At 35.6% G+C, this 72,089-nt stretch overlaps 1 protein-coding gene and 2 pseudogenes across 2 annotated transcripts; 2 read left to right on the forward strand and 1 right to left on the reverse strand.

Moving 5' to 3' along the window:
• The first annotated feature begins 30,668 nt into the window (after window positions 1–30,668).
• Window positions 30,669–34,743, forward strand: LOC149214809 (PRA1 family protein B1 pseudogene; annotated as a pseudogene). Its single transcript, XR_016250955.1, has 2 exons — window positions 30,669–31,521; window positions 31,848–34,743. The product of XR_016250955.1 is annotated as a PRA1 family protein B1 pseudogene (transcript).
• Window positions 34,744–36,609: 1,866 nt separating this feature from the next.
• LOC149214810 (uncharacterized) lies at window positions 36,610–43,743 on the forward strand. The gene is made up of 4 exons (XM_089392419.1): window positions 36,610–42,632; window positions 42,735–42,821; window positions 43,087–43,179; window positions 43,352–43,743. Exons 1-4 carry the CDS (start codon window positions 42,510–42,512, stop codon window positions 43,547–43,549), a joined length of 501 nt encoding a protein of 166 aa, XP_089248545.1. The 5' UTR covers window positions 36,610–42,509; the 3' UTR covers window positions 43,550–43,743.
• An 8,028-nt stretch (window positions 43,744–51,771) lies between these two features.
• LOC149214811 (uncharacterized) lies at window positions 51,772–53,207 on the reverse strand (annotated as a pseudogene).
• Between the last annotated feature and the right edge of the window lie 18,882 nt (window positions 53,208–72,089).

Below are 72,089 nucleotides of genomic sequence, written 5' to 3' on the forward strand. Positions count from 1 at the left end.
ATCATGTCTAAACAAAGGTTATTCCTTCAAGCTTGTAAGTCGATATAGTATACCAGCTTATAATATTAATTTGGGCACATATAATAGTTTGTGATTTTATGATCTAACTTTATGCAAATTCTCATGTAAAAGTAGCCCCACATTCAATATGTTTAAACATTTGTTTAAAATAGAAAAGTACCGTTATTTCATGCTCCTCATTGATTCATTGTACTTTATTTAACTTCATTGCTTTGTGATTTTGGTTATTTTAGGTGTTTTTAATAATAAAAAAGTTATAATAAATATGGGAAACTACATTTTATTAAAGAATATATTCAATTAAAATATAAAGATAACTATAGTTTTTAATTTAAAATTTTGGCAAATTTGATTTGTAATTTTTATTGAAAAAACTCAAAGCAAGGTTGCTTTATTATATGAGTTAAGAGAATGATAAGTTATCAAAATAAAAGAATTTTTTAGTAAGTTTAAAGAAAAAAGAAAATAAAAATTATAAAGTAATTTGAATATACAAAAAATATTTTTTTGTAATTAGAATAATTAAAAATCAGGTTTTTTTTATAAAATTTTTTCCAGCTAAAGAAATTGTGTCTGGAGCAGTTCTCAGACATACATAGTTTTTTTTTCAGGATTGGAAAACCTCCTTATTGAAAAAAAAACTCAAAGCGAGGTTGCTTTATTATATGAGTTAAGAGAATTATAAGTCATCAAAATAAAAGATTTTTTTGTAAGTTCAAAGAAAGAAAAAAATAAAAAAAAATTATAAAGTAATTTGAATATACAATAAGTATTTTTTTGTAATTAAAGGAATTAAAAATTAGGCCCTTTTTATATATATTTTTTTAAGCTAAAGAAATTGTGTCTGGAGCAGCTCTCAGACATACATAGTTTTTTTTCAGGATTGGAAAACCTCCCCATTCAGCTAAAGAAATTGTGTCTGGAGCAGCGCTCAGACATACATAGTTTTTTTTCAGGATTGGAAAACCTCCCCACTTAATCGTTGGACCACATCCTCTAGAATAGATCAGTAAACCTCCCCACTTAATTGTTGGACCACATCCTCTAGACTAGAATGATCTCATACTTGCGTGAGTATGAAACATGGGGTGGATTCTAACCTCTACCATTATACCTTGGGGCCTATGACTTGCCCTCCTCTCCATAAAGTGGATTACTTCCATGAGATTTGAACCTTAGATCTTTTAATCTACACAATACTTCACATCACAGGAATCACCAACTAAATTATACCCTTGAAACATGCAATAAATAATTTTTAAATTTGTAATTTAAAATTATTAAAAACATAAAAACATTTTACATTACCCATAAATTAAATTAAATAAACTTGAATTTTTGTAAATTTAATGAAATTGCGCACAAAAGATAGATAGCAATCTCAAATAAAAACAGTTTGGAAGGTAAACCGTGAAGTTGGAAATAAGTGAATAGCACCAATTTGATCAATTAAACTATACCTCTAAAGGTAGCGAAAAATTGGAAATGGATATACTAACACAAATATGAAGAATGAAGTTATGGGGATGGCAGGCAGGCTGTGAATAGTGAATAGGCATTATAGGGATAATAAATATTTTAAAACAAATTGACAACAATAAAAATAGAAGTGGTTTTGAAAGTGATAGAATTTCTGATTATATTTTGAAAAATTTTCTTAGGAATTTTATAAATCCAAATATAAGTTGTCAAAATTCATAATTTTAGATGTGTTAGAAGTTTTTAATGGTGGTGAATCTATTTCCATCATTAAAAACATAATTCAAGCACGGTCTTTACAAGTTTCGACCATCCGACCCATTCCTTCACCTCCCTAAATGACACCAAAAAAACACCAAAATAAAATATTAGATACATTCTAAGAAATAATTAATATAAGATTTGATTATCTATAATACTAAAAACTCCGTAAAACTCCGTTGCCAACCATGTACAAAGACCTTAATCTAAATAGCCAATGCACACTAAAATGAATACGAAGAAGTAATAGAAATGTGAAGTAAAAGCTCAAGGCGCAAATAATAGCGAGCAGCAGCAGGGCATTCATGATCCCTATTCCCGTGGGATAACATGCATTTGTCTCCTTTGCATGCGTGCTCAGCGCATGAATTGGTACTATTTGACTTGAAATTTGCGAAGAAAAAGATCACGAAGACCCTAATGAAGAGAATGGGGAAGGGTGTCATGAAGAGCATAGAGCTATATGGAGTTTTATAGCTAGTACACAACATTTCAAATTGAATAACTAATCCAAAATATAAAATTTCCTAATATTTTTATAACTATAGAAAATTAAAGATTTAATATTAATGTTAATTTTTTGGTAAGTTAAGTTTTGTATTTTTTCTCGAATTTCAAATTACATCATCTATAATTATATAATTTAAATTATTATTAGTTTTAATTTGTTTGAAGGGAAATTGGATTTGTTGACTGTTTTTTAAGAGAAAGTATATTAAAATAAAGCAATAGAATTTGATCACAACAATATTTAGTCAAAAGTAGGCTATAAAAGAAAACAAAATAACAACATAGAAACATAATCTATAGTCAAGATTCAATGGAAGTCACAGAAGCATGATCTTGTGCACTTATACTTGTTGGATCAAAGTGCTTGAGCTCATGTTGGAGATGGATTTCGAGGGGAGCCAAGCAAACATTCAATCTCTCCAAATAAGACCATCAGTAGTGGTGCACCCTCTAGATCTCATTAAAGGAAGAATAATGTCATTATGGTCTTCATGCTTCTCTTTCACGACTCTACTCGAAAGAGTATTCATTTGCTAGTGGAGGGTAATGGAGTGCAGGTATTGGTTTTGTCTTCCCTTGGTGTGACCAAGGTCAGGGACCCAATTAGATACCTCCTCTAGAATTTCAGAGTCTGAGTATGCCTGGTGATGATTAATGACATAAGTTTCTAGCTAACGAATCTCCTCCCAGATATTAGGAGAAGTCAGTGGGTGAAAAATAGAAACCACTTCCTGAGCCTAGGCCTAGGCACATGATTGAACTTGTTTATTGTGACCACAAACTTGCCTATAGCTACACATCCATTGTCGTGGCATTGTGGACAAATAAGGCAGAAGCTAAACAGTAAACCAGAGCCCCAACCAACCCAACTAGAGATAATTATATCCATCTAGGTAAAAAAAACCTAAGAACCAAATGATATAGGTACAATAGAACCACCCAAGCCAACATAAGTAATTAGATCAATGCACCCCCGACACAAAAAAAAAATGTGATGCACAAATTCTAGAAAGCCAAAAAACCAGAGAACACAAGGTGCATAAGTTGGTCGAGTCTAAGAATGGGAAGCCAGCGAACTTAAGCCATACAAATGTAGAGTGAATGAATAAAATTACAAGGATCGAGGGATGAACATGGACCTCCAAAAGACAAGAGATCTCAAGGCACAAAGCACAAATAATCTATGAGAATATTCTAAGAGAGAAATCATAATTGAATCCTATAGACACACATAAATGATAATAGAAATCAGAGAACAAGAGAGGAGTGAGTACCCTGAAAGCACTACCCCAATTTTCCAAAGACAACATAATTTTGAGCACAGAAAACTAAGAAGCGGTGATGGCAATCTCCTCTTTTTGTTTTTGCAATCTCCACAATGTCCCAATAGAAGCTCCAAGCCCTAGAACTGAACCACCACCTAGAATTAACTTGTATGCAATCTTAGGTCACTTCCATTACTGCACCAAAGGCACGTAACCCCTACTCAATGAAAGGAAAAAAGTCACTACATGTTTTGAAAACTCCATGTAAAACAACTCTGTAACATTTAATTTTAAATATAAACACAAATTCTCAAAATTCCAAAAAGAAATATCCTAGATGTTTCCACCATGGTATTTTTCTATTTTTTAATGATCAATATCCTATGTTATGCAAATAAAATTTCCCAAGTTCCAAACCTTTTGGAATTCTACTTACTATCCCCCTCGACTTAAACCATAATAATAAAATCTAAGGGCTAGGTAAAAATCCTACCCTTGCCCAATGTTAGGTACACAAAGTAATGACGAATGGGATAGGGGTGCACCCCAATAATGATACCAGATTAACTAGATCAAACTTTGGTTAATGAATAGATCTTAAGGGGTGCATCGCAATAGTGACACAAAAGTAACCTAATCAAACTTTGGTTGATGAATAGAAAAAATATTTAGGAAAGAAGAAAACAAAAGAATAACAACTATGATATTGTTTGATAAAATTGGTGCTCAAATGGGAAAGTGGTAACTCAGAATAAATTTAAAAAAGAAAACAAGTGGTATATCATTAGAATTATGGTAGAAGAATGTATGGCCAAGCCCAATCCCCACATTATATCCTTAAAAATTATATTTTTCCATCATTCCCATATAATTCATAGGTTTTTGCTAGCCCAAGAAGCCATAGAGAACTAAAGATATTCACTATTCATTTAATAGTTTGATTTCCAAATGAAACACACACCCTTCATCGCTGAATTTCATAGGATTTCACTTGGAAGCAATGCTTCCATGTGTGTTACATGTGTATTACAAGTTGTAATTGTGAGTTATGTTACTATCTTTAACTAATCACATCTACTTTCTTAGGATCTAGATTGGTAGAAATTTGTAATCTATAAGGTATATGTAACCTCTACTTGTTTATGAAATATAGTGTGTGATTATGTTTGGTGTGTGAAAATTACTCACTCTCTCATTTTTCTAAGTTTGTATTGATGCAATTTCATCCCTAACTATCTCAAGAGAGGGCTTGTGATCATGCCAACTCTGCAAGATTAAATCCTTATACATAGAGTAGCATAGTGTGTGAGATTTATGTGTCATTGTATGTTGCTTGTTTCGTAATGTTGAGGTGCTAACATATGCTTGTTTGGCAGCATAATTGAGGAGATTTTTTTATTTTGGTATGGATCAAATTGGCCAAAGGAAAAAGACCCAACATGATCTAATCTGACATGAATTGAATTTTTTTATGCATTTTCCACTTTGAAAAGATTTAAATTTTTTGAAGTGTGGTGCTCTAAGGTGTAAATTAAAGAAGGATATGGATCTAAGGTCCAAAAGAGAATCTGGATTGAAATTGTAGCAAAGAAGTTTGAGAATTGTTGTTCTCTTGTCATCATCTCCTTACTCAGCTGCCTTTCCCAAATGAACATGAACAACATCATCACCATCATTACCCTGGGTGGGCTTCGATCCCACAATCCAAGAAGCAAATGTCCCAAAATTTTGTTGTAATATGTGGAAGACATATTCCAATTCTTGTTCTAGCACACTGCCTTGCATGTCATTGGTAACACATCTAAACCGCATTTCAGACTGTTGTTGGCATAAAGACCTCCTCAATTTTGATGTGTGTATCATATAATTTTGAAAAATCTGGGTGACATATCCTTTACCTTACAACATGACGACAGTGTGAAAATCGTGACTGTGATAAAGAATCCACTTCCAAACCTCTTAGACTCTCATAAAATATAGTATTGATTGTGTGTGTTATATTTATATGATGAAGATCTAGTTTGCTTTAAGCTAGTGGTTCTTGTTGTACTTCGGTGCTTCAAGGTTAATAGTTACATGCTATTTTTTGTGTAGTTGTAAGTTTGCGTATGTCAAAAAGGTCAAGTTGTATATTGAATGTTGGATACATTTAGTATCTAAACTGCTTTTCTACATAACTGATGAATACATAGTGCGATCTCTATTCAACTGATGGTAGTATGTCAATAAAATGATTTAGTTTCTAGGCTGGTTTTTAGGGTAGTTAAGAAGCATCATTCTTACAAGTAAATCAGTGATGGTCAGAAGCAATTGTATCTTAAATGGAGATCAAGTGGGAAGCTCGAAGTTGATGGTGAAGAAAGTGCGTTGTCTATGAGATTCTAGAGTAGGTGTAAGTCTTAATGAAAACCAACCAGAAAAAGATCAGCGTTGTTATTGTAATTTGTGATTTTAATATTCGACATGTAAACATTAAGGGATGGACTTGGAAGTAATGTTTCCATGTGTTACATGTGTATTACATGTTATGATTGTGAGTTGTAATTGTGAGTTTTTCGATTACTATCTTTAGGTAATCATATCCACTTTCTTATGATCTAGATTATTAGAAATCCGTAATCTATAAACTATATGTAACCTCTACTTGTCTATGAAATATAGCATGTGATTTCTATTTTATGTGTGAACAATGTTCACTCTTTTATTTTTCTAAGTGTTTTAACGATAAATTATCATGCAAGTGTCCTGTCAAAAGTATGGCTTTTCTACAACTCTTTTGGTCCAGTTTTGCAATTCTATTTTTTTTTTTAAGGATGGAATTAGATTTATTCCATGTTAGATTATTTGGGTCATGGATATTTTCTTGGTTTTGTTAATTAACTGATGCAAATTCCATGAAATTATAATTGCTATGTGGTAATTTACGATCTTTAACACATTGTTAATAGAGAAATTCATGGGGGAGGGAATTTCTTATTTTGTCAAGAGCTCAACCCATTTCCATCACGTCACTTTATGCTTCGTCGTCAATTTACATGACACATGAATTGACCAGATTGCCTTTGACAAAGAGATATGTGGAAAATGATGTGGCAAGCTATGAAACTAATGATATTGGTTAACCAAAGTTATGAGGATTCGAATACCACACAAAAGAAATCTTCATTTAACAGCAAAGCAGATCTCCTAGACCAAACTTCTTCTTCGACTATCTTCAAAAGGACGAACGCAATAGATCGCGAAGCTAAGACACCAATGCCCCAAGAACCAGAAGAGATGAAGAAGATGCAAGATAAAGGAAGTTGGAAGACCGTAGAGAAAAAAAGGAAAGCTACAACACCAATCTCGCCAAGAAAGACGAGGAGCCAGAGAATTAAAAACTAAGAAAATTATAGGTCTAATAGACCAATTTGGTCTCAGTGGACGTTAACCACCATCATCATCATCATCATCATTGAAAATTGATGTGTATCATGTAAAAAATCATTTTTAATAATAAATTAGTACTTAATTTTGTCATAATTTAACACAATATGGATGGTGGAGTTTTGGATAGAAAATAATTGTGTGCATTATAAAGGCACTTCTAAATATTAAGTCACTAATTCAATTTCTCACCCTATTCAAATTACCAAAAGATATTAACACAAAATAAAAAAATTAAAACTTAAAAAAAAACAATTTTAAATCAACCAATTAAAGTAGATTAAAGCCCTCTTTTGTCGTCTTCCCATTATTGCTAGCAAAAGCATCTTAGCTTCTAGCCCCAACAGAAAGTGGATTTTTAAGATAAGGACGAAGGAAACCTACTGTAGGCCGTACCACGAGGGCCTGTTGTCCGTATAATCCTAATCAATATCAAACGTACCAGTGGATGGCATGTACCTTTAGGCAACTCCTATTTCTTACCCCATAGAAAAGTTAATGCAGTCTGACATGCAAGGGGAATAGCAGTTTCCTTGCTGCTAAAGTGCCAAAGTCAACTTTGAGGGAAATATAAATGCAAGGAAACTGCTATTTCCCTAGCATGTCAGACTGCATTAACTTTTCTATGGGGTAAGAAATAGGAGTTGCATGTACCTTTATTGTTGTGCCGTACTTAAATTTACTCCTTTTTGCCCTATCTAATCGCTATCTATATATTGATAATTTTAAAGTCTATAGGGATGGTCGAGATTTAAATTTTATGAAATATTGTAGAATATTTATAATAATAGATAAAATAAAAAAGTTAAGATTTATTTCGAAAATAATTATGGTTTTTTTTGGTATTTTTAACTAAATTGATTAATTAAAAATAAATGTCCCATAAACAAGTGCCATTTGAAACAACTGAAGTTTCTTGAAGATGTTGTATGGATAAGCCATGAAATTGGTTCATTGTATTGTAACAGAGTCTATTTATATATTAAAAATCTCCATGATAAAATGTGGATATATCTCCAAGCTTAAAAGAATTGATTTATTACTTTTTTAAATGTTTAATTTATATATTAATTATTGTTATAATTAATAATAATGTTATTAATAATTTAAAATAAAGTTATAATGTTGTTACTTTTTATGACTTTTTTTTAATATGGTTAGTTTTTTCAATGTTTACACCTCCACAAATTTGATTTTCTCTGATTTTGGCTGATTTCTACACTAATAAAATATTTTAACTAGAAGATTGTTCTTTTCATTTGTTTTATGTAATATTTACATAGTTGACATTGAAATATCTTATTTATGTTTCAATTTTTCACATTAAAATGTTAATATATGCCTCCTCATATTTTGAACTAAAAACATACATAAATCTGATACATAAGCTCTCTCTCGTCCCCCCTATATACACACATGCACATATATATAATATTTTTTTAAATGTTACGTGTGTGTAGCCAGAATTTTGGTTACCTCTTACAAGAATGCTTATTATCTTTCCCTATGTGTTAGCCACTTCATGAGGCTGATTGTTTTTATTGTATATTGATTTTTTTTGTTATTAATACTTTTTAAAATGTTACATGTCAATTCATATTAAACGTCCAAGTAATTATAAATATCCTTCATGCCTTGAATTAAAATAACCTATTAATGAAATAATAACTCTCTCACTCTTTCTTTTTATTTGTGATGTTAAAACCTTTCACTAAATATACGTATTAAAATATTTGATTTATATTCCATATTAAACTTTTTCTAGTTTTAAATGCTTCTTAAATGATACATATGAACTCCATATCAAGAATGGAATAAATTACATATGTACCTCATAACAAAAAATGAAAATACAAGATTTTTTGTTTTTTTGTTTTTAAATTTAAATTACTTTATTTTTATTTATTGATATAATTTATGTTATTTATTATGCATATAAAGTATTTTATTTATAGTTGATAGTAAGACAATCTTTCACTCTTAATATATATATATATATATATATATATATATATATAACAATTTACATCAAGTGAAAATAAAAAAAATTACATATAATATTATATTATTTACATGTCATTTGTGAACTCTATAATAAATAATTAAATATATATATATATATATATATATATATATATATTACTTTTCTCTATAAAATTGATGTAAAAATAAAATGTAAATTAAAATATTTTTTAATAATCTACTTTATTAAAATATTATTTTATTATTATACATTAATCATTAAATTAAAATTTTAAATTCTTTTATTCCAAAATAAACATAATATCAACATATTCATATAATATTCCTAATTCAAATATGATATCACATGTATATGACTACTCTCTTTAGAAGTTGCAAGAAGGCATGCCACAATTTCGATTATAAACCACTTGCCAACTGCTTACTACCATCCACGTTGGAGGACGCACAACCAGAAACCATTATTTTGATCATTAACCACCTGCCAACTTGTTTTCGATTGATATCATTGAACGTTGTCCAAATTTTGTTGCTAAACGTTCCTATGTTCAAAGTTCAAGAGGTTACAAAAATTATATTATAATTTTACTTTTACATTTATATTTATATTTAGAATATCAAAATCCATAGCAGAAAGCCATAGTCTACAAATTAAAATGATAAAGCGATTCTATTTGTCCATCTAATTACATTTTAAAATGCCCGTACGAATTATCACATTTGGACATAATACTTTTCTAAATTCACTCAATAAGAAAAGATTTGCACACAATGAAGGAGAGTTTTTTTCAGAGGAAAAAATCAAGATAAATTATATTAAGATAATATAACAGACAACATTACAGATGTCTCAGAGGAGACATTTAGCAGATGGAGAAGAGCATTATAAGACATGATATGGCCCCCGTGAGGAGGACGGAGAGAAACCTGTAATGAAGGGCCGCAGAGGCCGCAAAAAGACATGTGACTTGGGAATGTTCTTTTCAGAAGTGTAGATATAACCCGATAAATAACCATATATGGGTCCAGCAAATGACATAAAAAAAGATATGTGATGGCCCAGTTGGCGCAAAAATACAGGAAGATAGGATCAGATCAGTAGAGAAACCGCCTGTAGAGTTACAGAAACTTAGGATCAGATCAGGAGAGAAACCACCTGTAGAGAGAATCGAACTAATCCGATGGGGGCAAGAAACCCGCAATAGAGATCAAAATGGAGTGTAGAGGTTGGCAGGTGTTCTGGAAGACACGTTGGTTCCTCCAATTCCAGATGAACCAGCAAGTAAGGATGAAGAGGGCACGCCAGGTTGGGCACTGTGAGCTCCACCAGAAGAAGACATCCTGTACAGAAGGAAAATACCGATGAGAGAAACCATAAGTGAGAGAGAGCTCGTACCAGATTGTAGAAGAGGCAGCACACTCGAAAAACATGTGGAAGTTTGTTTCTTGCTGTGCTGAGCATAGGTGACCCCTGCTCGGACCGAACCATCCTTTTTTTTGGAGGACCACCCAAGTGAGGTTCTTGTTTGAGAAGAGAAGCCATGAGAAGAGGATCGCTTTAAGAGGGCAGGGAACTTTCCAGAGCTTGGAGGGGAAGGTCGGAAAAGATGGCGGGAGGGTGGATGAGAGGAGAAAGTAGAGGTTTTTGACAGTGAGAGGGAGGGAGGGCTTCACAAATGACCATACCAGCTCGTCCTTTGTACCAGATTGGGAGATACCTTTGTGAGAGAAGCTGTTTATGACGGAAAGCCAAAGGGGGCAGAGGGGAGGGGGTAGGCCTAGTTGGTCTTCATTTTTCCAGATTGGCTGATTTGAGGACCACGTCTCAATGAACTTGTTCCAGGTGAAAAGGCCCTTTGAGTGGAAAAAGGCAAGAAGAGCAGGGGGGATGGAGGATTCAAGTCTGTGCTGGGTGGGATCAATGGCAATGAGGACATTCTCGCCTGTAACGATAGACCATCTCAGATTCTGCAAGAAAAAAGATTGTATCTTCCTGAAATTCAGCCAAATAGTGGAGCCATGCCTGATGCCAAGAGAGGATCTCCTGTGCCAGTAAGCTATATTCCGACCTTTGAGATATTTCTGCCTGATGAAGGAGCTCCATGGATTGTTGCCATATATGCCTCGGTGAAGATATTTGCAAAGGAGCGCTTTTCCAAAAAATCTCATGTGCAAGAGGCCCCAACCACCTGTTTTCCTTGGTCTCGTAATGGAATCCATATTGACGAGGTGGAATTTAGAATGATATGTGCGGCCGCCCCACATAAAGTTAGCAGCCAAAGACTTCATTTTGTTTGTAACAGATGCGGGCAGAAGAAAGAGATGACTCCAAAATACAGCCAGTTGGGAGAGCACTGTTTGAACCAATATGAATCTACCAGCGAGGGAGAGAAAGCGCATTTCCCAGCTTGATATTTTATTGTAGAAGCGGTCGATAATCCAGTTCCAGTCACGAACGCCATACCCCTTTGCTTTTAATCGGAAGCCCAGATAGGTGAAACCCTCACTAAGCGGCGCTAGATTTATACCAAATCGATCAGCTATCCAATGAGCAATATGAGGGTTTGTTCCATTATGAAATAGAATAGTCTTAGATTTATTTATGGCCAATCCCGTGGCCGAATGGAACTTCTGAAGAATTACAAATAAGCAGGCCCAGGTGGATTTGCAGAGTAGAGCGAAGATCAAGATATCATCAACGAACACAATGAAGGAGAGTGTCATTACTAATTTCATATACATATTATTGAAAAAACTTTTTGGGGGAAGTATTTCAAATTTAATAAATTATTAACGCAAATTTAAATTTAATTAGCTATTTTATGTTTTATATTTGTTTTACATGTACAAAAGTAGTTTCATTTCTCTCCACTTAACCCAAAAAAAGTTCTGCCTAATAGATAAATCATATAACCATGATATTTATTAATTCCTAACATATGCGTAATATGCTTTAACTTCTCCCAATATGTTAAGTGTGAGAGAAAATCAAAGTAAAATAAAATATAAAATATTTTGACTTTTTCATGCTTAAAGTGAGCTTGGAAGGCTTCTCTCCAAGTTTTTTGAGCATAGGAATAAAATCTTAAATCAAACTAAATAATTTGTTTCTTTAGGTCCGATAGACCAAAGTTTGGTCTCAGTGGACGTTAACCATCATCATCATCAGAATATTACGAAATAAGTCAAATGATTTGTCCACACACATGGTATTGTATCGCATGGTATTGTCCCACAATATGGTAATATGAAATAAGTCAAATGATTTGTCCACACACATGGTATTGTATCGCATGGTATTGTCCCACAATATGGTAATCCGTGGTGTCTTCTCAATTATTTTGTGAGAAGAGTAATAAAATGAAAATGTATAATTCATTCAAGTTTTTAATATAATATTAATATGTTGCATTTAAAATATTAATAATAATAAAAAAATCAATGTAGGTTGTAAATAAAAAATTTCAATATGCAAAGTTAAATAATGTTAACATGTATTCACCCCAATGGTTGTTGTTGAAAGGAGTAATGAAAGAAATGATGAGGTGATTTGCCTCCTCCATGCAAGGTGATCTCTAGTACATGTGGCATGTGAGACACATGCATTCCTCACATGGAAGTTTCAAGATGTATGGAAGTCATCTTATATGCGCAAGAGTAGAAGAGTTGTCACTGTTAGTGACTTTGGGCATGGGTTGTGGTGAAGGTGGCAGAGAAGAAGAAACATCAAGCTGCCAACTTGTGCATACTTCTTTGTTTTTGGCTCTCAAAGGAATCAATCATTGCCTGCAAGAGAGGATTTCATTATCATATTGCTAGAAGAGACCAACACTAGGTTTGGGACCCGAGAGCAAAAATTAGTTGGAGAATTCATTGCGAAGAGAAATGTGAAGAGCTCAGGAGGAGCCTACTAATAGTTGGTCACTGGGAATTGAGAGATCGAGCTGGTACTTAGACCCAGTCACCCTGTTAAGCTTTCAACACAAATTTCTCTAATTGTGTAGTGTAATTCTCCATTACTTTTATTGGGGGGTGGTAAGTAAGTGTGATGGCTTTGGGTTTCTATCACTCGCTATTGAAGGAGGTATAGGCTCTCATATTGACCATGTTCTTTGTAACTATATTGGTGGCTTTGTTAATTTTATTTGCAAGTCGAGGGTTCGTAAATGGGGAGTGGGAGAATTTCCTAAGTCTGTGAAATTGATTAGTCAGAAATAGTTTTAGAGGAGGGTGTGATTCCTAGTGTGGTTCCCCCTTTTATCTCTGGTTGTGCATCCCTGTGTAAGTGTGGTAGTTGGAAATGAGCTCATAGAGGCTTGGGCAGACGAACGATGTCTTGACGGTTGGTCAAGACAAAGTGGATTCAGGGAAGTGCCCTCTTAACCTCAAGTACACCATTTATGCTGGAGAAGTCAAACAATCATAGCTTGTGGTCTAATCGTCAAAGAAAAGTCACGGCGAGCTCTAGTGTGGAGGTGAGAAACACATAGTCTTGGAACTGTCTAGTGAGGTGTTGGAGGGTACTGAATTACTTTCTTTGGAGAACATCGAAGGAAGACTAGGACTATGTTATGCATATTAGAGGGGAGGAGAAGATGTTTAGACAAAGGGGTAGAGAAAGGAGAGCGTAGTAATGAGAGGGCAAGAAGCGGTGCATAGTAGGGAAGAAGCAGAAATGACAGGAGCAAGAGACCATGATGTTGGGTTGGACAAGGTGATAGCCTCTAATCCATACCAGTCACCCGACCATGTTGTTCTAACTACATCTTTGGATGCCTTGGAAGCACAATTACAAAACGTTACAATGCTCCGGGAGCAATTGAGCCAAAAAAAGGCATGGCAACCACAATGAAATGATCAATTTCATGAATGACCTAGGTGCATGTTGGATTGCTTAGCATTAACTTGATGGGGCCAAATCTGACTTACTAAACTTCTGGAGAAACTGGAGGGGAGCCTAACACATGTGGAATTTCATCTTTATGATGAACTTGGACATATTGATCCTTCAAACATTGGGCTAGGTCATCCACTTGTTCATTGATGTTTGTGGGTTGTGTATGCATCCTCAGAATCTTCTGGTCATATTAGTTTTTCCAGTTTTCAGTAATGAGAAATTTTTGGTATTTTGTTAAGATCTTTTACGTTGTCCTTCTAGACAACAAATGCGGTCGGAGTGAGGCTGGAAGAAAAATGAACTTTGGATAGGCATCTTGTAATATTTTGACAAATGAATAGAAGGCTTTGATTGACAAAAAAAATATTAACATGTATTCAAAAATATATAAATAACAAAAAAACATTTTACTATGTACAGTGAAGTTTATAAATAAAATTTCTATATGGCCATCTTAAGTAAAAAGGTTTCAATGTCATATATGTATGAAATTGTAAATGAGTGTAAGAGCATAAACATAATCCATTAAGAATAGGTATAATTAGGAAAGGCAATGAAAATTGAGAATAGGTATAATAACAAAAACATGATTGGAGGAAGGCATGGAGCTTTTTTAGCTATTTAGGATTTTGTATGTAGGTCAAGTCTGAGGACTCTTATTAGGTACGAATCTAGAGAAGACGAGCTCAGACGGAAGACCCTCATTACAGAATAGAGAAGATGAGTTCACGAATTTTCACCGCAAAGGTTCATAACTGATCGTGGTGTCTTTGGGAGCTCTCTAGCGGTCACTCCCCTTATGATTTTATAATTATTTTACACACTCATATGGCAAGGTGGTAGGATCAGAGAAGCAGATCAAGCATGGATCACATGGTCCCTCTCTCTTTCCCTCAACCAAAAAAATGAAAGGTGTTCTTATGTTGGGCAAGGTACGACCCTAGGACGATGCAGGTGGGAAGAGTACTTCTTATGATCTGGTAAATTCTTATCTTGAGCCCACATATGCTATTGAATAAGAGCACATAGAGACATTTCCATGTATCAAGCCTTTATGGGCTGAAATCTTAGATCTACACACACAACCTAGGGCTTGTTCCGTATGGCATAGATCTACCAAAAAACACCCCATGTGCTCACCAATTTGGGTCAGATGGAGGAAAATACAAGTTAGATAAGGAGGTTTTCCAAATCTTTATAAATACCTTAAATATGAATATTTCCTTTTCTAGGTTAGGGGCCTGGACTCAATGGAAAATATGAAGCACAAGATAGAGAACAGGTTGGGTTATACTTCAAATATACAACGTCTTCTTTATGAAGGGAGGTAGATTTAAGATCTATATAAGTTATAAAACTATTGTATTTCAAGAAACTCATCCATAATATTGAATCTGAGGCTGAGAGGTGGTGCCTCGAGATCCAAGAACCATGGAGGTTCTATCTCCTATAAGGATGCAACACGAGGGAAGGGCTCAAACCCATCAAATCTGCATAGTACAACCATAGACCTTACATTATGGAATAAGTAGAACAAGCACATGCTATGGAGGTTAATTTAAGATAGGTAATATTTGGCAGTTAGCATTGTCTGAATGGATGGTGGCATCCTCTGTGTTGATATTGATGTCAACCAATATAACATTGATTTCAAGCTCAGGAGGAATCCCATGGTTGCTACAGTATCTTGTAGAGAATCATCATAGTAGGAAGCTTAATGGAGAAGTCATAATATGATGACTATGATGGTTGGGGAGTCCCATTCTTTGAAGGCATTTCTGGCTCTAGAATTTATCTTAGGCACTCTTGTAGATGGCATAGTTGGATTGTTCTCGGAAAAATATTTCCAATGGTATATTGAAGTGCATAAACGGCCTCATGGATCACAACTTATTGTCATTCAAAGCCTAGGTAGCCCCAAGACAAATTTAGGAGAGCTAAGGGGGTCACATACCATTTTGGAGCATAGCCAAGTTTGGAAGAGCAGGAAAGTGCAATGGAAGCATAGCAGAGCAACCACTGAGAGTACTGGGAACATGTGGTGAGAAAAATGAGGCAACGAGAAAGTTTTTTACTAGTCAACAAGTGGAGCCCACATCACAGCTTGGCCAAGAGAGAGTAACCCGACAAAAACTTAAGGAAAGCTTAAAGATTGAGTGGATAGATGTGGAGCAGCAAGGTAGTGGGGAGCATTGTGATTGGCCATAGGCGAAGCCCACATAACACATAAGCCCGCAGTAATGACATTTGTGGGTGCATCTCGGTGAAATTACAAAGGGTGCCCAAGCGTTTAAGTGGGATGACATTTGACAGAAGGATGTTGCTCTAACACAGTGAAACATAGGAAGAGTATTGGATTAATGATAAGCATGATCCCTCCAAAGTGACAGTGAAGCCTACAAATGCTTACCAAGAGGGATATCAAAGCAAAGTGCAGAGGAGATCATGCCTGCAGGAAAGTTATTTAGAGAAAAGGAAATAAGTCGGGAGCCATAAAAATTTTTATAAATAAAATGGCTGAAAAACAAGGTCATTGGATCCTTCTCTCTCCTCTCTAAGTGAAGGACACATAGCATCGTTTGTTTGGCTCTCAGGAGATGATGGTGGTTGATGATGTCAGCATGATGTGGTCCAGTCAAAGCATGACATGTGGTAGGAAAATTTTGTATTTGGGTACTCAAACGGCCCATTTTTGAGTGACACATGGACGAATCTCTTGATGACATGTGGCACAACTAACGTAAGCATGATGTCATCCCAGTGGTCATAGCCCGAAAGGTTAAAGGTTGACTAGGCGTGGGAAAATGTGAGCAGTGTCAGAGATAGCTCAGTCTGGGTGTGCAACTATCATTCCACAAGTGTAGCAGCATACGCCACTTGACAACACACCCTGCAAGAAAAAGCCTGATGATTTCTAACAGATGCAGAAAAGAAACGGTCCGGCAGCAGGCACTTGTACACGATGGAACAAACGAGGTCTTGTGGCAGAAGTGGTAGCCAATGAGAAGCCAAAGGGCAGACCCCACAATAAAGCTAAGCCCACTAAGAGGAGCCTAAAAGTTTACAAAGGAGGCACAAACAATAGCACCGAGTTTGATGGCAATGGTCCAAGTGCCAAAACAATGATACATGTAGTGAAAGATTAAGGGCGCAAAGAAGTTTATAAAGGGAATTAAGCCCTCACAGGATATAAAAGAAGCTTAGCTCCTAGAGGCCTATCTAGAGGCCACAAAAGCTAGTCCTATGATGGAAAAGTAGGTTAGGCACTAACAAAGAAGGAGCTAAAAGAATTTTGGTGGAATCGGCAGGGTTTTTAATAGAATTTAAAAAGGGGGTTGAAACGGTTATGTGTGGAAAAAATGGTAAAAGGATTTGGTTCATAACCAAAGGCCTATGGATATGAACAGGTCAGGTAGGCATTAAAAGGACTTATGGGTCGACAACTCTTGGTCACTGAGTGCCATATTTGGCAGATATGTCATATTGTTCATTTGCCATAAGTTGGTTATGCATGCATGGATGAGTCAACAACTAATTTGGAAAGGTTCCACCATATGTGGCTATTGTTCCAAAATTGGCCATGGCCATAGTTGGAATTAGTAGAGCTTGGGTGGCCAGGTAAATGCACACATTAATGTTAGTGCTGCTAGATTAATGGTGACTGTAGAGATTTCTGGTTTGAAATTAATACCTTCTGAACAATTACATCTTCTTGGATATCTTCGACAAGTCCTCTAATCATATTGGTTACTTCATTAACTTTGAGGAAATACTATGTTACACTTTCTTCTTCACTCATTCTTAAGCTCTCAAACCTCATTCTGAAAGTTTGAAGTTTGGCCCATTTGACTTGATCATCTCCTCCATGACCCTGATTGAGCTTCTCCCTTACTTCCTTAGTAGACTTATAGTGCATAACCTTTACAAGTTCAGATTGAGCAAGGCCGAAGAGAATGGAATTATTGGCTTTAATATTAATTCCATTCACCTTTTTACCATCTGCATATGTAGGAGGGATTGCAACAAAAGAATAATCTACCAACACAAAGCTCCAAACATCTACCCCTACAGACATGAGATAGGCTTCCATCTTGACTTTCGAAAAGGCATAATTTGTCCCATCAAAGACTAATATCTTATTTGAATAAGCATGTTAACTCTCTTGTCTAAACATAATTCCTTATAGATCTACCTTCAAATGGTTAAATTTTTCCTAAAGAAACCTTTTCTCTAATACCAAATGTTGGAATAAGGAATTACCGGGGGGGGGGGGGGGGGGGGGGGGGCGCATTGAATTAGTAATTAGTGATATTTTTCAATTTTAAGCTCAATTCTTAATTCATTTCACTTTTGGTGAATAATTATGTGAAAATTCTCAATACAATACATGGGAAACAATATAAACCATTCACATGAACATGCAGTCCATGAGTTGGACAACATAAACATATTGACACAAGTATTTTTAAGTGGAAAACCAAAGGGAGAAAACCACCAATCTGTTTGTTATTATGATGTAATTTAAGCTCCTACTTAATTACATGAAGTTGTTTGTGAGCACCCACTCATAAGAGGCCCCATCCCCCTTCAAAATAGAAGTCCACAACTTTCCAAAAGGCACAAACCTCTTATGAATGCAGGCCATCACATTATATAGCCAGTTGTTCTACTAGATTAATGGTGACTGTAGAGATTTTTTCTTTGAATGAAAAAAATTGGGAGATCCCTTGCTTTTTCAGGTAATGGTGCTGCCACATGATTTAATTTTGTATTAGCAAAGGGAATTTCCATGCCAACAGAACCTATTTCGATATTGCCAAATGAAAATGCTGCTTATCCTGCCACAACACTATTCAATTCAGGAATACATTTATCCCATGAAAGGAATCTCTTCCCACCATGGTAATCCTTGTGGACTAGAAACAATGTCTAAATGGAAGTTGATTTTCCAAATCTTGCATTTAAAAGTGCAACATTCATAACAAAATTAGTTTCATTGTGGACTGCAGAAGTCTTTGCAGAATTCGTTGACCTCTTTTTAGGCTTGTGCCTATCTGTTGGTTTCCATCGAGAATATAAGATCTCACCTTCATTTCCCCCATTCATTCTGGTAGAGCTGATGAAATGCCCTTTAGAATCTCTAGGAAGAACATAGATCTTTTGGTTTGGATTTAATCCTGTATTTTTTGTGGGGCCCTCCGTTACCTTTCTGGATTCTGAGGCTATCGTTTCCTTTTGAAAAGAATGCAAAGCCATTGAGTTGGCTCTTGTCCTAGATTATAGTATCAAGCAATGCAGCTAAAAATGAGTAGTAACTGCAACAACCACACTATATGCAAAATAGTAATAGTTCCAAGCAATATAGAGATATCGTTAATAGTAGTATCACAAGGATGTAGGATCATAGCTCTGTAGAAATGGCACATTACATGTAAGTTGTAACACATATGGTTTTAACTTTTATCTATATGAATGATCAATATACAAGTAATCTGCATAAAACCCTTTCTTTCTTGTGTAACCTTCTCTGAGCCCCATATACAGAATTTAGACATGTGAACTAGCACATTTTATTTCCAAGCTCATGAAGAAGCTTACTCCGAACATTCAAAATCATTAGTTAAAGTTCTGATGTAGAAGTTGTATTACAAACAAAAGACTTTTGATACTATAGTTTATCCCTTACAATCTGTGCCCAAATGGCATATCACTTATACAGAAGGCAATAGACCAAAAGTTTCCAAAACATCCTTCCACTAAATGGATGCAACTTAACTCATATGCCAGGGACACTACAACAAAACCAACGATTAGCGTCCCTTTTTACTTCTTTTTTTGCATCTAGAGCCAATTTTTGGTGCTATTTGCATCCATTTATAAAATATGGTGCAAAACTTGACACAAAATTTGCATCAAGTTTTGCACCAAATCTTACACCAAGTTTAGCACCAGGTATTGCAATAGGTTTTGCACCACGTTTTGCACCAAATTTTATGCCAAGTTTTGTGTCATCCTTTACACCAGGTTTTGTTCCAGGTTTTGCATCAAGTTTGGCACCTAATTTTGTTTGACATACTTTTGCATCCTCATTTGCATCCACTTTTTGCACCTACACTTGCATCAACTTTTGCATCGACTTTCGCATCCTTTTTTGCATCCTTTTTTAAATCATTTTTTGCATCCATTTTTTCATCCATTTGTGCATCCCTTTTGCGCCAAGTTTTACATCGTGTTTTGTGTCTAGTTTTGCATAAAATTTTGCATCTACTTTTGTTGCATCCACTTTGCCCTCTTGTTTGGCATCCATATTTACATCTTCTTTTGCATCTATTATTGTACCCACTATTGCATCTAATATTTTTGTGCCACAATTAGCGCCTAGTTTGGCACCTCCTTTTGCACCCACTTTTGATTATAATTTTGCATCCACGTTTGCATCCTCATTTGTGTCTAGGTTTTCATCAACTACTACATCTATTTTTGCATCCCTTTTTGTATCCAATTTTGGACAGGGATTTGCATCGGGTTTTGTGTCTCTTTTTGCATCTACTTTTGCATCGACTTCTATTGCATCCACTTTTGCACACAATTTTGCATCCACTGTTGCACCCATTTTAAATTTCACTTTTTGCATCCCTTTTTACATCTTCATTTGCATCATACTTTGATTCTTTTTTTGCATCTATCATTACATCCACTTTTGTTATGCCACAATTTGCACCATGTTTTGCACTCACTGTTGTATCCACGTTTGCTTCCAATTTTGCATCCATGTTCACATCCTCTTTTGCATCAAATATTGCATCTATTTTTGCATCCACTTTTATGTCAGGTTTATGCATTGGGTTTTGCATCTCGTTTTGTATCTACTTTTGCATCTACTTACATTATATCCATTTTTTGCATCCAATTTTGTTTTGCCTGTTGCATCAATGTTTGCTTCCACTTTTACATCCATTTTTGCATCTTATTTTGCATATTTTTTTGTCTATTGTTACATCCACTTTTGTTGCACCATATCTTGCGCCTACCATTGCAACCACATTTGCTTCCACGTTTGCATCCCCTATTGCATCCACTTTTGTTTCATCCATTTTTGCATATACTTTTGTTTCCGTTGTTGCATCCACATTTGTTTCACCACAATTTGTGCCAAGTTTTACACCTACCATTGGACCCATGTTTGCTTCCACTTTTGCCTTCATGTTTGCATCCAAGTTTGCATTGACAACTGCATCTACTTTTGCATCCACTTTTGTTTCAGGTTTTTCATGTTGTTGTGCATCTACTTATGTTGTATCCACTTTTCATCCAATTTTACTTCTATTGTTGCCCCCATTTCTATGTTCGCTTTTGCATCCCTTTTCCAACACTCATCATATTTTCTGCATTGATGATATTCCTTATGGCATTGACAATTATGAACAATTGATGACAATGTCAATAATATTGACAATGATGAAAATGAAGATGATGGCGATGACATGAATTGTGATTATGATGATAAAGACGATAGTGGTTACAATGACAATGATGATGATGGCAATGATTATGATGATGACGATGCTAATGACGTTGGCGAATCTTCCCAATTTTAGATGTTGTCATTGTCATAATCATAAGCATTATCTTTGGTGTCATGATCATCATTTTCATCTAGGTCATCATCAAAAACAATAATGGCATGAATGATGATGATGCATGATTACAACAATGTCGATAGAAATTACATTAATGATGATGATGGGGATGATAAAAATGACAATGACGATGATAATGGTGGTGATGATGATGATCATCGATCATCTGTCAAAAATAGAGTTGTTATTTCTCTTACGTATATCAATGTTTCCTAAACAACCCTTTTCTAGCACTGATCACATTTTTTGGGTTGATGATATTTCTTACAACATCTACAATTATGAACAATTGCAAACAATGTCCATAATGATGATGATGATGGCATGAATGGTGATTATGATGATAATGTAATGATGGAAATAACAATGACAAGGATGATGGTGATGATGATGACAATGATTATGATAATGAGAATGACCTTACAATCTTATGGATTCGTGAACAATTACTAGTTTCAATACCATCTTCTGGATACGTATTACTATCATACTTTTTAAATTTTCTATCTCTCTTGAGGTATCTTGCTATAATGTTGTTGTCAACACTAGAAAGATATCTTGTTGTAATGGTGGTTCTAATGTTAGCACTAGCAAAGTTTAGTAGGGAGGATGCTACTACAAGAGGAATTCCTTCTAAGTGACTATGGCATTCAAAATGAGGCTTTGTGGGCTGCTTGTTAACACATGTTCTCATGCTCATATAAAATTAATGTGAAAAGTTGCTTTAATTGGTTCCCATGCATAATTGATATTGATAATGGGGTGGTATAAAATTGTAATGGGCATATCCGTTAGTTAGTTATGATGGGTCAACAACATTGAAACCATCCAAGTGACATTTCACCTTGGAACAATCGTCGCTCGTGCGAAAACACGAAGTTTATGTAAATGAAAGTTGTGATTGTAGTGGAATTAAAACCATCGAGAAATATCAAAGAAGACGCTGCCTACCAGTTTTGAAACACAACCAAGGCATTGAACAACTATTTGCGTTAGGATGTAGTGAGGGAATCGAAGGAAATTTGGCAGCCCTAAGTTGCCATTACTATTGCCAATCACACATTCAATAGTAACCATAAAAAGTAGCCACATATAAACAGAACCTCGAGGTGTTGACAGTCAGAATCTATTTTTTTTTCTCGATAAAGACTAATTCTATTAAGTAAAATATAGTACAATCAGGAGAAGCAAGAGACCGACAGACCGGAAATGATGGATCCATCAACCTCGGTCTCGGAGGAAAGATTCAAACTCATAGCTACATCAGATGACTTGAGATCACAGACTGACTAACTGACTTTTACCCCATAGGGGCAGAAACTACAACACATTGTTTTTTCCCTTTCTTTTTGTTGACTTTTGTCCAGCCATCATGGGGAGAATGAGCTAAGACAACTTGAAGACTGGAATTCTCTATCATCGGGAATTCCTTTTCTGATTCAGAGGAGGTCTCATGGGCGCGTTTCTGGGAGATTGTTGTGTCATGGGTGTGCCCCATAGTATCCATGGGCGGATCCATCGGCTGAGGCGCCTGGTCCGGTTCTGAATCGCTTTCCCCATCCTCCGAACTTGGGGAGCTGGAGCTCCCAGCTGGCGGCGGAGGACAGGGAGCCCAACGCTTGGGTTTGGTTTTTGCGAAGATTCCCTTTTTCGATCTTGCTGTCAGCGATGGGCAGGAGTTCTGTAGGTGCCCTGTTAGGTGACAATGGCGGCATCGGAAGGCAGTGTTTTCGTAATCTAGAAACTGGGTCCAAACAGTGTCATTGATCTTGAGATTGATTTGCTCTGGCAATCCCTTGCTTAAATCTAGCTCCACACAAATTCTAGCATATGTGTAGAGACCTTGCCGTTCCCTCTGGTAATCTCCCATTAAAAAGCAACCCAAAGTGTTGCCTATTTGCCTGTATACTTCTGTGCTCCACAGGTATATTGGGAGATTTGGAAGTCTGATCCAGACAGGGGCTTTAGTGATAACTGCAGAAGCTGGGTCAAAGTCTGGGAACCATGGAGTTAAGAAGAGGCCTGCCGAACCCATGAACCAAGGGCCTTCTTCTAAGGCCTTTTCGTAGTACTCGAGATTATCGAACAACACTATAAAATATCCCTTTGCACAGAAGTAAATCTTGCAACGGTGAGTCCAGTTGTCATTGATCCAGTCATAAAGATCCTTTGAGCGTGGCCAGAGCCCATTGAATCTGCAGATGATGGCCCTTTCAGCGAATTTTTGGGTGTCGTCTGCCAGGTCAGAGTAAGAGATCTCAACAGAGGGAACCTCCTCCAATTTGTCAACCAAAAAAGGCTTGGGTGGAGCCTGAACTGGTGGAACTATCTTTTCAGGCGTCTTAGCATGGACTGCATCTTTATATGAAAATGCCTTAGCTGAGGATGACTCTCCAGCATATCCTCCTCTCAAACGAAGGGTTAAAATAATGGATGCATCTTTCTTAATGCCGTAAAAAGAAATAGGATAGAGATCCTCAAGTTGTTTACCTTCGTGGAGAAGTCGTTGAGCTGCAGAGGGGATCCCCAGTTTGATGTTCAGAGTATGCTTGAGATTCTGCACTAGATCCGTCTGGCTTACCCATTATAGCATAGTTTTGCCTGTAATGAGCTTGATTTGTATCTAGAATGAGGAAGAAAAGTCTGAATGCCTCTTTCCCCTGCAGATCTGTGAAGAGAGGAGGCATACACGTTGATTGATTTTCGTTTCCTGGATTTGCCTCATGGGCAAAAGAGGCGTACAGCCAATCGGTGCAAACCCTTCCTTCCCGAAAGCCACGGTCAGAGGAGAAGCAGCGAAGGGTTCTGCGTGATCGTCCTTGGCCGCTGCGCCGGCATTCTGAAGAGGGCCACATAAGCGCGTTGTGGAAGCAGGGGGCTGAGGCCATGCTACCCCAGAGCTCTCGGCAAAGAGATCTGCGTAAGCATCCGTGTCTGCGGCGCCAACGTTCTTGGTATGGACATCTTGCGAATCTGCAGAGAGGAAAAAGACCCTTAACCTGTGCATGAATCTCTCGAAACCATCCGCAGCAGGGGCGTTCAAAGACCCGATGGCGGCCGAGGCCAAGGAGGCGGCAAATCTAGGGTTCATCCTCGGAGCCGTCTTCTCTCTATCGACTAAGGAAATGTTGTTCAACTAAAAAGTATTCGACAGTCAGAATCTATTGTAATAGCTTTGACGTATATATAGTTTTGTGTTTAGATGAGAATGAAGTGGCTTCATCCAGGGTTCGGCTCAATCCTCGTCCATTCCATGCAGTGGTGTTTAATTCGCCAAGCAAGAGAATATTACGTGAGTGTTCAGAGTTAAATCAACAGAAATCAAGGACGTGTGATTGTCAAATTATTGCTCCTCCCTTATGATTGAGCGCTTGATGCGATGGTCATTATCCTTGGGTGATACTTTTATTCCCCATTTTCTATTGAAAAAGTAGCGTTTTTCTGTTCGATTATGATAGGATTGGATGAACGCCGGTTTGGGTGGATGTAGACCCATGTTTTTTTGTGGTGATCTTCAAATGTCTTGAGGATAAGAAAAAAATCCTTGACCAAGGTCCATGGTTTTGGGGATGAGTTGGTCTTCTAGTGAAGCCATGGTTTCCCAACTTCAATCCTCTCACTATGTTGCTGATGACTACTCTAGTATGGGTAAGATTCCCAGTTTTCCCATTCACTTTACCCATCTAGATCTCTTAGAAAAAGTGGGCAATTTTATTGGAAGATTCGTCAAAGTAGACAGGGAAAGACTTTTGAAAGGCATTTTCACCTATGTTTGCATATGTGTTTAGGTAGATCCCAATGAAGTTTTGCGAGATAAAATTGAGCTCAAGTGGATGGGAATTGTGTATTCCCAACCCTTGGACTATGAAAATACAACTTTTCGATATAGGAATTACCAACAAGATAGACACCTTCAAACTGTCTGTCCCTTTCCAATAGGGGCTTCCTCCTTACAGTCATCTAAGAACTCTAGCTGCAGTTGGAGGGATCTTAAGGAAAGAGAGGGATCCAAAATGTAACACCCCTCCCTTGTGTGTCAAACTTTGCAAACCTAAGCTGAGAAAAGCTAGGTATGATGTGTAATATAAAAAGTAAATACATTATTAATAAATTAATCACTTGGAAAAGCGAGACACCAAGAGATGAGATTCTTGCCAAATCACATTGGTGAATGGGAAAGGATAATTCTTTCATGGTAAAGCTTCTCGATTTAATTCTAGATAAGTTGGATGGATTGGAGATAAATATCCATTGAGAAAAACATAAAAGTTGTGCGGGAGAGAAAGGCAATCTTCTATGAGGAAAATCCTCATGGGAGAGAAAGGTGAGCTTTTATGAGATAAGCCTACGCAAATGGATAAAAAGATCCATAAAAGCGAGACACCGCTAATGGAAACCATATCATGAAATAAGGTATTAAATACCCATTGCATAGATCAATTGGAGGCGGTTGATCCATGGCAAGAACCTCGACTCGGTGGTGAACTGAAGAGTCATTTCTAGGTTGGTTAGCGGTGCTCTGTTTTCCAAGTGTCGTTCTCTCTTTTGATCTAGTTTGACTCACTTGCATGGATTGTTCTGTATGTTGGTTTCTTACCCTCTATGTTATAAATTCCTTAGCATATGAGAGAATTTGCTTGAGTTTTAAATGCAATGCATGTGGCGTTAATGAGATGATTTTATGGATGCTCGCATATGAACAATCATGGTTTGCAATCACATAAACATTGCCCCAGAATCGATCCACGAGCCACCAGATCTCTCTCTACACGACTTCCAACAGTTCATCTGCGTTTCTTCGTGGTCAAAACGATTTCAGAAAAGGTATTTTTCTGCAAGAGAGTGCTAAAATTGCAAAGCGCCATTATTTTCTTGTCGCCGTCATGAATCCTCTACGCCTTGTCCTAATGAAATTATTTAGAGTTCTTGATTGGAAAAATTTGCCATATTTCAAATTTCTGGAAATATTTCATTAAATAAGCTACCGTATTATCTAAAATAAATCTAAAGAAAGAGGCCGTGCTCAAAACAATGTTTTAAGCAACAAATTTCACAAGGGTTATTTCTGGTTCAGTCATTCTGAGCTTTCAATGGAAAATTTTGACTCTATTTTGGCTTACAGGCAAGATTTCATAAACTAACGCTCTCTATAAATGGACTAGACAAGGTTGTGCTCAAAATTTTGTTTAAAAAATGGCAGAGTTTGGGAAGAAGTTCTTTAAGTTAATGGATCAGCATTCAGATGCATTTTGAGTGTTTTGATTGAATGATTTCTGTCTCAGTTCCGCACATTTAAAAGTTTTGGAGAATGGGAATTGATAATTCTGGTATTTGATGGTGTTCTATTCAAATTACATAGAAGAAGATAGAAAGCTAGGGCTCACAACCCCTACCTAAGAAATTCTGGTATTTGATGGTGTTCCCCCGACCAACCAATTGTTAGGCTCACAACCCGGCTAGGCATGGTCAAGTTTAGGAACAACCTAGCTAGGCGAAGTGAGAGAGTACCGTAGTTAAGCGCTGCAGGGTCAAAGAGAGAAGGTGAAGGGTTGGGTGCCTCACCGATCAATGGGCTAAAGTAGGGGTTGGGTGCTTTGTCAAGCCCCCCCCCGCTTCTTATTCACCAGTGTCGTGTCGAGAGCAAGGAACATTATGGCAAATTCAATATTAAGCATCAATCTGCGATGAAATAGGGGATTCCTCTATAATCGGCTATGGGCTTATTTAGAAGGGCACCTCCTGGCCTTATGACTGGCATCTACACCTCCTTCCTTCCATATGCTAAGGTCAATGGTGAAGTGGGTCTAATCTCTTGCTATGGAACTTCATGCATGGACAAGGAATCAATATCTACCTACTATGCCAAGGGGACTATTAGAAGGGTACTAAATAGGACTAAAGACTATTGGCTATTGGAATGGCTAAGTTATACTAGATCTAGATCTTTATCTCGGTAGAGAAGAGAGTAAAGAAGTGAAACGTAGAGATGCGAGTATCATATGTCTAGACGAGTATAATATGTATAGAGCTCGAGAACGAGTATCATATGTCTTTCTTATGCTCAAACAATATTCTCATTATTTGCTTTGTAGCTTCTCAATCCATCTCTCAAACTCCTGAGGGTCTCCATCTAGTTAGGGGAATTTTTCTTCAACCTCTTTCCCACCGATTCCTCTTCCTAATGATGATAGGATTTGGGCATGTTGTATTCTACCATTCTGCTGCTCATTTCTTTATCCTTGCTAGAATTTTCATATTATTCTGTGTGTGTGTGTGTTTGCACACACATGAATGTTAGCCAATAAAAAATAAATCAACTCAATTTACTGATCACCTCAGCATATCTGTAATAGGCATGTTGATATGAAACTAGCTAAAATTTTAAATCCCATAACAATATGCATATTAGGAATCAAAATAACATTTAATCAACCTGTCAAACCAACAATCACATCAAATGCAAAGTCATCATTAACACACATGTACCATGTAACAATTAAATTATCAAGTCAATTTTTTTTATTGTGTGGGTGTGTGTGAGCCTCTTCGGGTTTAGTGATTGCTCTTTTATGATCCACTCTATAACTCTTAACAAAGCTTCTAACTTTATCTTTCAAGGCCCATCTAGTGCAAGTGTTGGACTTGGACCCTGATACCACTATGTAACTACCTCCCTTCACCCCCTTAAAGGTTCCCAACCAGCTGAGGGGGGTGTTACTTATCGTCAACCCGATCCCCAGGGTCCATTACGAAGATGGGGTTAGAGAAAACTCTAATTATTGTAAGTCTATGGAATTAACTTTCGATATCGCCATTGCATTTAGCTTGTTGAGAGCTTTCCGACAATATCAATTTTACCTTAATCATATTCCTAGATCAATAGTTACACTTGATTAAAGCTCATCCTATCACAAGAGGCCATGAAAACATATAAACTATGGCCTTTGCATAACTTTGACAAGACATCTTGGTGAGTCCCACCATCAGGCCCACGTCATATCGTTACAAGTTATTTCTACCCACGGTGCTCGGTGTCAACCAAGAAGAAGGGTGGCAGGAGGCGAGCGGTAAAGGTGGACTCAAGGTTCCACTTTGGAACTTTGATCGGGTCAGCCATGCCTCCATTGATGCTCTCACTATGTTGTAGGTTACAAAGAACTCAACAACAAGTGATGAGCAGTGGATGGCAAACAACTCTCCCAACGCTCTTAGTTCCACCTAGGCCCCACACTCAACTCTTTTGTCTACACTAAATTGCGTTGGTTATTGTGTTGATTTGATTGGTTTATTGAGGACATAAACGACAACTGATGGGTGATGGTCGGCGCCAGTTCATGCGGCATGGTTTTGTTGGGATGTGGTTCCACCAGTGCCCACTTAGTCTCGGGCTCACTAGCATAGGGATGAAGTTCAGTTCTCACACTACCTACCCGTCCTAATGACGTGGATGTAGTGGGCTTATAAAGTAGGATGATTGCTACCTCACCTAGCCTAACTACTCAAGGCCTTAATGTGTAATATAACCCAAGGCCTAAAGCCCAACTCTCGATTCACACTAAATAACCAGTGCATGAGTGGTCTGAACTATATGTTCATCAACATGTTCTTAGGGTACATTTACGTATACATAAACACATAACTACACTTTCATCATGAACATAATAATAAATAACATAGCCCAAGTAAGTATCGAAACCATAATTTTGCAAATGTTATTCCACTCATGAACATATCAACGAACTTCACAGCCAGGGAATTATCACATTTACAAACACACAAGATATTGCTTCAAAACAAAAGTCATCATAGTCCATAAGACAATATACACAAACATGTTACACTTATCTATGTGTTTCAATATGGTTGGAAACTGAAGGAGGGACTTCAACTCTCCATCCAACCATAGGCTAGTCACACTGTAGCCTTTATTGTAGCTAACCACCCGCCCCTTCGAACCAGATCTAAAGTTCGAGGGGATGTGTATTCAAGGAAATTCACACCCAAGGCTTAATCACATAACCATGATGAGGAGTCCACTGTCTAGGTGGTTTATCAATCACTTTCTAGCAGTAACCACCATAGTGATTCACTTGCTCTTTGGGTTAAAACACATGACTTCACCTAAGGCTAAATGGGTTATATCTCAGTTCCAAGAGGCGAAATCCACTGCTTTTGGTGGTTTATCAGTTGCATATTCATGGCAAGAATCGTAGGGGTCCATAATCCAATGTCCAGGTGGTTTATCAACCTCATGGCAAGCACCATAGTGACCCAATTCCTCCAATGAGTTCCCACTGGCCCTCCAAGCTTAAACACATGGTTCAATGGCCTTCATGCGGTCACAAGAAATGTATTCCTAATTCACAAAGCATTGGGTTCAATCGCACCCATCTTTACACATGTTATCTTCTCACCAACAACTTGACACAAATTTCTTCTCTAGTGTCTTCTCCCAAGACTCCCTTGTTTCACAGTCTCTAGCATTCTGCATGTTCTTTGTGCAGCAAGCTTCTGTACCCATTATTATGTGCCTCTTCCACACACTTCGACTACTCTTCCACACTCTTCAACTTGTTGTCTAGTCATCTTTTTGTTTTCCCTTAAGGCTATCATCCTGTCTCAGCCACATTCCTTGAGGAAGGGGGACAATATGGGTGATGTCCTGTCTCAGCCACATTCCATGAGGAAGGGGGACAATATGGGTGATGTCCTTCCCCAATCTGCCCATTCCAAACTTCACTGCATGTTAGCGCAGTCAAGGTATTCATGAGTTTATTTTCACATAATTTACATATATTCAAAATTTACATAGTTGTATTCACATACACCAAGTACAATGAACTAAAATTATTACACATACCAGAATTTATCAACCATTTAATTTATATAACCACATTAATTATTAGTTATCACAATTATATTATTTCTTCTAACATACATCACCCATCACCTAACACCACCCACCACCTAACACAATCCCATTAACAAATGCAAATGAAAGAAAATAACTATAATCAACCATTTTTATATTTATTAATATATTGATATTTTAATTCATAAAACCATTTTTCAGTTTTCCTTCCCACACAAAAGTCAACCATCCACTCTTACGACTACATAATTAACTAATATATCAACATAATATATACTAACTAAACATATAAAAATCATAAATGTTGAAGGACACACCGTTGGGCAATGTGAAAACCAAAGATGAAAAAATTAGTCTCAACAAATCAATACGAAAACGTCAAATTAGAGGGCTATTCATATTCATTGTTATGAGGCTGGTGTTGCCATTCCACACCGATAATACATTTTGATTCAGAAGGCCTCTGCTCCTGCGCTGCTGCGATCTTTTCCACGTAGTTCCCTGCTTACAGACTCTAATACAGACCAGAACCAGAAAATGGCAGCTGCTTATAGCCCTCTTCCAACATCGTCATCTGCAGACACGGTGCCTACAATAACGACGTTGCCAACGACGCCGACCGCCGCTCGTGTTTTCTTCTCTGGGCTCTTAGAAGGTACCAACAACGCCCTTTCCCAAAGGAGGCCATGGCCGGAGCTCGTAGACCGCAACTCCCTGGCAAAGCTCGCATCCATGGCAGAAGCGGTCACCAGGGTCCGCAAGAACTGGACATACTTCCGTGTGAATTACCTCCTCCTGCTCTCTGGCGTTCTCGCTTTCAGCCTTTTGTCCAACCCTATCTCGTTTTTCCTCCTCGTTGCTCTCCTAGGGGGCTGGATCTTCCTTTATCTGTTGAGGAGGGAGCCCCTGGTTCTGCTCGATAGAACCTATAGCGACCGGGAGGTGCTGGGAATCCTGACAGTCCTTACGATTGTTATCGTCTTTATGACGAGCGTCGGGGCTGTGCTCATTTCGGCGTTGATGATCGGGGTAGCGATGGTGTGCGCACATGGCGCGTTTAGGGTTCCTGAAGATCTCTTTTTGGACGAAGAGGAGCCCGTTCCTGGATTTCTCTCCTTCCTCGGCGGCCCTACCCCGGCTGTTGCCAATGTCTGAGGGGTTTTCCATGTACGCAAATTTGCTTAATTTCTAATTTTTCAGTTTGATCTGTATGAATTTTAAGAAGAATAGCAGGTTTAAAAAAATACCATCTTAGGGTTTCTCTTTTTTCTTTATCAATTGGGGTTATTTGAATCTGGGAAAAGACATCAGGGTTGAATTGGGTTTCTATGGACAAAAAAATCATCGTAAGGTTTCTCTATTTTTGTTTCTGGTGGGTTTATGTGAATATGGGGGTAAACATTATGGTAGAATAGAATTTCTATGGATTCGAATAAAATGCGAGGGGAGAAAAAATGACTTTATATCTTTTTTTTTTCGATCAATTTATGCAGTTTTCTGGTTCAAAGAAGTGACGGAAAATAAGAGACAGACGATTAATTGAAATTTCCATTGTTTAGAAAACTTGTGAAATAATTCATCCCACAGTGGGATTCATTTTTCCCTTGCGTTTTATTTTTCTTTAATTGTTTTATCTCTGTCAATTTTAAGAAGAAAAGGAGAAAAAACAACCATCTAAGGGTTTCCTTCTTTTCCTTTCTAAATTATGTTCGTGTGAATTTTGGGAAAAAAAATTAGGGTTGAATCGTGCTTATTCGGTTTATAAGGAAACTCGAGGGCTATAAAACAATGTGTATATGCACCCTTTTTCTATCAGTTTATGGTGTTAGCTGATATGACAAGAATTGAAGACAATTTAATGGCATTGCTTTTCTTGAGCAAAAATTGGTAAAATAATTCATCTCCCCGCTGGGTGTTTTGCCCTTGCGTTCTGTTTACCTCGGTGAGAGTTTACCTGGTAAATCGGTGAGAGTTTACCTCTTCACTAGCCTAGGTTCGAGTCCCAAGTGTGTTGTTTCTTACATCCTCTCACATATACGTGGTAATCCCCTGGGCGACACGTCCTAGGAGATTGATCCGTTCCTTCCAAAAAGAATGAGTTGTTTCTGTTAAAAAAAAAGACGAGCTCAAATAAATGGACCCGCATCCTTTTTTAATTATATCAGGTGATGTCTTGGAAAATCTGAGTAGGTACCGCCTGTAATTTCTTATTGGCCAGCAAATGGGTTTATGCATGCTGAGTGTTTCTGTTATGGTAGAACTGGTAATTGGGAAAAAGTTCCAGATCATCCTTTCTTGTTTAATTAGTGAAATGGTTTTTTCATGTTCCTTAATTTAGCTATCTTGAAAGGGAAAAGCTTGACTGTGGTGGGTTTACCGTTATTCATGGAAGAGTGAACCTGGTGTGCTTGCCAGTACAAGTCAAGGTGTTAAAGTCCCTGATTCAGATCTGTTCTTAGTGGAGTTTTGTTATGTGCAGATTTCTTTAGGTTTGAACTAGCAGATATTGTTCATAGAAAGCATTGCTGCTATGTCCTTAACAAGATCCCATTGTATTTTTCATTTCTTATGAATTTCGGAAAAATAGATTCAGTTATACTGCAAATTTGATGTCGTTTATGCATTCCATACTCTCCATGGAATTGTTTGCCGTAGTAGCAGTATATATGGTTTTGTGAGTGGGATTTTGCTTTAAAAGAATTTTTGCTCCATATTTTTATAATTGTAGAGATGGTTTCATTTAAGGGCTGTCGAAAGCTGTTTTCAGTTATTAAAGTTTTTCATATCTGTAGTCTTTAGTTCCTGTTATAAAAGTGAGTGGGTATTCTTTGCTGCAATGAAGGTTCTTGTTTTGGGGGTTGATACCGATGCAAAAACTCATTTTAAATTTGACAACATCCAATTTCGGAAAAATTGCATGTGAAATTTAATTTTGATAGTTTTATCATTTATGATTTGAATTTTATAGTCATTATCAAAAGTTTCTTTATATGTTGGACTGCTGTAGTTGACTGTATCCGTAATGGACTCTGCATACACTCTATATGGATGGAAGATAACTTTGGAGTAACGCACGGCCTACAAGCAGGAGAGTGAATATCTGACACAGATTTGTCTGACTGCTAGGTTCAGATTGCAACCAAAACTTAGGCTTATGAGAGATTTTATTTGAACTCATCCATGAAAACTTGAAAATTGACTGACATGACCCAGCTTATAGATAAATGTATCACAAATAGAATAATGGTTACAAAGTATGGCAGATTGTCATAAAATGCAAATTCGTTTTTGCAACCTTCTGAGAGGTTGAGCAGATTTGGAATAATCAAAGTTGACTGTCTAAGATGACTGAATCCTATACGCTCTGTTCATATGTCTCCCCGTTGTCCAATTCTGCTCAAATTTTGTCCCTCTGTACACCTATGGGCAATATCTCTAAAAATATGTCCCTCCACACATCTAACATTCCTCTGTAGTAGGTTGTTCATATTTCTTCATTTCGGTAAATGTGGACACATTTCTTTGTTGTGCATGTTGTGGGCATGTAGCCCCCTGCTGCATGTTGTAGGCTTTAAGAGATGGTCCCTGCCTTCCTATGTATTATCTATAAACTCCTAGAACATGTGTTCTTGGTGCCTCCCTATTCCCTATACATGATCCAAAATCTACAGCTGCTAAATGACTTTTCTTAGGCCCTCAAATAATTGGCCATCAAGGTGATCTGTGATGACCTCCACCCAAAGCCTCCTCGACAACACATGCTCCTTGAACCTAATGCAAGGTGCGAGGCATTAGTATATGAAAACTTTCTCAAAAACTTTCAATCCATATACAAATTTATATATTTTTAAACGTTTCTATGTTCGAGTGAGAGATCTCAATAGCCCCGTGAATCTAGATTCACAATCTCCTATGGCTCTGTCTACTGGGTGCATTAACTTCATTCAATTAAATTTCTGTAAGCCCTTTTGAGAGGTAACGTTTTTGAACTTGCTACTCAATAATTACCTAGTTTACCAAAGGAATATCTAACCCAAGCTGCAGTAATAAAGTCTTCCACCATAATAAGGTGTTACTCTTAACATAAAAATTCAGCATCTGTTCTTTGTGATTAGTATAATCATGTACCTAGCCATGTTCTCTCTCCACCAATATCACACCAAAACCTTTTCTCGTTCTTTATATGGGTTGCCTCTCGGGAAAATTGTTGATTCCTCACTCAAAATTGAATTACGACTAGATTCTATGTTTAGTTAGTATTTTCATTATATCAGTGATTTTTTGAAATGATTGCATCGTGATTATAACTTCACAAATAGATATACTATTCTGACCCCTCTCTCTTTGTTGAGCAGGTTGGCATGTAATTTGTACTTGGGTTCACTAATAGATATACTATTCTGATCCCCCTCTCTTTGTTGAGCAGATTAGCGTGTAATTTGTACTTGGTTTCATGCGTAATGACCATTTGTTGCCCTATCTTTTCCTTTTTTTTTCCTGTTCTATCCATCACAACTCGATTATGCTAGGGCACTAGGAGCGACAGTGGGATCTAATAATTTGTTAGCTTAAAGATAATTAAGATGAATAACTTTAACAATCTATACTGCATGCAGGTCCATAGGTCCTAGTGTGTAAAATTGTGCTCTCGTACCATTTGAAATGTTATTCACAACACTATAATGACTAAACTATATATATATAATTGCGTGGAATTAAATGTCCTCAATAATCTCAAATAAGTGTTAATTCTTTTCAACTAAATGACAACACGGGCTACTTTAAAGCTTCACATAATTCCATCATACTTGATATTGCCATTTCAATACTTGTGTTTGAAACATATGCAAATAATAGAGGGGGTTTCTATTATGATAATAGAGAATAGCTTCGATTATGTATAGAGCTCGAGATAAGAGTAAAGAAGTGAAACGTAGAGATGCGAGTATCATATGTCTAGACGAGTATAATATGTATAGGCGAGTATCTTCAGGTGCTCAAGAACGATTACTAAAACAGTTAGTTAATTCTGCAATTTAAAGGATGAAAAAGGAGGTTATAGGAGTCTAGTTTTGGTTCTCATCCACAATGTCACACTAGTCTGCATGGGCATGGTTCTCATGGTTTAATAGTGACTTGAGGAGTCATAATACCACAGATCACTAAACACGAACAGCTAAGGTAGCCCAAGGACAATAGCCATCTTTACACATTAATTAACAGGTCTTACATTAATTATCCTAGGGGGTTTTAATACTTCCAAATGCTTAAAAAATAGTTAGCAGAGCATTCACATTACACATTCCAGCAATCTTTTCTATAAACCAACCAAATGCAGTCAGGAGAGCCCTCCTTTTAAACTATACAACCTTATTGTTAGTATGATCAACCTTATTTTAATATATAGTGTGACAAACCGTATGTGACAGGCAGGTGGAAAACTTTTCTCGCAATTGACTAAGCGACGTCCTGCGAGCCAGACTTGAGACGGAAACCCTTGTCAGAAGTATATGCTACTTGAGACGGAAACCCTTGTCAGAAGTATATGCTTGGCTCTTTTCCAAACAAATGAAGAGTCAATGAGGTTTTGTGTAATCACTTCTGGTATCGTATTGGGTTAACCCACCCCCTTTTTGATTCCAATAAGCAGAGGTGGTCACTATGGTAATCCGATTTCAATTTGTAGTTAGAAAATGGGGTCACAACTTTCCATATTTTTTGTTTTGTTTTGTCTTTTTACATCAAACAATAGTATATTTATTAGAACCATAGTCAACTAAACAAACAGGAAACAATTTATTTGACAGGTGGAAGAAGTGATAGGCTTAGAGCAATTGAATTGTAGGCCATGCTTCTTGACAAATTGATGAACATATGTCTCCTTACTTGAGATTTAGGTTGGCACCATGGCACCATCCTGTCCATCATTATACACTAATCTTGTCATTATCTTCTTCACTGTGAATGACTGGCCTATTCTCTGCAAATAGATCTAAGCATAGAGGAGCCAATCCAAGAACAATAATCTCTAGCACAAGACAATATTAATGATCTAAATACCTAATCCTGAAGCTTGAGTTTGATTTTTCTCTACTGGTTCTGAATCTCTGATTGAGAATCTCCCACTCGTCATTATCAAACCTTCTCCTTCATCATTGGCATCAGCTGCACTGCTGAGGTACTTTGGTTGGTTGTCATTGGATTTGAGAGCTTGAAGTTTCAAATGATTATAGTAACAGACAGCCAGAAAAGCCAGTTTGCACCCACTCAAGTTTATGACTGTAACCTTTTCATTTATTACAGACAAAGATTATGTTATGAGCAGCCAGTCCTTGACAAGACCAGCAACATTCATAGTTAAGGCTGAAGTCTTTCCTATCAGAAGAAACACTGCAAGATTAAGAGCCAAGGCACAAGCAGAAATGTCATGTAATCCAAATCAAAGGAAGAGACCCTGATTATGAGAAATGGGTATTCTACTAAGGCCCAGGCGGTGCTGAGAAAAACAAGGCAACAAGGAGCAACAAAGATGTGATGGGATTCAACTTAATCCCTTTTGATGTTCGTGGAATTTGTATGAGAACCAATTGGGTAGACTCACATGCAACTGCACTTAACTGGAGAATCACCTCCCATGCATTCATCTTGGCCTCCCCATAAGTTGAAATAGTAACTCCAATGGATATGGCCAACATATTGGCCTCGGGCTCACCTTTATAAGCTTCTTTCTTCAAGGAAACCACAATCAAATACACAGCAATGGGAATTAGAGCTTTCAGCATTTGAAATAATGATATTGAGAGGAAAACATAGGCAGAATTTGAAAACCAGAGACCCAAAGAATACACTTATCAATACTATGGGTTCAACGAGCTTGAAGACTCTTACAATAGCAACAGCCAGTGTTGAGTAGAAGCCCATGTGAATCATGGTGGGACTGATCACACTAAAGTTGTCAAGCAATGGCAACTCCAATGGATATGGCTAACATATTGGCCATGGCCTCACCTTTATAAGATTCTTTCTTCAGGGGAACTGCAATCGAATGCATATCAAATGGGCATAAGAGCTTTCAACATTTGAAATATCGATACTTTGAGAGACATGCACCAAGGGCTGCATCATTTAGGATTTGTACTCAGTTTAGGTGTCATATTCAAGGGGAAGTTGTTATGCTTTCCACCACTTCATAGATTGTTAGAGTGATGAAACAAAAGAGGCTCCCTCTTGAGGCTAGATTATGTCATTCATATCAGCTGTGTTGTTGATGTCCTAGCTCAGCCAGGTCTTGCCAAAACTTTGTTGAGGTTCAAAATTTATTATAAACTGAAATGTCTTCACAAGAATTGACCTCATAAAATGCCATAATCACAAGATATGCCATACATGGCTGTGATTATGGCTCGCAAGACCCTTAGACTTTGAGCAATGCGGCTCGCAACATCACTTATGATTATGCACTCTACAATTCTGTGACCAGCTGAATGTCAAGCAATTGAACCATGATTTAAATCCTATTTTGTCAGCAATAAGTACTATACTTTGTCTTTATTTAGTGTAGAGAACCAAGCACTTATTCTGCTCATCTATAGAAGGGACAATGGTTGTTTGCCTATGAGGTATAAGGAAATCCTATCAGATGTTTTGTATTTTCGTATGGAATTGAATCATACTCCTGCACACTGTAACATTCATATATATCAACCTGTAGAGGCTTTAATAACACCTGGTATTCTGGTTAGTGATTTTATTGGACCTCATGTGCATATCCTACATGCACAGGATGGACTATTCATATGTTACAGGGTATTATTCTTATTATTTAGGGTGCACATCTTCAGGTGCTCAAGAACGATTACTAGAACAGTCAGTTAATTCTGCAATTTAAAGGATGAAAAAGGAGGTTATAGGAGTCTAGTTTTGGTTCTCATCCACAATGTCACACTAGTCTGCCTGGGCATGGTTCTCATGGTTTAATAGTGACTTGAGGAGTCATAATACCACAGATCACTAAACACGAACAGCTAAGGTAGCCCAAGGACAATAGCCATCTTTACACATTAATTAACAGGTCTTACATTAATTATCCTAGGGGGTTTTAATACTTCCAAATGCTTAAAAAACAGTTAGCAGAGCATTCACATTACACATTCCAGCAATCTTTTCTATAAACCAACCAAATGCAGTCAGGAGAGCCCTCCTTTTAAACTATACAACCTTATTGTTAGTATGATCAACCTTATTTTAATATATAGTGTGACAAACCGTATGTGACAGGCAGGTGGAAAAATTTTCTCGCAATTGACTAAGCGACGTCCTGCGAGCCAGACTTGAGACAGAAACCCTCGTCAGAAGTATATGCTTGGCTCTTTTCCAAACAAATGAAGAGTCAATGAGGTTTTGTGTAATCACTTCTGGTATCGTATTGGGTTAACCCACCCCCTTTTTGATTCCAATAAGCAGAGGTGGTCACTATGGTAATCTGATTTCAATTTGTAGTTAGAAAATGGGGTCACAACTTTCCATATTTTTTGTTTTGTTTTGTCTTTTTACATCAAACAATAGTATATTTATTAGAACCATAGTCAACTAAACAAATAGGAAACAATTTATTTGACAGGTGGAAGAAGTGATAGGCTTAGAGCAATTGAATTGTAGGCCATGCTTCTTGACAAATTGATGAACAGATGTCTCCTTACTTGAGATTTAGGTTGTCACCATGGCACCATCCTGTCCATCATTATACACTAATCTTGTCATTATCTTCTTCACTGTCAATGACTGGCCTGTTCCCTGCAAATAGATCTGGGCATAGAGGAGCCAATCCAAGAACAGTAATCTCTAGCACAAGACAATATTAATGATCTAAATACCTAATCCTGAAGCTTGAGTTTGATTTTTCTCTATTGGTTCTGAATATCTGATTGAGAATCTCCCACTCGTCATTATCAAACCTTCTCCTTCATCATTGACATCAGCTGCACTATTGAGGTACTTTGGTTGGTTGTCATTGGACTTGAGAGCTTGAAGTTTCAAATGATTATAGTAACAGACAGCCAGAAAAGCCAGTCCACACCCACTCAAGTTTATGACTGTAACCTTTTCATTTATTATAGACAAAGATTATGTTATGAGCAGCCAGTCCTTGACAAGACCAGCAACATTCATAGTCAAGGCTGAAGTCTTTCCTATCAGAAGAAACACTGCAAGATTAAGAGCCAAGGCACAAGCAGAAATGTCATGTAATCCAAATCAAAGGAAGAGACCCTGATTATGAGAAATGGGTATTCTACTAAGGCCCAGGGGGTGCTGAGAAAAACAAGGCAACAAGGAGCAACAAATATGTGATGGGATTCAACTTAATCCCTTTTGATGTTCGTGGAATTTGTATGAGAACCAATTGGGTAATCTCACATGCAACTGCACTTAACTAGAGAATCACCTCCCATGCATTCATCTTGGCCTCCCCATAAGCTGAAATAGTAACTCCAATGGATATGGCCAACATATTGGCCTCGGGCTCACCTTTATAAGCTTCTTTCTTCAGGGAAACCACAATCAAATACACAGCAATGGGAATTAGAGCTTTCAGCATTTGAAATAATGATACTGAGAGGAAAACATAAGCAAAATTTGAAAACCAGAGACCCAAAGAATACACTTATCAATACTATGGGTTCAACGAGCTTGAAGACTCTTACAATAGCAACAGCCAGTGTTGAGTAGAAGCCCATGTGAATCATGGTGGGACTGATCACACTAAATTTGTCAAGCAATGGCAACTCCAATGGATATGACTAACATATTGGCCATGGCCTCACCTTTATAAGATTCTTTCTTCAGGGGAACTGCAATCGAATGCATATCAAATGGGCACAAGAGCTTTCAACATTTGAAATATCGATACTTTGAGAGACATGCACCAAGGGCTGCATCATTTAGGATTTGTACTCAGTTTAGGTGTCATATTCAAGGGGAAGTTGTTATGCTTTCCACCACTTCATAGATTGTTAGAGTGATGAAACAAAAGAGGCTCCCTCTTGAGGCTAGATTATGTCATTCATATCAGCTGTGTTGTTGATGTCCTAGCTCAGCCAGGTCTTGCCAAAACTCTGTTGAGGTTCAAAATTTATTATAAACTGAAATGTCTTCACAAGAATTGACCTCATAAAATGCCATAATCACAAGATATGCCATACATGGCTGTGATTATGGCTCGCAAGACCCTTAGACTTTGAGCAATGAGGCTCGCAACATCACTTATGATTATGCACTCTACAATTCTGTGACCAGCTGAATGTCAAGCAATTGAACCGCGATTTAAATCCTATTTTTTCAGCAATAAGTACTATACTTTGTCTTTATTTAGTGTAGAGAACCAAACACTTATTCTGCTCATCTATAGAAGGGACAATGGTTGTTTGCCTATGAGGTATAAGGAAATCCTATCAGATGTTTTGTATTTTCGTATGGAATTGAATCATACTCCTGCACACTGTAACATTCATATATATCAACCTGTAGACTATTCATATGTTACAGGGTATTATTCTTATTATTTAGGGTGCACATCTTCAGGTGCTCAAGAATGATTACTAGAACAATCAGTTAATTCTGCAATTTAAAGGATGAAAAAGGAGGTTATAGGAGTCTAGTTTTGGTTCTCATCCACAATGTCACACTAGTTTGCCTGGGCATGGTTCTCATGGTTTAATAGTGACTTGAGGAGTCATAATACCACAGATCACTAAACACGAACAGCTAAGGTAGCCCAAGGACAATAGCCATCTTTACACATTAATTAACAGGTCTTACATTAATTATCCTAGGGGGTTTTAATACTTCCAAATGCTTAAAAAACAGTTAGCAGAGCATTCACATTACACATTCCAGCAATCTTTTCTATAAACCAACCAAATGCAGTCAGGAGAGCCCTCCTTTTAAACTATACAACCTTATTGTTAGTATGATCAACCTTATTTTAATATATAGTGTGACAAACCGAATGTGACAGGCAGGTGGAAAACTTTTCTCGCAATTGACTAAGCGACGTCCTGCGAGCCAGACTTGAGACGGAAACCCTCGTCAGAAGTATATGCTTGGCTCTTTTCCAAACAAATGAAGAGTTAATGAGGTTTTGTGTAATCACTTCTGGTATCGTATTGGGTTATTGTTAGAAGCGATAATTGGATTCGGATTCTCATCGAGTGAGTTGTTCTGCTTTCTCAATTTGAGAGGGTTTGTTTGGAGGGAAAAATGAAAGAGGACATACAAGAATAGTAAGGGGAAAGATGCAGAGGAAGAGGATTGAGAACATCGCCAGCAGGCAGGCTACATTTTCCAAACGTAGGTGGATTGCTGAAGAAAGCTTACGAGCTCTCGGTGCTCTGCACTGCAGAAGTTGAACTTGTGATTTTCTCCCCAACAAGAAAGCTCTATGAACTGTTTTTTAGTGCAAATCCTACTATTTTGATTCTAATAATCATGGCTATGCAAACCTCATGAGATTCTTACTAATAACCCCGGTGGTGCAAGCCCTAGTAAGTTCGATGTTGAAAAACTTAGTGTAAAACCTCCAAATCGCTGGTTTTGTTGTAGTGCTTATTGGAGAGTATATAAAAAATTTCACACCTTTTTATGAGATATGGGAGGAAAACATGTTAAAGATTTTTAATAAATATAAAATTTCCAAAATGATGCTAGTTACGTGTGATTCTTTTTTCATTGTTTGTGATTATGAAAAATGAAACTCAATGTTTTTTCATTAGTGCACACATATTTTATTATATAATTGCATATAGAAAAATCATTCCAGAGCCGATAACAATAAAAGTGAAGAATTTATGGTCCAACGTTATATTTAAGGGAGATGTTTAAGGATGACATTTGAATTTTGTTTTTCATTTTAAGACATTTGGAGCAAATATTAGGAAGGACTTTGAGAAAGGATTGTCCTTGATTTTCGAAAATGGAGTTGTTCCTTTCCAGCCATATGCCCCAAGTGACCATCAAAGGGAGAGCTCATATGTTTTTTGGATGTTTTCTTTATAGCCATTTTTTTACACATATCCATAGAGTCCCCATGCCATTGATGTGAATTACTTGTTTGGTTTTTTTTAACCAAATTTTTTACCCAAACAAGAAAAATTAAAAAAATGCCTCAAGATCAAAGACTGAAACAAAGACCTATTGACATACCTTTTAAAGTATGGAAAGAACTTGTAAAATCATATGAGAAGTTGGATGCACAAAGAAAAGCCGGCAATGAGAGCATTCAGGTATTGAATTTTTCATTAAACATTATTTAGAATGTATTAATACTTATAAGTATCTTAGACATGTATTTGTGTGAAAATAAATTGAATTGGTTTATGTTTAAGGACAAGGCATCCAAGGCGAGGTTAACCAAGACAAAAGTCACTCATCGTAGTGGCCAGAAAGGTTTAAAAGCACTGATAACAACATTTGTAAGTATATTAAACATGTGATATTTTTTTAATAAATTTTGTACTATAAGAAAGTCATTGTTATCTAATTTCTCCCTATTTACTGATTGATAGGAACTAAAATATGGAAGACCTCCAAATCATTTGGAAAAGGAGGTGCCATAAAGGTTTAAAAGCACTGATAACAACCTTTGTAAGTATATTAAACATGTGATATTTTTTTAATAAATTTTGTACTAAAAGAAAGTCATTGTTATCTAATTTCTCCCTATTTACTGATTGATAGGAACTAAAATATGGAAGACCTCCAAATCATTTGGAAAAGGAGGTGCTGCAGCAAAAGAGATGGGTTGAATTTGTTGTTTGGATGGACTCTATGGTATGTAATCTTATTTGGATTTCCAATATACTTTTAAACCATATTTTCATTTTATTTTTTAGTACTATTAGATATTATATCTTACCTCATTTTATGGTTAACATTGTATAACAAAAACATGCGTTGTGTTATGTAATTAATACTAACATGTAATATTGATTTTTTTTGTCAGAATGCTATAGGTAATGATTGCCAAGATGATGATCCAAATTATGTTCAACATATATCAGGAGATGATGAGGATGAGGATGAGGATGATGGTGGTGAAGGAGGAGATGATGATGATAGTTGCGGTGTTGGTGATGATGTGGATCAGAGTAATGAGGATGGTCAAGATGATCATGAGGATGATCTTGGTGGTGGTAGCTAGGCATGCACATGCATTGTTTTTTATGAAGAAATTATTGTGTAGAATGACATTGCTATGTTTAGATGGGTGTTGTGAATTTACCCTATATCAATGAGACATTTTGATTTTGTAATCATACGATGAGTTTGATTTATGTATGTTGTTAATTTATCGTAGAATAACGATATTCATGAAATATTTTGATTTGTTAATCATATTTGAATTTTAATTGTTTTGATTAAAAATAATACTGATTTTATTAATATTATGTTGCTATTTTATACATGTTTTGAAAATTGTTAATGACACATTGTTATTTTTTTGGATGGATGTTGTCAATTTCTCTTAAATTTCTTTACAAATGATTTTGAATTGTGATATCTGCTTTAATGATATTTAGAAACTATCATATATTTCACTATGAATCTATAAAGGGGGTCATATATGTAAAGAAAAATATACTCTATATAAGAAGTCAAATGCGGATGTAACCATGGATGCAAAATTGAAAGTAAAATTGGATGTTAAACTAGGAATTAATACAAAATGCAAACAATTGACATACAAAGTGCTTTAAATTAGAAGTGAAAAATTGTGCAATAGTTGACACAAAGAAGGGAACAAAACATGGCATACAAAAGGATATCAAATTGGGCAAAAACAAGGACACATAAATGGGCACCAAATTAGATGCAAAAAAAGACAACACTAGATGTAAAATAAGATGCAAAGTTGAGCGTTAAAAAGAAGCAAAAAACGTTACAAATTAATATGACAAATGATGATGCAAATAATGGTGTAAATTTGGGATGCAAACTTGGGTGCAAAAAAGGAAAAAAAAAAAGATGTAAGAAAAGACATAAAACAAGATGCAAAATGGGGCTGAAAAAAGGTGAAACCAAGGATGCCATATTGGATGTAAAAAATGATTCCTAATCACATGCAAATTTAGGCTCGAACTCAGACACAAAATTATATCCAAATGTAGACACAAAATGATGCAAAAAAAGATGCAAATTTGGATGGTGAAAACGATGTAAAACTAGACACCCAAAAAATGCAAAATTGGATGAAAAAGTCGGTGTAAATAATGGTGCAACATTCGACACAAGTAGACACAAAAAAATGGTGCAAAAAGGGGCATAAAATAGCTTAAAATTGGATGCAAAACTTGGTGCAAAAACAAATACAAAAGTAGACGTAAAAAATGGCTCTAAATTGAATGTACCATTAGACACAAAATAAGATGCAAAGGTGGGCACAACACATGACTCAATATAAGATGCAAATATAAATGCAAATTTGGATGCTCAAAATGATGTAACATTAGATGCAAGAGATGGTGTTAAAAATGATGCAAAATTGGATGAAACAAATGACGCAAAATATGGTGCAAAATGAGATGGGAAAAATGGAGACAAATCAAACGTAAATGTGGATGTAAAAAATGGTCCAAAAAAAGATGCAAAAATGGGCACAAAAATGGATGCAAAATTTGGTGCTAAATCAAATTCAACACATGGTGCAAAGATAGGCACCAAAGCTGGTGCAAAAATAGAAGCAAAAACTAGTGTAAGACTAGATACAAAACCTGGCGTAAGACTAGATGCAAAAACTGACACAAAATGGATGCATAAAAAGATGTTAAATTGGATTCAAAATACAGTGTAAACTTGATGCAAATGATGGTGCAAAAATGGAAGCAAAGAATGACACAAAATAGGAAGCAAAAGAGAATGAAAAATAGATGCAAAAAATGACACAAAACTAGAAGCAAAACCTGTCATAAAATAAGATGCAAATTTTGGTTCAAAATTTGACGCAAAAAATGATGCATAGTTTGGTGTAAAAAATGATGCAAAATCTAGCGTGAAAAAGGATGCAAAATCAGGTGCAAAAAATGACGCTTTAAAAATTGTACAATAGAGCCAGATTTAGCGCCAGGTTTCTCATCACAATTACAAAAAAAATGCACTAAAATCTGGCGCTAAATCTGGCGCAAATCGCTGGTTTTGTTGTAGTGGGAGAGGGGTATACAACAATAACTCACTAGAGACCGAAAGTGAACAGTTTAGGTAATGAAACCCTTTCTGTTTTGATTGGACTCAAAAAGTACGCTCAATTAGATCTCATTTGTTTATAGACGTATATTTCTTTGACAGGTATCACTCACTTGCCACAGAGGCTAGTGTAGGTTCTTCCTATGTATCTCCAGTTTCTGTAATGGCAACAAGCACAGTTGGAGGAAAGAGTACATTAACACCCGTGGTAACACCATTTATATATGCTCTACGCTTTTAGACTTATTCTATTTCAAAGATATTCTTTTTTGCAAAATATGATTTCATTAACAACAAACTACGACTATATTCAGGGTCATTTTTCTCTAAAAATATGTCAACATACATTACAACTTGGCTATCAACAACCAGGATCATGGCCTTAAAAGGATAAAAGCATATGGATATGCCCACATTTTCATGTCAAGAATATCATTCCTCTTGAAGCCTCCTTGTTCAGGTTATGCTCATGGGCATCACTTGAATTTTTGAATGAAATCTTTCCTTTTATATTTGTTGGTTCATTGTATTGTATAAGTTCTCTTGAATATCTAGAGGATTCTATTGTACATGGAACTTTACCTACACGACCTCCCTTTTGAGAACTTAGCACACAAATCATCTCCAATCTTATGGTTTCACAACTCGTTGTAATAAAATTTGAGCAACTGTGCTATTTTGTAGGTTCTTTTGTTTGTGTTATGGTGTATTATGTGTTGTTGTTATAATAGATTGAAACCATAGTGCATAATGCCATAGCACCTTAGAGCTGGAATAGTTGAAAATATATTTGCCCATCACTTAGTCAATTCTTTAGAAGTGCTTGGTTCCTTGAGGCAACCCTAAGTGTTCAAGTTAGTTTGGTGGTATTAGAGCAGGGAAGATCCTAATTTTAGTCAGTTTAGCATTTTATTCCGATTTGATGAGGTCTTCTTACTATTGTAGGTGTCAAGGCTTGTATTTTACATGGTTTGAGAGATCGTGATACACACACTTGTAATACTTTGAAGGAGTGTTTCGCCTGGAACTATAGTTTGATAATTTCAATGGAGCGTGGGGAGTCATCACAACCATTGGAGGAACGACTGAAGCAAACTAGTTGGGTTGCTACCCAACAGTTTTTGAATGAATTTTAGCCAAAATGAAATTGTTTTTAACTCTAGCGAAGATCTTGATCCACATCTTGGAAAGATTGATGTGGATGGTGATTCAAAGGGCTATGCATTTAGTCTATGATCCCTAAAGGCAAGAATGGTGTAGGAGTGTTAGGGAACATACATGCTTCTCCAACGTGGGTGGAAATTCAAAGGGCTATGCATTTAGCCTATGGTCTGTAAAGACAACAAAGGTGTAGGAGAGTTGGGGAAAAAATATGCTTCTCCAAGTCAGTCAAGAGAAGACTTTAAACTCCTGGATTGAAAATTATATCCAAGAAATTCAGATACGATGTGGGCGTAGGGGCAGGGTGGTTAGCCTTGGCGGATCATGTTTAACACTCCAAACTTTTTAAAATACCACTTGCTCTTTCTTTCTACTCAAAATACGTTGATAATAAAATCTAAGAGCTAGGTAAGGGGTGCAAAAAATTTATCACCCTACATGTACACAAAATAATGGAAAGTGAAATAGAAACACACCCTCAAGAATAACACCAGGTTTACTCAGATTAAACCCGGGTTAATGAACACTACACAGAAATAAGAAAGAAAAAGCAAAGGAGGACAATGATGATCTATAAAGTTCACGTTCACACGGGGTAAGTGTTAATTTAGAATAGACTGGAAGCAAGCATAGCATTGGAAATGTGGCGGAAGAAAATATGATGAGGTCCAAACCCTTGCATATCCTCGAAACTTAGATCTCTCTTGTTCGCATGCACTTCGTTGTTTTTTTCTACCGCAAGATGTCGCAGAGCACTTGCCATAACTAGTGTTTATTATTTATGAGTAGAATTTTTCCACATGTAAATTTTTTTTTATGGATGGATGTAATTTAAATATTTTATATAATTTATGTGTTTATTATTTATGAGTAGAATTTTTCCATGGATATAATTTAAATATTTTATATAATTTATTTAATATTTTTTTAAAATTGATATAGTAAAATTTTAATTTTAATAATAAATAAACATGATTATACATTACACTGCATTGTAGAATAAATTTTTTGACTCAATAATTACCCACTTATCATAAATTTAATACTTAAAAAAAATTTATTTATAACATTAAAAAAACCCAACCCACCCACTAGATTCTTTTTCAAATTATATTACTCAAACTTAAAATTCCAAAAATTTCCTGAACTATTTTAATCAAAATTAAAGATTATTAAAATATTCCCTTTGTACGCATAAAATGATGTACCTGAAGCAACGCGGCCCGCCGTCCGACTCTGTCAGATGATGAAAAGACGTACAACGAAACTGAGGGCTACTCTATCGTATAACGGACTCCTGTACAACGAAAGGCATCTGAACTTCTCGCCCCACCAGAAAGTGGACTTTGGACATGAAGACGAAGGAAACCTACCTGTGAGCGTACTGCAAGGTGGGGCCTGTTGGCCGTATCATATTCCGAATCAATATCAAACTTATCAGTGGGTATCACGATGGAATTTGACGGGTAAATTTTCTATTACAGAGTGATTAGTTGTTAAATATAATGAAAATATTTATAAAAATTAATATAATAAAAATATTTATAAAACTGTCTTCAGCCATTAAAACTGTTATATCTTACAAATAACTGTGTTTTGAAATTCGAACCTTGGTGAATATCATGTTTTTGTGCCCCACTTAAATTTAAGCTTGTTATATTTTGACGAATAACTGTGTTTTGAAATTCCAACCTGGGTGGATATCATGCATTTGTGTTTTGAAATTCCAACTTTGGTGGATATCATGCATTTGTGCCCCACTTAAATTTAGGCCTATTGGCCTTATCATATTCTGAATCAATATCAAACTTACCAGTGGCTAGCATGCATTTGTGAGGCAATTAAATTTCTCTTCCTCTAATGAGGTTTCAAATTTAATTTGAAAACAATGAATTCCATTAAAATTTGTTAATTTTTTTGGAAAATTTAAATTATAATTGTTAAATTTTAATGTTTTGGATGCCTTAGTAGTTTTTGATAGCTCTGAATCTATTTTTACTATTAAAATAGAGATTCAATCACTCCTATCATTTTATTTGGAAAATAAAAATAAAAAAAATAAACTTTAGTTTACCTAATCTTGTCTTATTTTATTTAATCATTATTTATATATTAATAATTTTAAAATCTATAAGACATTTATCTAATTATTTAAATAGTTAACGTAGATTAAAAAATAAATACAAATATAAAATTTATGTTATATAAAACTGTTAAATAAATAAATAAAAATATAAATTTTATATCATAAAAATAAATGAATAAAATATAAAATAAATAAATAATTCATATAATAAATAAATAAATATGAAAGGTAAAAGTGCCAATCAAATTATTCAAACATATGCCTTTGTATCACCTCACCTCATTTTGGAAACTTCAAGAATCTCTGGGCTAATGACTGCAGGATTCCAGGGTTAAATAAATTACAATGGAGTAAAACACAAAGAAAAACAGCGTATTAAAGGTGGTTTAAAAGAAGATATAAAAGCAGAAAAGTGTTTTTACAATGGTGTTATTATAAATAAATAAATAAATAAATAAATTAATAAATAAATATAATATAATAATTATAAGAAGGTCATCAACCCCACTTTTGAAGATCAAAAGTATCTCTCTATTTTAACTAGCTCAAAGAAGAAAATTAATATAGCAAAGATTAGAACGAATTCTCATGAGCTCCATAGTGAAACTGGCAGTTGGGCAGTTCCTAAAACGCCATGGATAGAAAGGATCTGCCATATTTGTGAGAATAGGAGCATCGAGGATGAAAACCACTTCCTCTTAGAGTGCCCTGCATACAACCACATTAGATCTCAATTTCACAACCTTTGTTACAATACTGACCTTCCTAGCCTTTTACAATGCCAAAATTATAGTGAACTCGGGAGGCTTCTCTCCGAGCTCTTTGAGCATAGGAATAAAATCTTAAATCAAAATAAATAATTTGTCTTTTTAGGTCCGATAGATCATTATTTGGTCTCAGCGGACGTTAACCATCATCATCATCAATAATAATAATAATAATAATAATAATAATATTATTATTATTATTATTTTTTGAAAGAGATAGTATAAATGTAATATAAAAAAGTTTTGATTGTAATTATATAATTAATTTTTTGGATTAATTATATAATCAATTTTTTTTATTACATAATTAATTTTTTTGGATGACTTTTTGTACTATTTAAAAATCAGTCTATCAAAGAAATATTAACAATTAAATTATAATAAATTTTGTATTCAGATAAATAATCTATTTAAATTATAATAAATTTTACATTCAGATATATAATACTCGTTAGTTACAAAATTACATATTATTTTGATAAAGGTTTTATGTTTTATTTATTATAGTTTTTCATAATGTAATATTTTTTGTGTAGTTCATTGTAGGCCATTGGTACTAGCTATGTCCACAAACAACATTTACTTACTATTCCAGAAAATTACTTACTATTTCAGAAAATTAAAATAGATAATAGCATTATATAGGAAGTGTCATTGTAACATCTACTTGCTATTTAGAAGAATTAAAATAGATAATTACCAAATCTAAAACCAAATAGATTTATTTTCTGCCCCATACATGAGTTTTTTTGGGATTCTATTGACATAATCGCCATCTGGAAATTTCCTCTGAGATAATAGTTATATGACCAGTGGGTTTATGTGTTAGATAATCGCGTACCTGAGTTCTAAGTTGAATCCTTTTAAAAACAACACCCTCATTCACTTCAACTCTACCAAGGAGTAAATTGGCTTTGTTCAAACCTATATTGTGATTTGCTTTGGCAGTTGCAGAATGAATGAATGGATAACCTGCCCCATAATGCAGTCCGATATCACAAGTGTTATTGCAATACAGGTCCAGAAATGTATATTTCTTCAACACAACATTCCTTTCAGATGCTTTTAGTCCATTGAGATGGCGAGGTAAACTCCAAGCCACTCCTCTTTTCATCTTCTGGGAAATATAGCAGACCTGAAATGGTATTATTTTTGAAAACTACAAGATTGATGTCCACAAAGTCATTTTCAATGTTAGAAGATCAATGTATACCATGAGAACCAACACACAGAGGGACAAGGATCTATCGATCCGCCACATCCCACTTGACATTCTTTTTCCTTTAGGTTTTTGGCGCCCAGAGAGAGGTATCTGCGATTGCGATTTATGGCCCAGAATTGATCACAGGTCACACTATAATTTTTTTTGGTATGCAGGTGCATGAACAAATGTGCGGGCAGAGATTCTGGTACTATGGGGATTGTTTTGGTTCTCCAGAAGATTGTCCATTGACCTCATTTACATATATGAAGATTTCAAGACTGTCATTGATGGGATCGATGTAGTTTATGAAGATTTCAAGACTGTCATTGATGGGATCGATGTAGTTTTTTCTCCTCCGAATCTATGTCGCTGGATTTCCCACATCAACCATCTCAAATAGTCCTTTCAACATATCACTTTTCAACATATTTTCATAGAATCTAATACAATTGCTAACTCTCTGTCTAAAAAAGGCCTCACAGATGGTATTGGCTACATGAATTTTGTACATATGGAAGAAAATTTATCTGAGAAGAGGGCAATATTTTACTCCCTCAACATTCGACTCTCACTTATTTAGTCTTTTTGTGATATTATAATTGAACTTAATTTCTACTGTTTATATGTTAATATATGATCCTTGAGATACTTCTGGAACATACGGTTATAGTTTATATATTTCAGTTTTTCTCTTAGTATGATGGTGATAATTGCAGTTTGTAAATTCTGATATATTTCAAAAAAATGTAATGGTACATTATAAACCTTGTTTTTTTCATTTGAAAAAAAATGAATGACCTCAAATTTGATTTATTACCCTACACTTTCATGAGTATTTAAACTATATAATAACTTTATATAGACAAACCTGTTGTTATCTACTTGCTATTCAGAAAAATTAAAATAGATAATTATATTACATAGACAAACTTGTCACCAACAACATATGCTAACTATGGTGTAACTATGGTGAAAAATTACATTAAGTAGGCAAATATGTCACAACATGAAATTAGAACCTGGATAGGGTCCCGACCACATGACCTACACTACTACTTATGGTAAAACAGATGCCAAGAGACGGAAAGTGTTCCCAATTTTAGAGTCATTCCCCAAGGTTCGACCTATGGACATGCAGCCAGAAAACTAGACACAACTATGTAATATGTAAATAACAAATAGAGAAAACAGACTCGAAAGTTTTCTATCTTTCCACAATGAGGGCCTGAATGCTTTCCATGTCCAAGTCTATGGAGCTGTTGGATCCATCAATCGCAGCTTTCCTGCACAACCACCCTCCTTATCGGCGCTTCGCAGTTCCATATCGTCGTTAGTAACGGCCTTAGGCCCCAGGGACTGATAAGTGACCACAGCCTCGGTTCTGTGACCAATCACCTTGGCGTAGAAAACGATCGTGAACAACACTATGCTAGCCACGTACCAGGTGAATTGTAAGTTAGCTAGCGCCTTGGCCCGCATAGTTGCTTCCTGGCTGGCGCACTTGAACACATCGTGGTCGTCCCTGCGCTCCATCTGGCAACCCTTAGCGACGAAAGACGGGATCCAGAGCATGAACGCCATGTTGAGGAACCACGCCCCCTGGAACAGCACCGACATCGAGCGCACCGAAGCTAGCAGAAACATCTGTGGGAACGGAACCTCGAGCAGCGTGGTCGACAAACTAACGACAACGATGAGCTGGAGGAGCCAGTGGTAATGCCCCTCCGCCCCCACGTGGTCAGCCGAGTGAAGGTGGAAGAGCAGCAGCTGCTGCCCGAAGGCCAGCGCTGCGATCACGTGCAGTGTCCCCGGCGGAATTGTGAGCCTACGTACATCGGTGTACAGAGCCACAGAGGCGTAGATTAGGAAGAACAGCGCTATGGAAGAGTGCTCGAAGTTGTTGAGATGCTCCGGTGGGATGCTCCAGTCGTCTGCCAGTGGCTGGTGTCTCTCCGGTCCAATGAACAGATCCGCCAAAATCAAAAGACACGAGCCTGCTATAATGGACGCTAGCTCCCAATATTTTAACTTCCCTCTGCCAAAATTAGCGGGGAACCATGTCCGGGTGCGGAAGTCCCATGGAGAGTGCGCGTAATTTGTGAATGTATTGTAGAGGTGCCAGAGGCCGATGAGCAGAAAGCCTATCCCCGGTGCCACATGGCCTATAAATGTCCCCATAACCAAAATAGGCTTAGGCTTAGTAGGTGATGGGTGAGTAGCAGAAGCAAATCAGAAAAGGAAAGGACTGTAGGCAGGGAATGCTGAATTCGTCGCGGGGGCTGGGGTTGTGACAATGAAGAGCGCCTCGGTAACCGCGCGCCACTAAGTCACCTTACAGTTTAATTAGGTCACACAGTGGCTATTTATCGGCTCAAAAACTTTAGATGCAGTGGGACAACCTTTTCTTTCGCCAAAATAGTATCACAAAAACGACAGAGGCTTGGTATCGTCCCAATAGGCTTTTGTAGGAGGGAGAGCTTCAAATTTCAACGTCGAAGCATCAGGGCGAGGATTTGGAAGCATTAGGGTGGGGGGATATATTATATTCACGGATATGGAGACCAAGCATTTTCTCATCTGATGATGAGATATGGTCCGCGTTTCCCAACGAACCGAATCATTTCACCATCTCCATTCACACGCACTGGTGAACCAGAACAATAACAACTTTGTCGAGGAAGATATCCCGAGTTGTTGGCAGGGTTTAATGATAATTTTTTCATTAGGATTCCACTCTCATGAGGCAGCTTTCCACTCTCATGAGGCAGCTACATTGTATATGTTTGATGTATAGACTATGTTGTAAATGTTTTATGTATGTACCACTCTGTGAATTAAGCCGAGACAAGTTTTTTCTAGGATTTCACATCCTTTTATGAACAAGAACAATAACCATCCCAATGCAATGCTTTTAATCTTCTTACACTACGTCTCAACGGTTAGTTTATGCAATTGTTTAAATAATCGTAGTTGATTTCTTATACATTTTGAAAAGAAGTTCGGTGTATTTTTGGTTTAATTTGCTTAAAATTTGGTTTATGAATTTTCTGTGATTTAACTGTTTTTGGGATTTTCTAGGTTGTTGAATCTATATATAAATTGAAAACTATTTTTGAACAACAAAAATCAAGATTTAATCTAATTTTTTTTTTTTTGGATTTTCAAACTTATAATGGTTAAACAATGCTGTTTTAAATATCAAAGATAAATAATCACTTTAATTAATAGTTTATATGATTTAAATCTGATTTTCAATATTGAAATTATTTCAAAATTTAGTTTATAAGGTTTAAAATGAAAATTTTAGTCAAAACTAAAATTTCAACCAACTAAAATAACAATTAGTAATAAGAGTTTAATGAAACTTGTGAATATAACGTTTTCTCAATTAAATTAAAAATAAATATATAATTAATTTTAAGATAAATTTTAATTTTTTATCTTCATTATTATTGAAACTATTTGGTAAATATTCACTATAATCAAATCTCTATCTATCTAATAATTATAAATAATTAGGTTAAAACTCTAAAAACTTTATTCCAAAATAAATAGATCTATCAACATAATGATAAAATAATCTTGATCTTATCATCACGAGATTCTTAATCTACAAATAGACTATGTTATTAACATGAGTCAATATAATGTCTTATTAATACCATATGCCCGAACAAAACATAAATCATTCATATGTCACTTTCCTATGACTCTTTTTTCAAATTAATGAATTTAATTAAGAGAACAAAAATATATAACTATTTTAAACATAAATGTGAAGATTTAATCTGTGTATAGTATTAAGAAAATTGTTGATAATCAAATTAAAATTCTGGAAGTCTTATCATAAAATAGATAAGTCTATCAACTTAAATATCAAAATCTGTGCGTAAATTTGTAAAAGAATCTATTTGTCTACCTCTATACAAAATTGTAAAAATATTTTTAATATTATTCACAAATCAAAGGTTGATATTTATATCAAAAGGAGTTACGTCCTTTCTTTATTTTTAATTAAATCGATTAATTTAAAAAATGTCATATGAACACTTGTCATGTGAACATGAGTTATGTTTTTTGAGCAACGTAGTATTAAGTAAATCATGTATTGTGCATGGGATTGTAACAAACCTATTTACAGGTTAATTATGCCAATAGACATGTTTATTTTGGAATAGGGCTACCACAATTTTAATTTATTTATCAATAATTGTTAGGTGGAAAGTAGGGACTTAACTTCCATGGAATATTCTTAGTAGTTTACACAAATCAAGTGTCAGAAATAAGTTATGATTTTTTTGGTATGTGGTATTGATGAGCCATAGTATTGGCCCATAGTTATTGTAACAAAGTCTATTCACATATTAAAAGTGTCCATGATAAAGTGGGGTGAATCTCCATGGATAAGAATCTTGTTGTATATATTTAAAAAAAAAATTATATATGTTTCACTTACATATTAATTCTTTTTATCATTATTGCTAATAATAATTATTTTAAAATAAGTTATAATTTAGTTAACTCTTATGATTTTTAAAATTTTAGCAATTTTAGATGTATGGTGAAGTAAGTGTTTTGATGTTGATAATTGATTGATGTGTTTTAGCATTTACAACTAGTAATTATAATAGTTATGTCATTTTTGTCCTTTTAATTAAGTTGATTATTTAAAAAAAAAATCATATGAACATGTCTCATATGAAGTGTGTTATAGTTTTTGGGAATGTGGTATTGATAAGCCATGGTATTAGCCCATGGTATTGCAACAAAGCCTATTTATAAATTGCTAATCCCTGTAGTGGGGGTAAATCATCATTGTTAAGAATATTTTTTAAAAATGGGGGATTGGGGGGCACTAAGGTAGGATGCTACTACCCCACCTAACCAGTAGGTAGGGGATGTGGCATCATGCCCCCTACAAGTGGTACTCGATAAATCACCCAACTTAATGTTTCCTCGAGCCAAATGCTACAATGTGACAAGATGTTGGGTGATTTCATGTGTGCGAAGGATAGGCTAGTTGTGAGGAGAATCAAGAAGAAGAATGTATGGAGGTTCCTGTGGTTGGTATCATCCTGGGTAGTCAATCAAGCCTACAATCGATGTTAATGCACCTAGCCAAACACTAGTGGTATAATTGTCGACAATAGGGAGATAACAATATTGCTCATGCAAGGAGTCGATCAACATGCTTTGCGTGATGACAATTCAATTCATAAGGGGAAATGTGCTTGGAACTTATGAGAGGGAATATATGGAATGTATATATTCTGAAATTTTAACAAGGAAATTGAGCTCGAGCTAGTGCGGATTTGGTATATAAGCACTCAACTCTAGTCTCAACCAGGTAATCTTTGCTCTGGTTCCTAGATTGTGCTATTATATTTGTGATTTTTCTACTTTTTATCAACCTTAGTAAAGAGCCCCCCTTTCAAGTGGTAGGTGGTTTAGAAAATTTGGTAAGGGTTTGTTTGTATGATATTGTTTCTTCGTGTCTGAGTGAGAGTCAGAGCTAGAATGGAAATCAAAAGGAAATTATCCTATTATTTACTCTATGGGTAGTTAAGGCATTGAGTTAATGTGGGGGACTAACGTCCAAGTAATTTCAAGGGTAGTAGTTGGATGGGGGTCTTACATTCACAGGTCTGAGAATGTGACAGTCTACCTTGTGCCTGATTGGGCCTTGCATTTTTTCTCTATAGGGGGGCAAGGTGATGGAATTATCTTATGGAACTGGGCCAAGGAGATCTCCCAAGCTGAGGGCTAGGGTGGTGGAGGAGGATTGAGATTTAGTGGTGTGCGAGTGTTGACAAGAGTTGCGCCAACAGGTCTGTACCATCTTGTTAGCAGTTTAGGTGGAGTATGACTTGTCTTTATACCCATAGTATTTTACCTTATGTTATCTGAGGAGTCGAGGTCAAGGTCAACATGCCCAGGGAGAGAGGACAGGTGCGGAGAGGCTTTGCATATTATGAAGGGAAAGCCCACAAAGGTGCCCCCCACCTTCATAATTGAGCTACTAGCTCTACTACAAGGTATCACAACAAGATTCCTATGAATGTCCAAGAAGAATTAAATCGAGAAAAAAGGGTGACTACGTCGCAATGATCTTCTTTGTCAGATTTATTGCAATCATCTTTGTTAGATTTAGAGTTGAGGGCGCAACGGGAACAAAGGATTTCAGATATAAGGAAGAAGCAAAGTAGAGTAACTCAGTACATTTAAACCGTAGACCTTTTATTGGAAAATGAAGTTCATCTTGGGTCATACACTGTTGGAAAGTCAGGATTCGAGAAGAGACTTGATTCACACTCTGGACCACATGCACGATCATCTAAATTGTTATGAATGTAGAATGGAGATGATCGATCGAAAGTTGATGTGCATTGAACAACACCTTGGCATTCGTACTGTAACTCTGAGACCTTTAGCAAACCAAACAACATTGATATCAGTGGAGGGTTGGAATGTGAACCCCCATGATTCCTTGATGTTTTAGGTTTATACTTATGATTCTTGTCTTGATAATTATCATGCGTATTTCAAATTAGGACAACACCTTAGGGTAGATCGGTTTATTTTCAATTATATTAGATAATCTATGTCTATGATGTCCCTCCATAGGGTACAACTTTGGTGGTGGTTTGGTCAGTGCAGAGTGAGACCAAAGAGGCTCATAAATGTTTTTTCATGTATCCACCTATTTTGAAGTAATAGAGTTCACCATACAAAAAGAAGAAAAAGAAAATTATAATCTAGATAACTTTTCTGATTTTTAAATTTTAGGTATGATGAAATAAGTGTTTTGATACTTAGTATGAATTAATGTCTACATCTACTAGCCATTTAATTTATATGACTACACTAGTTTTATGATTTTTTAAATCATAACAACGTAAAATGAATTATGAAATAAATATTAAGACCGCAATTTTTTAAGACCACAATTTTTTCATCAAATTAATTTTAATGTCTCTATTTATAATTTTAAGAAAATTTAAAACCATACAAAAAAATATTGTAATATTAGTGTTAAATACAATACAGTTTTAGAAGCATCGCTTGTTTCCAAAGTTGATAAAAAAATATAATTATTAAAAAAAATATTGTAATTATTAATTAAAAGTAAAAGCCCATTTTATAATTATTATTATTATAGGCATGGTATTAGTTTGTCTTTGACCAAAATTCTATGATGCTTATTCATAGTTTAAGGTTAGGAATTCAATTTTTTTTATTTTTGTTATTATTGAAATTTATTTATTTGTAAGGTGATTGGTTGAGGTCTTACTATGGGTTGTTTTTAGTAACTTTCTTCTCTATTAGTTAAAATTTTTTTGTTTTTAGTTTTATGTCATTTTTTCATGAATTATAATTATTCTACAATATTTTCAATTTAAGATGACTTATTATTATATTAAAAAATATTTTAATAAATTTAATTATAGACAATTATATATATATATTAATAAAAATAAAATACACACAGAGATATATGTATTTTAATATAAACAATATTAGTTAATCATATTTCTTAATTTTTGCTTATGACATTCAACTATATAATATTTTATTAGTTGTTTTATTTTTACCATAAAATCTTGTTTTTATTATTTTTTGTTTCATTAAGCTATATTTAAGTTAAGCGTAGGTACTAGCTACTATATAGCTCTTGTTTTTATTTTAAAAATTGAAAATAATACTTTTAATTAAAAAGTTATAAAATTTTTATTTTAAAACCATAATTCTAATTTCATAACTTTAATTAGAAGAGCATCCTAAAAAATTTATATATATAAAAAAAAACCTAAGTTCAAATAACTGATTGATAAAAATATCTTTGTCTTGAGTCATTTAAACATGTTATTTTCAAATTTATTTACTCCATATTATGAGACGATATTAGCTTTATTATTTTTATAATGCATATTTACAAATTCCAAATCGTCCCATGTTTATTTCAAAATAGGAAGCTCTATGTATTGCATGTTGACAAATCCCGTTAAGATGCTTTGTAATATCAGGGTGACCGCTGTGGAGGTAAGGATCGTCGTGATGGTGGGTGGTCGTACTGACCCTATTTTCTCGATGATCCCGGGTGGGTGGAACTATTGAGAGAAGTAATTTCCATAAGCAAATAATTGAGGATGAATGCGTTGTTTGAATTGATGATTTGGGTTGTTTTTTTAATGATAAAAAAAAATTATATAATATTTTTATTATGTTGAGGAAGATGTTTTTTTTAGAATTTTAATTTTATTATTAATAATTATTAGGTGGATGATATGAATTTAATTTGTATAAAATATTCTAAAATATTTTTAATAATATTCATACATTAAAATTTAGATTTATTTTTTAAGTAGTTATTTTTTTAATATAAATGACTAATTAAAACAAAATGTTATATGAACACTGATTATAATAAAACAAATACTAAGTAATAGCTAGTATTTGTCACTTAATTTAAATATAGCTAAATTGAAGTTACAAAATTGAATCCAATCTTATCTAGTGACAATAATAGAGTTTTGATAATGCTTTTGTTGAGAAAATTATCATACTAGTTTTATATTAAGTAAAATTATATAATTGTTTTACTATAATTTAATCTGTTTGTTAAAATTCATTTCATTTCCGTGAACTTAAACCAAAAATTGTAATAAACAATAAATATCTAAATAATATAAATAAGTGATTTTTATTTTTAAAATAATTATATAATAATTAAATGAATCTACATTAATTTTTTAAGTTTTGAAGTGTCTAATTATTTTTTATATATATTAAATAAAAATTTATAGTTTGAATGAATCTTCAATTTATTTGGCAAGCTTACCATTTTTTTGGGTGTTGATATTTTATATTAAACTAACGAGTTTGGAAAGTTGGTCTCTTAACTTACAAATCTGTTAAAAGTATTTGGAATTTTTTAATGGAATAGTCGTTAAAAGCACTTGAATTTATTTTAGTTGAATAAACCTTAAAAGTACTTGAATAATTTTTAATTGAATGAATGTTAAGACAGGTAAATGTAAATTCTAACATCCCAACTATCACGCTTCTATCTAAGTGGTAGTCTTGTGGTAGTCTTTTAACCACGAATAGGCGTTTAACCAATTTCTTCTCTAACTGTTATCACAATGTAACGGAATAAACATTCATATTATGATGGTTTGTAGATTTCTATAGCGTGGTTTTTGATTCCAATATTCCACAGTCTCCATTTTCATGTTGTCTACCTTTCCATTCTAGAACAAGATTCATCCTCAAAACTGATTCAGAAAGAAGAAAATGAGAGCTATTAATATGATGAGATGTGTTGTCAAATTGGGCAGTCGACTAGCTCAAGATGAATGATTACTTATTATTTAGATATATTTTTATTTTAATTCATTATTATTATCTTGTTATTTAATTAATAAATTATTTATCTATATAACTCCTTATGATTTTATTTATTTTAATAATGATTTTTATCTAAGATTGTTCTAATTATTGTTAATATATTTTAATATGGGTTATATTATACTTTAATAATATAAATCATATTAATTTCATTACTACCTTTATGTTATTCCAATTATTAACCTAAGTTTTTTTTGGGTCCTTTAATAAATTGTAATTTTAATTTTAATTAAATTACAATTCCAAATGTTTTACTTCCTTCTTAATAGGGGAGAAGTCTTAATGTATTAGTTTGCTCATATTTTGATTTTAGATTTATTTAAACCTATATTACTAGTATTGCTAATGTATTCTAAATTGAATCATAATTATACTTAATATCAAGTCATGTTATTAATTTATATAAGTGGTATTTCTTAATAATGCTTAATATTATTTTTATTATTAGGGATTAGGAGAGGGGTACAACAAGTTTAACTTAGGATTGGGTTAAAAAAGGAAGGGGATCAAAAGAGGGAGGATTAAAATTCTCAAGGGGAGGAGCATGAGAGGGTGATAGGGAGATTTTAGGGGGAGAGGGGGAATGTGATATAGGAGATAATTGTGAGGGGTAGGGGACGAAGGGCGGAGATGATGAAGAATGGTAAGGGTGATGAGAAAGGGAGAGCATTTTATTGTATGCAGGTGAGAAGGGAAAACCAATTTCTACTAACTTCCAAGCCTCCATCCCTATTGAGGTTGTGGGGGTACTTGATAATCTTTCATCAATATGCAACGGAAATCATAACACAATTATACACATATACTTGGGATGGGAAACTCTCATAAAGTCTGCCCAACAGTTTTATAATAAACTTCAATAATGTATAAATACAATATTTTACAGATTTTCCCAAGTCCATTCAGCCACATGCACACCTTTCCAAGTTCACTTAGCAATCATGCCCGGGTCGTGCAACCCTGCCACCCGTCCATAATATCTCTACCAGAAACCCTAAATTTACGGTGCCCAAAGTCGTGCAACACCTCACCATTCAGACGTGCCCAACTCGCCTGTTGAGCCCAACACGTTCAATTGTACCCAACTCGCCTGTTCAGCCCAGCACGTTCAATTGTGCCCAACTCTTATATTTGATTGTGCCTAACACTTCGTTCAGTCATGCCCAACTCCTACGTTTGACCGTGCCCAACACTTCGTTCAGTCATGCTTGACCATCCATTCAGCTACTCCCACCTCACTGTACAACCACACCCAACTCCATTCATTTATACGCATGTCACAACTGTCATGCAACCTTGCCGCAATTACAATTCATTATGTAAGCCAATACCCAGACTCACTGTGCAACCTTGCTCATCGGGTGGGCACATTTCCCAGGCCTATCCCGACAACATTGCCTACTTGTCCCCTGCCTATGGCTTGTCTGCCTGTTTGTGGCCTTCCTTCCTGCCCATGGAAATAACCTACAACTATTGAAAATGAAATTAACTCAGAAAAATATATAAAGCACACATAATAAACAAGACACAAAATATTGACGGAAAAAACTTCAGCCTCATGCTTCCTCATGTATTCTCTCTCATTCTCATTCATTTGAAATAATTGAATATAGTGTTACAAATAAATAGATGAGAGACAATGTTCTCAAGATAGTGCGTGCTATCTTAGACACTTTTGGTTGAGATAATTTCTCCTTTGGTTCAGATAATTTCTCACCAGACACACACCAATATAAGATTTACCTAAACTAACTCCTATCTTAGAGGAACAACCCAAGAGTTAGGCACAAATTCCTAACTTGGAATATTTAACTTATTTATTTATTTGTGGATTTATTATTGTTTGTGAGAGAGGCTAACATTCCCCCCTTCAATGATAAATCCAAAATAAGAACGAGGAACCATCTTCCAAGTTCTCATATTGACCCTCAAAAACATTGCCTGAAAAAACTGCCAAATTTGGATGCTGAAGAAATTGCAATATGAAGAGAGTGAGTCAGCTGCATGACTGATTCATCTCAAAAGGACACTTAACAACTCCATCATGTGCCAAGCCGCAAAAGGATCCAACTGTCCTTTGCTTGAAAACAACATCTGGTGCCCACTGACACAACTTGATGAATGCCCACTGGCGTGTTTGTTGATGATGATTGCCCACTGGCTGAAGATGTCGAAAAACAACTCAATGTTGCTTTTGCTATGATGAAAGCTGCTCACTGCCGCTTTGGCTGTCGATCGCCCACTAGCGAATTTGCTGATGCTCACTGTTGATGACAAATGCCCACTGGCTGCTTCGCTGATGTTGTCGAGACTTCCAGTCTGACAACCACTTGTCAATTTCATTGACATTTTCCCCCCTTTGTCAGCTGAAAGGAGAGACAATCTTCTCCAAAATATATCTGAACTCCCCCCCTTCAGGTGTAGGAGAGTTTCACTGTTGTACTCCCTTGTTCAATTGCATGAGAGTACCATCATCGGTTCACTACTGGCTGTACTATGTGTGATTGTAGTCGGTTGTAGAACTGAGATAACCGTTTGATTGTGGATGACCATTCCCAAGGATCGATCCATTCATAGTGTATCTTCAATCTGGCTGATTTTTGTTGGTTGAGACATTTTTCTGAGCAATGATGGGGCTTGCCACAATGGCGACAAGGATGGAGATCAAAACACTGATCTTCCATATGACCGATTCTTTGACAATGAGAACACTTCGGTTTGACTTCAACTTCAGGTTGCGTGCAATTCTGTTTGGCTGCTACTTTCTTAGAACCTGCTGAGGGGAGTTGTGCAAGAAATCCTGCACTGATGAACTTAATTGGCTTGGAATAATCTGGGATATGTAAGTTGGTGTCATCAGTGACATATCCTAAGCCTCGTCGATTCTTGTTATTTTGAATTTCTTCCCAGGGCTTGATGATGGGTTTGGAAGAAATTTTAATTTGATCATGAACAACTTTGACACTTGAAGTTGTTTAGATGAGTGATTTGGAATCAACATCTTTATATTCAACTGTATGGTTGAATGACCTGGAAGAAGCACTCTTTTGTTGCAGCTCATCTCTTTGTAGTTGCAACTCTAGTTGAAGAAACTCAATGGTTTCATGTGTTTGTTGTAGATGCCGTGAAAGATCAGCAAGAGTTTCTTTGCTGATGTGCACCATGTCTTCATCACTGGAGATGATAAAACTATGAAGAATTTTTAACCACTGAATATGTTGCGCCATCTGAACTTGCTCACTTGAAGTCAGGCTCTCTAGTCGTAGATGTCGTGCTTTGAACTGTTTCACTTGATTTTGTTACTTGAATGACATGCTTGCTTGCTATGGGACTTGAATGGCATGCTTTCTTGATTTGTTGCTTATTGCACTTGCTGGGAACACTTACTAGAGTTGTAGAATGTTCTTGCTTAAACTCTGGAATTCACGCTTGCTTGATGACGATTGTGTTTGTGCGAATGCTCACTTGCCTTACTTGATGACTTCACGCTCAATTGAAGGAATAGCCACGCTCGTTTGATGTCGATCTCAACTTGCTTGATTGGTGTTAGAGTTGAACTTGTTTGGTTGCTTTGATGGTTGCTGTAATGAACATCACTCTGGCTCGCTTGAAGGTTTGAAATTTGTACTATTTTGACGCAAATTGCTTGAATGAATACTCACGCTCGCTTGCAGGAGATGTGAGCTTGTTTCTTGTTTGCTTTAGAATTAAAACTCATGGACTCACTTGACTCCCTTAAAGGAAGGGTGTCCAACACTGTCGAAAATGCACCCAAAAAACGCTTAATGATTTAATGACTCACTACAATGAATTCAATTTGACTCAATTCAAGACTTGGGTGTCGGTTTCAACCGAGAATGCACCCTTACAATTCAATGTAATTTGAGTTTGATTACAAGTTCAATAATGTTGATGTAGACTATGCTCTGAAACGTTGAAGTTTACAGATTCATTAACTTGATTGTAGTGATGTAGACATTGCTTTGAAATGCTGGAGTCTGCAGATTCATGAACTTGATTGTATTGAGTGAATTTGTTTGTTGAGGTAGAATGCCGATGTTGAAAACTTTGATTATTTGTTGTAGTGACGCAATGCATATGTTGAGCTTAATTATCCTTCCTTGAAGCTATTTTGTTACAAGTGTTGTGCTTGCTTGCATTGAACATTATGTGTGTTAAATGAGATCATTTATGTGTCAAAACTAGACACAAATAAAAAAGCAACAACATGAAGCATGTACCATCATCAACACACTCTTCGTGTACCTAAGATCCCCTTATTCAATTTCGGGCAGATCTAGGACACAAACACCACAAAAAAAATGTGTTTATTAAATATTGAAGTACATCAATTTTCACCTTCACAACATCATGAATGAAATTTCTCCAACAATGAGAATGCCAAGCTCACAAATGCTTGAAGCAACTTGTCCTCAAAAAGTGCCTCTTATGACTTCACAAAATCACTTATGACTCCATTACAAATATTCCTTATCTCTCCAAAATTACAAAAAAATAATTTCACCTTATCACTCCACAAAATCACTTCAAATAAATTCACACTTATACCTCCACTATTACAAGTCAAAATATTCTTGAAACATTTAGTGATGTGGTTGAAAGTCCGTACTATGTGGCCCCTGAAGCACCTGCAAATTACGTTCCTGGTATAATTCCCATAATTCCAGCCGAATACTCAAAATCCGAATTTCAACATTGCAACATGGTATTTCTACATATTTTTAGTCACAGCCCTACCGACATAGTTCCACATTATTTTGGTTTTGACAAATACAAACCACGAGAATTTCAACGACCCTTCATAGGCTGACTGGACTGATTGACTTCCTGGAAGGTATGCGTATGTCAGAACAATATTATGTTCAAGTCAATATTTTCTCTAACGCATGAAGTTCAAACAAAAAAACGTTATTGCCACGCAATGAGGACGAGGACGAGAGTGAGCTTTGGAAATTGGCTTCCTTGCATCACGTTATACTTTGCCACGTTATGGAATGTGGATCATGGTAAACATTTCAATTTGGGGGCGCTAACATCTCTGGTGATTCGGAGTCAACAAAATTGGACTGTGCTTATGGAAGATTAGATTCAATGGGCATCATAAACTACAGTGCAACAAATGATCCAAGGAATAATGGAAAAAATATTTGCTTTACTGGACTGTGAAAGAAATCGGAATAATACCTCGTCAATGCTCTAGTTTGGGAAAAAATACCCGGGTTTCGAATCGATTCGATTCCATAGCTGTCCAATGATTCGACTGTGCATCATGGTGCAGAGGCTACAGGAGATTCAATCGTTGCTCCCTTGGACATCGCAGGCAAGCTGATCTTCTCCAAACGCAGGTCTATGTGTGAATATCGGATCAGATCGGTTCGTGTTTCTGGATTTCCACAATACTCACATTGCTTCTTCACGCAGCTGATCATGATTCCTCCACTCACAGGTCTCATTACAGGGCAACTAAACCTCTCCTCCCAAATCACCCACCAGATTTCCAGATGCACTTCAAACAGAAGAGGTGTGCATTTTACTCCATTATGAAGATGATTCCAGGGATGAGAAGTCAGCACAGGAAGGTGGAGCTTTAGATGATATGGAAGATGAAGCCTACATTTCTAGTTCAAGTGAAATGGAAAACTCAGGTTTAAATGATAGCAGCGTAACAAATCAACCACTAGAGGATAGTGTAAGCGAGCAAAGTTGGAACATACAGCCTTTCTCAAAATCTAGCGTTCCATGTGCAACAAATGATTTTTCAATGCAGAATATTATTCTTCAGATGGAACTACGACTTTTGTCCCCCAATGATGTTCGAGTACACCAGCTGTACCGGTGGATGCTCAAATGCCATGCTTGTAATGGAGTCACTGCCGATGTGAGTAGAATTTTTTTTTCAAGCGTGGCAGCCTCAGTACACTGCGGAAATATCTGTTACTGTAGGGGGAAATGGGATTGTACAATCTGGTCGTCAACAACGGATTAGCAAAAGAGGCACAAGATATTCGCTTCCTCAACCTAAAAGTGGAAGGGACGCAGTGACCAGAAATCCTATTTTGCGGGAAGATCAACTCCCGCGCAAGCTTTTAGATCACATTCCAGTTTCATGCCATTTTTGCATAATGCAACCTCTCCACACAGGCATGCACAATCAAGCTCTTTGCTATCGAATTCCTTCAACTAACAAACAACGCCTATCACAAAACTGTTCATGCATGCTAATTAACTTTTAACCACTCGACCTTCACAGCATCACACGATCTTCATGATGCTATGATTGTTTTACCAAAATCATATTAGCTCTGATACCACATATTGAAAATGAAATTAATTCAGGAAAATATATAAAGCACACATAATAAACGAGACACAAAATATTGACGGAAAAACTTCAGCCTCATGCTTCCTCACGTATTCTCTCTCATTCTCATTCATTTGAAATAATTGAATATAGTGTTACAAATAAATAGATATTGAATATAGTGTTACAAATAAATAGATGAGAGACAGTGTTCTCAAGATAGTGCGTGCTATCTTAGACACTTTTGGTTGAGATAATTTCTCCTTTTCTTGAGATAATTTCTCACCAGACACACACCAATATAGGAGTTACCTAAACTAACTCCTATCTTAGAGGAACAACCCAAGAGTTAGGCACAAATTCCTAACTTGGAATATTTAACTTATTTATTTATTTTTGGATTTATTATTGTTTTGTGAGAGAGGCTAACAACAACCCGACCTACGACCTGACCTCTGAATTGTCCTTCGCCTGTGATCCTTGTTTTCTTTTGCTTCGCTCTATTTTTTGTTATGTGGAGCGATTTTCTTGAATGCTCAACTCCCCAACTTGACCTCCAATATATATGCCACCCATCGAATGGTAATCCAACCAAAGGGTGCATCATTTGGCTCTAACACGGGTCAGCCTCCCTATGTCGCACTTGATTGACCTTCCATCTGCCTCAACACGTTCACCCATAAAATTAAATATGAATCGTTGCGTCTTTTCCATGGGTTTCCTCACCCATCGTGTAGCCAACCTTAAAGTGTCACACGTCCATCGCACTTTCCTATTGATCGCCCGTCGCACGTTCTCCCACTGGTCGCCCGTCACACGTTTGCCCACCAGTGGGCTGTCGCATGTTCGGCCATCGGTTACTCGTTGCAATGGGTGGGCGTTATCCCAACACGAGCGCACCCTTTATACAAGTGCATCCACCCATCACACTTAATCGAACGCCACTCTAATTCAACACACACGCTCCACCCAAGTCGGTCCATCACAGGCACCCATCGCACATAGGCGCACCCACTATAACTCGGTCACACATCTCCGACTCGGGGTCCTGACACCAATGAAACTTGTTTTGGTTGCAATGCTATTGCTATTAATATTTCTAGAACTATAGCACCATTAATTCACATGGGCAGTATATGCCAACCTTGGATTTAGGAAAGTACACAATCCAAGGGTTGGCATATACTGCCCCATTGCATTAATGGAGCTATAATTCCATTAATATTGGTTTCCCAACCTCATTGGGTCGATCAACATACAAAACTTACACCTTATCATGATAATAGAGCGACGTCGACGATGTGGAGTAAAGTGAGTGGAGAGGCATTGTGGTATTCATCTGCATATGTTAGGAAGTAAATCAAGTGGTGTCATTGGGACCATGTGCGACAAAATGTCAAATGCAAGGAATGCTATAGTCACGTTCCAATACATTTTGGGTTGGGTGGCATGATAAGAGGCGAGTAATGAGTGTAGTTGTGACAGGAGTACCCAAAACAATAATTACACAATAAGACTTGAATCAATCATATTACAAATAAATAATTTTACATATTAATAAAAAATAATAAAATTCAATTCATAATTTTAATGTATGGAGAAGCTACATATTTTTTGGTCAAAAACGAAGTAATATCCAATAACATGCTTAGTACCATGCATGTGAAATGTATAATAAGTTATGATTTTTTAGGTATGTGGTATTGATAAGTTATGGTATTGGCCCATTGTATTATAATAAAGTCTATTTATAGATTAAGAATAAGTTATGATTTTTTGAGCATCTTGTATGGATAAGTTATGGTATTGAACAATGATATTATGATAAAAACAATTTACAATTTAAGAATTTGCATGGTAAAGTTCTCAACTACGAGTCACTCAAAGCTTGATGTTCCAGTGAAATGATGCTACCACTCTCCACAACGATGTGTGGTATTGTTGGATAACCTTTCTTCCTTGTGACACATGTTTTGCCTCCTCTTGCTTTTGGTTTCCTAGAGTGCCTTGTCATACCAAAAGTCTTCTTCCCCACATTGTATCACATTGATAAACAAATTTAATGTGTTGTATCATAGCCCTTCCAAACTTCTATAGTGGAAAACTTTGGAGCTTTTATTTCCCTAAAAGTCATGCCACCAACTCCATTGGATATATAAGGTGATTTTGCTCATCATTGTGTATTCCTTGATAGCTAAGAGTCAATTCCCAGTAATAAATCCAACTTAGTAGTTGGCCCTGCTACCATATTAACTACACATAATAATTGTGCTACCATGTCATCTCCACCTCAAAAGGTGAGGCAATTTACCTTTTTCATAGTTGTGCTATTTATTTGATACACTCTAGTTGATTATCTAGAACATTACTATCTTGAACATTTTGACTATCTAGAATATTTTGGACCCTAACTTGTTCATTAATGGACTTTGATTTGTAAAGTACTATGGATATTCCACACGATAATTCTGTAAAGGACTAATCACTTATGAAATCGAGAAGTTACTAAGTACATCATTAATGAAAGAACCTATTAATGGAAGAAGCAACATGGGAAGATGAGTTTTTCATGCATAAGCACCCATAGATAGTCAAGTGTTGAGAACAACACTTATTTCAATGGGAGGAGCATGTTAAGCCCTATATAAGCCCCATGTTAACCCAAAGGACCTTTATTATGGCTTAGATAGAGTGATTACATTTCCATTGTTATATTACTATATAGGCTAGAACCCTAATTGCTCTCACTTTATTATAATTTTACATTTTCTCTTCAATATAGGATCATCTTCTTGTTCATTTTATTTATTGTAAAAGGAGCCTCCCTTGAAAAATACTATAATGATTAGTTTCTTACCATTTTAAATGCACCTAATAACACTTATTTTCACTTCCTTTGGAATTTTTGCATTAGGTACCTATGATAGTGGTTATCTCCTATCTTCATATATATGTTGAAAACTATGCTCATATAGGATAACAATACATTGTACTTTTTATTTTGAAAAAGATTCTTAATGTTGATGTGCACCATATTTCTCCTCCTTGAAGGTCACATCTAATCCATAGGTATTTAAATTCTTAGATGAAAGCCATAACATGTACCCCATGACTCCTTTAGAATAACCAATGAATATGAACCTTATTGATTTAATATCAAGCTTCCTAACGTTCACCTCAATCAGGTGGATGTAGCCTTCATATCTAAAAACTCTGTGATGTGAAATTAATAGATTATTAACACTTTATTCCTCCTTTTTATTCTTTTCACCAAAATTGAAATTTGTAACATATTAATAAAATAAGTGGTTGTAGCAACCATGTTATGCTCAAGCTAGACTATGCTCTTAGGCTACATGATTTCTCCATGAAGGTTTGAACCATCCTCTTAGTAAGGTTAGGAGTTAAATAAATATCATAATAAATACATACATTTGACACTGGAGGGAGAAAAAGTGATATGCTTTTCCTTTGATTATCATTATGTCCAAATCCTTGAAGTTAAAGTTCGGCAAGGACATTCCATTATTCCTAGACCTATGTTGTAATTGCAACAAATGCATAAAAAATTCTAGCTATAAGCTCGCATACTTAATTGCATTAAGCCAAATATCACTGAAAACAATTGTTATTGTTATCCTTCCCACTTGAGGTCATGTGGCAACTATGACATGTTGGTCACATGTGGCATAGATCCATCTTATGCATGGATCTAACACGAGCCTAAATGGATCAAATTTCTTCAAGTGCAAACATATTTTAGAGTACAAAAGACAATGTGTAATTTTTCATTGTTTAAATTATATTTTTGAATGCTATATAAATTACATAAACTTTAAGTCAAAAAAAAACTTTGCTGGATTTCAACGAAAAAATCACATACCTAAAAAAAGATTAAACAATAAAATATTGAGACCACATCAAATGTTTTAACCATTTTTTTTTTCAATATATGATATATATCATTTTTTAAAACAATATATAAAATATTTTACATAACATGTGCATTAAGTCATTTGATGAGGGCTCATTAAAATTGTGTTTTTGTTATTAATATATTTTAAAGTATACACCAATATTAGTTCATATTAAAGTATTTTATTCATTACTTACATTGGGTATTTTATTATATACAACATTAGAATATTTTCTTTTAACATTTTTTTTTATATAGTTTATTTAAATAAGGTGTTAACTATTTTTGAAAAGTCCATAGTCACGACTAATTAAACATGTATATCAATTTTTTTAAGATGACATTTCTTTTCTGTTTAGGGAATATTTTATTTTATTTTAAGAAGACACAGGACAACTCCAAATTGAACACGAACATATTTACACATATTCACTGGGATGTAGAATGAGCCTCTAAGCTCAATAAACCATATTAGTTAATCACATTTCTTAATTTTTACCAATAACATTCAACAATACAATATAATATTTTATTAATTATTTTGTTCTTCTGATAAAAATCATTAACTTTATTATTTTTTTAATTTAATTAACCTATATTTAATCCAAACAAGACATAAGGTTACTAATAAAATAAATAATTATATAAATTAAACCTATATAACCTACCGTAATAACTACTCCGTATTGAATCTCCTTCACCTGCAGCTCCTCCAGGTACTATGTGTGCAGCAATGCTAGTTCCAGCCACTGGACCGGCTTCTGGCTACATGGCCACCCACAATCTCAGCTGCCAAAGTGGAACTTCACTGTGTTCCTGCCGCAGTTCGGTAAACCAAGAAGTGAAGTTGTTGGACAGGGCCCCTGTGTCTGTACTCCCACCGGGATTTGTCAAGAAGAGTGCCAACTTTTTCATCACAGACGACTTGAATGTAATTCCAATAATAAAATTGCAGAAAACTGCACAAAGCCGACCGGAGAAGACTGAACAGAGCAATGTGATTATCATAACAGTTGCAGCGACACTACTATCAATATCCATGGCCGACCTGGGCCTCCTGTAGAAACTGTCTGAGCCCAGTGGTGTTGCAGATCTGGTGGGCCTATTTGTTTTAATATAATTGATTAATTAAAACAAAATGTTACATCAACAAAGGTTATAATAAAACAAATACTATGTAATAGTTAATATTTGTTACTTAATTTGAATATAATTAAATTGAAGTTAAAAAATTCAATTCAATTTTATCGAGTAACAATAATAATTTCTTGATAATGTTTTTGTTGAAAAGATTATCATACTAGTTTTATATTAAGTAAAATTATATAATTGGTTTGTTAAAATTCATTTCATTTTCATAGGCTTAAACCAAAATTTGTAATAAACAATAAATATCTAAATAATATAAATAAGTGATTTTTATTTTTAAAATAATTATATAATAATTAAATTAATTTATATTAATTTTTTAAGTATCTAACTATCTTTAATATATTTTAAATAAAAATTTATGGTTTGAATGAATCTTCACTTTATTTGGCAAGTCAACCATTTTTGGGTGTTGACATTTTATATTAAACTAACTAGTTTTGAATAAACTTTAAAAGTAGTTGAATAATTTTTCACTAAATAAATGT

Source organism: Pinus tabuliformis, chromosome 1_1, assembly GCF_031772625.1.
Source record: "Pinus tabuliformis cultivar Carrire ecotype Pingquan chromosome 1_1, CPIR1, whole genome shotgun sequence".
Lineage (NCBI taxonomy): Eukaryota > Viridiplantae > Streptophyta > Pinopsida > Pinales > Pinaceae > Pinus > Pinus tabuliformis.

Excerpts from the sequence above, each read along its gene's own strand:
- LOC149214810 (XM_089392419.1), top strand. The coding sequence starts at position 42,510 with ATGCCTCAAGATCAAAGACTGAAACAAAGACCTATTGACATACCTTTT. Across the intron at positions 42,633-42,734 it reads CCGGCAATGAGAGCATTCAG|GACAAGGCATCCAAGGCGAG; the intron begins GTATTGAATTTT and ends TTTATGTTTAAG. Across the intron at positions 42,822-43,086 it reads AAGCACTGATAACAACATTT|GAACTAAAATATGGAAGACC; the intron begins GTAAGTATATTA and ends ACTGATTGATAG.